This window comes from Ranitomeya variabilis, chromosome 1 (assembly GCF_051348905.1).
Source record: "Ranitomeya variabilis isolate aRanVar5 chromosome 1, aRanVar5.hap1, whole genome shotgun sequence".
Taxonomy (NCBI): Eukaryota; Metazoa; Chordata; class Amphibia; order Anura; family Dendrobatidae; genus Ranitomeya; species Ranitomeya variabilis.
In genome coordinates, this window is record NC_135232.1 from 227,224,769 (window position 1) to 227,296,857 (window position 72,089).

The following is a 72,089-nucleotide window of genomic DNA, read 5'->3' on the forward strand; positions in this document are numbered from 1 at the left end:
TCCTGGGCTAGATGCCATTACAAAATAGTAGTTAGGTAAACAGGCGGTGTAGCTTGCTTCATGGGTGAAGTACTGTCATGTCGGACGCTGTTCATACCAGGGTGTTCGACAGACAGCGATAATTCCGCTTTTGTCCACTATGTGCTCAGTGGCGTCGGCTAGATTTTATCTAGCTGGTCCGGGGTTAATTTAGCTGGTGCTCGGATTGGAAGCTGGGCCACGCCCACTGCCTTTAAATAGTTCTTCTGAACATTGGGAGTCGCCGATTATAGCTTCTGTCTAGTGCTTGGTTATCTCGGTCTGGAGTGGTGAGCTAGGAGTTGGAGTATCGTATCTGGTGGTGTATTTCCCTTTCTCTTATTTACTCCTTCCTATATTTGTATTTATTTTGCCCTGTGCATTTATAGTGTATTCCTGAGTGACTGCGGCGTGGTGTATATTTTCCATTATCCTTGTCTGTGCTAACTGTGGGTATTGGTGTATGATCTCTTCACTGGGTGGTGGTTTCAGCCTAGGGTTGAAACAGGAGATAGGGTGAGGGTGGAGGCCTAGACATGCACACCATCAGTGTAAACTCTAGGTAGAGGGTCAGTCAGGATTTCCCTAGTCTGAGGGAAATTGCAGGGGCCTGGGTTATTAGCTCTTGCCCACCTAGGCTTCCCGTGACAAGTACGCTGCTGAGTAGCACCAAATTCTACTAGGCCCCAAAGGATTTCCTGGGCCAGATGCGGTTAAAAATAGTACTTAGGTAAACAGGCGGTGGGTGGCTGGGCTACTCTGCTGACTAGCAGACACTGAAGCTTTGGAGCAGACCTCTGAATCCCAGGCCATAGTATGAGTAAACAACTCTGCAGACGACCCCACCCACCTGGAATTGACGATGGCAACGTCATGTAAAACTCAGCAAGGAGACTAAATCAAAGAGTCTCCATTTTTTCAAAAAATTCAGCCACAGACACCACTTAAGTGGCATCAATTTCGCCACAGTTTTTTAAAACGGTTGGTGAGGTGATTTTCAAAAATCATCAAGCTTTTAGTCTCCCCAAGATGACACAGGGGTAGAAAAGTCATTGCGGATCCAGGATTTGTTCATCTTGATGAACGTTAGTCTGTCTACATTGTCACTGGACAGCCGCGTGCGCTTATCTGTCAGCACACCACCAGCAGCGCTGAACACACGTTCAGAGAGAACGCTGGCTGCGGGGCACGACAAGATCTCCAAGGCGTGAGTGGCGAGCTCAGGCCATTTTTCAAGATTGGAAGCCCAAAATGAGCAAGGGTCCAGTTCCACAGTCATGGCATCGATGTTAACTTGGAGATACTCTTGTACCATCCTCTCTAGGCGTTGGTTGTGCGTCAGACTTCTTGTCTCCTGTGGCCCTGCAAAGGATGGCCTAAAAAAATCTTGAAATGATTGGAAAAAATAGCTGTTACCACCAGATACTATGTTACTGTTACAGTTTGAGTGATGACTCGATAGTCCCACGGTTGGCAAGTTAGAACTCAGAGATTCACTACGTGCACCACTGGTGTTTTGTGGAAAAGCAGATGTTAGATTCTGTAACAGTCTCTGCTGATACTCCTGCATGCGTGAATCCCTTTCTATGGCAGGAATTATTTCGCCAAATTTGCTTTTGTACCGGGGATCTAAGAGTGTGGCAACCCAGTAGTCGGCATTACTTCGGATTCTGACAATCCGAGGGTCATGTTGCAGGTAGTGCAGCAAGAAGGCACTCATGTGTCTTGCGCATCCAGGAGGACCAAGTCCTTGTTGTCTTGGTGTTGGCGAGATGAGAATCATGCTTCCATCGTCTGCCCTCTCCCCCCAACCTCGCACAACAGAAATTTGATCAAGGTCTCCCTCATCTGATGAGTCTTCCATGCCCAGCGCCAGTTCGTCCTCCACTTCTTCCTCGCCTCCTGCACCTTCCTCAACAGTTTGGCTGCTACCATGCGCCCTCGGTAATCCCTCTCCCCCAGCCTCCAATGCCAGCCGCCTTGGTGCTGCCAACCTTCTTGACCTTGGAGATATGATCTCTTCCGCATACGACTCCTGTTCCTCCTCCTCCTCTTGTTCCACCACCTGACTCCGAACACTGTGTAAGGTGTGCTCCAGCATGTAAATCACCGGAATGGTCATGCTGATAATGGCATCGTCAGCCCTAAACATCTTCGTTGCTATTTCAAAACTGCAGAAGGGTGCATAGGTCCCTGATCTGAGACCACTCCTGCAGCGTGATTTGCCCCACCTCTTGATCTCATTGGCCCAGGCTATACGTCATAACGTATTGCACCAGGGCTCTTCGGTGCTGCCACAGTTGCTGCAACATGTGCAGAGTTGAATTCCACCATGTGGGCACATCGCATTTCAGCCGGTGAACTGGCAGGCCCAACGACTTCTGTAGAGATGCAAGTTGTTGAGCTGCGGGATGCGAATGGCGGAAGTGAGCACACTTCCGTGCCCTCTGCAGAAGCCCATCTAGTCTGGGATAGTGGGATAAAAATTGCTGGACAACCAGGTTCAATACGTGAGCCATACAAGGCACGTGTGTGACATTGCCCCGGCCAAGGGCCGCACCCAGGTTTGCAGCATTGTCGCACACGGCCTTCCCTGGCTGCAGGTTGAGTGGAGACAACATTGATGGAACTCGGTCTCCAGAGCTGACCACAACTCCTCAGCTGTGTGACTCACATTTCCCAAACATTTCAATGTAAACACTGCCTGATGCCGTTGAGCCCTGGTGACAGCTTAGTGAGGTGTGCAGGATTCCTTCTGCGCAGTTACAACGCGGGTGGCATTACCAGACAGGCTTTGGGTGCAGGTGGAGGACCGAGAGGAGGTTGAGGAGGCAGAAGCAGTGGAGGAACTTCTAGATACAGAGGATCGACGAGCAACTCGTGGGGACAGCAAGACTTGGACAGCAGCCCCTTCTCCTGATGTCGCCATAGTTACCCAGTGCCCAGTCACCGATATGTAACGCCCCTGTCCATGTCTACTCGTCCAAGTGTCTGTGGTGAAATGCACCCTGTCACACACAGAGTTTCTCAAGGAAGCGGTGATGTTGTGTGCGACATGCTGGTGTAGCGCAGGCACAGCTTTCTTTGAGAAGTAGTGGCGACTGGGCATCTGGTACTGGGGCACTGCGACGGACATAAGGTCTCGAAAATCCTCTGTGTCCACCAGGCGGAATGGCAGCATTTCTGTAGCCAACAGCTTGCAGATGGAGAAATTCAACCTCTTAGCTTTGTCATGGCTAGGAGGAAATGGTCTTTTACTTGTCCACATCTGAGGGACTGAGGGCTGGCTGCCGTGCTTAGACGGAGTTGAGTAGGGTGTCGCCGGCAAACTGCTGGTCTGTGAGGAAGGTGCAGGCGGAGACGTTATGTTGCCTTGATCAAAATGTGGTGTCGATGTCTGAGAGCGCTCAACACCAGCAGGTGTTTCCACTTGCAAATGTCCTGACGACCTGCTAATCACACTGGCTGTTGCGGGTAAAGAGATGGAAGGTCTGCTTCCAAAACCATGTGCGACTGCTGTCCCCACAGTCACAGAGGATGAAGAGGACGCGGATGCACTTGATGGGGCAGACGGTGGTTGACCTGGCCCACTAGGCCGCATTGTAGCACAGTGAGCTTCCCACTGCAACTTATGCCTCATATCCATGTGACGGTTCATGCATGAAGTACTCAAGCTAGTGATTTTTTGGCCTCTACTGAGATTTTGTTGACAAATCTTACAGACAACATGAGTTGGGTCATCCTTTGCGATGTCAAAAAATGCCCAGGCTATGCAAGGCTTAGTGCCCGTGCGACCTGAAGAGCCACCACGACTTCCGGTCTGAGGCACAATTGGGGTTGAGGATGCAGTTGTTGACGTGCTTCCAGTACTCCGTCTCTGTCCAGGAAGGCGCACCGTTACCTCGTCGTCAGACTCGTCACTAGCATCATCCTCCTCCACCTCCTCTGCTGACCTCATGGACTGGCGGACTGGGGGTTGACAGTAAGTGGGGTCTACAACCTCGTCATCATCATCCTGTGTGTTCTCACACCCGTCGTCCTCAGAGCCAACCTCTTCCTGCCCCGACCGAAAAGTCAAGTTTTCGTTCCAATCAGGTATCTCAGTCTCATCATCATATTCCTCATTGTCTCCACCAACAGGAGTTACAGTTTGGGAACGAGGGTCTACATTATGCTCAGAACCTTCTTCATCTGGTCCTGGATCCGACTCACAAAGATTCTGGGCATCAGTGCAGATCATGTCCTCGTCTGGATTCACAGAAGCTCTGGAGCAGACCTCTGATTCCCAGGCTATAGTATGCGTAAACCGCTCTACAGACTCAACCATGTGTGCTACCCCATGCTCAGACGGGCAGCTGGAGACTTGGGAGCTGTGAGGAAGCAAGTGCGATTGGGGTGACAACTCTGAGGACTGGAGTAGTTGTGATGTTGAAGTTTACATGGAGGAGAGCCCACTTGAACGAGCACTTGATATCCGTTCAAGCACCTGCTGTTTTTGTGCCTCATCTGGAATTTTTGGCGATGCTTGTAGTGATGGTCGCAAGAAAGGGATCATATCAGATTGTCCACGAAAATAAGTAGACATCTTACTTTGGCTGGAAGATGGTCTTTCTTCTGCAGATGTTACTGTTGCTTTACCACCTACCCCACGGTCACAACCTTTTTTCCCCTTTCCAACACGCCTATTCCCCTTTCCACCATCAGCAGGCCTTTTGCCACTCATTTTAGTGCTTAATTGGAAACTCTGTATCTGAAGTTGTTGGCACAACAACCGATGGATGAAAACCGAGCAGAACTGAGTGGCCAAACTGTGGTACTAGGCCCAAAACTATCAACTGGATTAGATGCAGTGAAAATAGAGATACACAGGCGGTATAGTTTGTTTCACAGGCGGGCTACTCTGCTGACGTGTAGACAATGCTACTAGGCCAAAAACTATCAACTGGATTGGATGCAGTGAAAATAGAGATACACAGGCGGTATAGCTTGTTTCACAGGCGGGCTACTCTGCTGACGTGCAGACACTGCTACTAAGCCCAAAACGATTTACTGGGTTAGATGCCGTAAAAATTGAGATACACAGGCGGTGTAGCTAGCTTCACAGGTGGGCTACTCAGATGACTATCAGACAATGCTACTAGGCCCAAAACTATCAACTGGATTAGATGCAGTGAAAATAGAGATACACAGGCGGTATAGTTTGTTTCACAGGCGGGCTACTCTGCTGACGTGCAGACACTGCTACTAAGCCCAAAACCCCAAAACGATTTACTGGGTTAGTTGCAGTAAAAATTGAGCTACACAGGCGGTGTAGCTAGCTTCACAGGTGGGCTACTCTGCTGACGTGCAGACACTGTTACTAAACGATTTACTGAGTTAGATGCCGTAAAAATTGAGATACACAGGCGGTGTAGCTAGCTTCACAGGCGGGCTACTCAGATGACTATCAGACAATGCTACTAGCCCAAAAGGATTGGCTGGGCTACATTACACCAAATGCTGTGACTAACACTTGCACAGCACTGGCTCAGACCTGCCTGGCAAACAGTGCTATGAACTGCTGTAACCTACCCTGAAAAGGGCTGATATTACAACTAGTCCCGACTCCCTAAACCTATCTCTCAGAAAATTCGCTGGCAAAAAAAGACTCTTTGACTGTATAGCGCCCACAGCAGCAGCGGTGCCGTCTAACACTAAGCTTCAGCAGTGAGGAAATGGTGACGACAGGGCAAATGGCTGGTTCTCATTGGGCAAGGACTGACATGTGACATACACAGCCAATGACACATGCCCTTGCTTGTCTGCATCACATGAACATCGCTGTGTGTGCGCACTGCTGATAGGCTGAGAGACTGCACCGCCCCTCTGTAAATGCGGGAAAGAAAAACAAAAATGGAGATCGGCGTTATTTCAGCACAGATCTATATCCCGCCCCCCCACTATACACTGAAACAGTTCATTGACAATGATAAACAGTTTTAACGTGCAAATCAATCTAGGCTTTTGGTGAACGAACAGTTATCGAACAGAAACGCGAACAGCCGAATTTTACGCAAATTGTTCGGGTTCGTCGAACGACTCCAACACCGCCCAAAACAGCTCGAATTTGAAATTGGCGAACAGTTCGACTCGAACACCGCTCATCTCTAATTGTGAGTCTAGCATAAATGTAGATCTGTGTGGCAAAACAACATGTTGAGCTTAAAAACCAATCAATATGTATGGATTCATCAATAATCTGGAAACCCATTAGTGATTAAGTATTCTAATGACCAACATATTGTAATCTTCACAAGCTTTTCTAAAATACAATTGGAGTTTTCATTAAATATTTAATAATACAAACAAAAAAATCAATGTATTCTATTTCCTTTCATGAGATAAATATGCATACTAGTAAGCAGTATTGTTTTTTTTTCATCCGGTGTTTGTCCTTTTACCCATTGCTTAATGTCTAGTGAAAAAAGTCCAGTCAGCAATTGAAAATCTTGTGACACTCGTATATAAGGATGGTGTCCCATGAATATATAGAGATAAGATGACTGGGGCCCACTTTTCACAAAGCTGTGGTTTAAGCTTTACTCAAATAAAGAAAGCATCCTACAAAATGACAAGTTTCAGCTTTACCTGAGCCTTTTTCAAACGTACATGATTTTTAGTATTTCTGTTTTTATATGATTTCTCATGTACTGATCGGCGAACCCCTGGATGTTCGAGTTCAGCCGAACAGTTAAAAACAAGTTTGGTTCAGGTACCAGAACAGCACCCGAACCCGCACCCCATTCACATGAACATCCATTGTTTGCCACGCTGTCATGTGTATGACAGCACGGCAAATGTTGCCTTTGATCTGCAGAAAGATTAATACCACCGGTCAGAGCAAGTGGGAAGAGTCGGGCAGAATTGCCAGAATTGATGCATCTAATAGATTCGCCTTTTCTGGGGCAGCTGTGAGCTGCTATTTTAAGGCTCAGGGCAGGGGGGAAGCGATGTCCATGGCCCTTTACCAGCCTGAGAATACTGGCTCCCAGCTGTCTGCTTTAGCTTGGTTGGTGGTCAAAATGGGAGGTACCCCCAAGCTGTTTTTTAAATTATTTAAAGGGAACCTGTCAGCAGGATTGTGCACAGTAACCTACAGACAGGGTCAGGTCGGCGCCGTTATACTGATAAAAATGATACCTTGGTTGATGAAATTCATCTTGTTTGAGTTACATATGCTCGTGCTTCGGGGCGGCCTGTGTGTGGGGGTCTTCATGTGGTGCTCTAATTAGCTATTCATAATATATTAACATACTGAATACACCCTTTCTGCAGGCACTGCAGCATAATCGCATGAGTAATGTGCATATAATTATTATGGTGGGGGGATCCTGATATTTAAAAAAAAAATCCATTTGAAAATGGCGCCTGCTCAGTACCAGCTATCGTATATAGAGGCGATCCGATATCTGCCACTGCGCATGCGCCGGCGGCGCCATCTTGCTAGAGAAAGAAAAAATTCCAGGTTACTGTTACTGTGCACAATCCTGCTGACAGGTTCCCTTTAAATAATTTTAAAAAACAGCTTGATAACCAGCCTTGCTAAAGCTGACAGCCGAGGGTTGCAGCCCCCAGTTTTCAGGGGAATCCACACCTTTTTTTTTTTATTGATTTATAGCGCAGACTCAGTCTGGTGAATATATCCATCAGCGGCACCTGTTCTCACTGTCATCAGGTAAACTCTTTACTTTGTCACAGCTTTGGGTGCATACTGTCATCTGACAGCTTGGGAAGCGCAGCGCTCTGAACGGTGGTAATGATGTTACTGCTGTTTAGAGCCGCCGGGTTCAGAGTGCAGAACCTGAACAGTAACACGGGCTTCCTGATGACGTCTATGTTCGGGGTCCGTTCCCGAACAGGTGTTCGGTTTGGACCCCGAACTTTGCTTTTCACCCATCTCTATTGTCATATAAATTCTCAAGGTAAGGACTCGTGCACACGATCTAAAAAATCAGACAAGTGCTATCTGTCGTTTTGACGGATATCACTCGTACCCATGTTATTCCATGGGGTTGTGCACCGAGTGGGTCCACTATTTGCACTCTGCAATTCAAGTCTATGGGTCCCTGAGAAAAACTGGATCGCGCTCGGATGACACCCAAGTACGGTTCCATTTTCACGTACAGACAGAATGGAGAAACTTTTTTTCAAGTGTTTATTTCTGTTAATGTTGATGATTATGGCTTACAGCTGATGAAAACCCAAAAGTCATTATCTCAGTAAATTAGAATACTAGAATATCAGCTTGAAAAATGATTTTAAAATCAGAAATGTTAGTCTACTGAAATGTATGTTCAGTAAATGCACTCAATACTTGGTCAGGGCTCCTTTTGCATCAATTACTGCATCAATGTGGCGTGGCATGGAGGCGATCAGCCTGTGGCACTGCTGAGGTGTTATGGAAGCCCAGGTTGCTTTCATAGCAGCCTTCAGATTGTCTGCAATGTTGGGTCTGGTGCATCTCATCTTCCTCTTAACAATACCCCATAGATTCTCTTGTGTTATGTTATAAAGTATTCTAATTTACTAAGATAATGACTTTGGGGTTTTCATTGGCTGTAAGCCATAATCATCAACATTAACAGAAATAAACACTTGAAATAGATCACTGTATGTAATGACTCTATATAACATGAGTTTCACTTTTTGTATTAAAGAACTGAAATAAATTAACTTTTTGATGATATTCTAATTTTGTGAGAAGCACCTGTATATAGACCAGTTAGGGGCTGGAGTGCGTTTCTGTCGTAAATAACACCACTTTTTTGGTATAAATTAATTTTTGCCACACTCCCTCTAGGCTAAGCTCTGCTTACTTTTTTAAAAGTGTGAGATGGCCAGGATAGTCGTAAAATAAACAAGTCATTACATTTCTAGTTGTGCAAAACTCAAGATGTTACAAGCAACTTTACTAAAGAAATCTGATAAAAGCTGTTTGATGATTGTCTTGGAATTTCCAGTTAATAATCTGATGTAATCTAATTCCTGCAATTTGCCACGCTGAAATGGCCAAGAAAGAAGTGCGCAGAATGGTTACCGTGGGGGGGAGGGGGGGTGTATATTTTCATAGATGTTCTTGGACGTACCATCCAGAAAATCCAGTGGGTTTCACAGTAGCAACATTGTGGGTGAGATTTTACTAACTCTAATTCACACAATGCAAAGCAAATATGCAGCAGATTTCACCCCTTGCAATGCAAATATCGAAATGCGCAGCAAAACTGGTTCATTTTCACAAATATCAGTGGATTTTTGTACACTTTTTCCACTGCAAAAGATTTGAAGTGAATAAGTCCTCTGTGACCGTAACATGTTCAGTATTTGGTCAGTATTTTACATCAGTATTTGTAAGCCAAAACCAGGAGAGGAGCAATCAGAGGAAAAGTATAATAGAAACATATGCACCACTTCTGGTTTTAGCTTACAAATACTGATGTAAAATACTGACCAAGTACTGAATGTGTGAACGTGGCCTATTGGTGTAAATCTGGCATGGAGAAAGTCATTTAATAAAGTAGCTGATGAGGTTTGCAATAGAATGTAACTTTTTTTCTTCAATTCCAGCTATTTATTGAGCACTTTTAAGTTTCTAATCATTGTTTTCTTATGGATATATGTTAATTAGTTGTAAAATAAGGGTACACCATACAGATCCTTAGTGAAAATAAGCTTTATTACATCAAGTAATAAATACATACAAAGATGCAAATTGTTAGACCTCATTGTTTTTTTTTTCCTTTCATGGACACAGCCTAGTGTGAATCAGTAATAACTAGGCTATGTTCATACATTGCGGTTTTGCTGCTTTTTTATGCAAATTTTCAGCTGTGTTTTACAGTACCTGCAAAGGCTATGAGATTTCAGAAATCTAATGCACATGCACACTGGGTTTTTTTTCCTGACTGATTTGAAAAACTGCTGCGTTTTTGTAAACTGCATCATGTCACTTTCAGCGTTTTTGCAAAAAACGCAGGTATCTGGTTTTGGTACAAGAACCTAAGGAAGTTGAGTCATTTTTTTTTATGCCCTTAACTTTATCAGCATGTACAAGTGACAAATATACCTGACAAAAATGCATTAAATACACAGCAAAAACTCAGCAAAACCTTTCTTTACTGTCAAGAGAGCAGGATTTTGCCTGCAGGAAAAAAAAAAAAAACGCAGCAAAAGCGCAACGTATAAACATAGCCTTAGATAGATTTTTAAATCTACCTATAGAAAAGTTTTTGTGCCCTCTTTCAGGTTAAAGCCGCATTCACATGTCCATGTGTCATAGTCCGAGTAGAGACCATGATTCACGCAGAGGCTGCAGGTCTGTAACCTGAACTTGACAGCCTCACAGATATACTGTGTATATGGCTGTTAAGTTCGAGACTCATAACCGCTCCATGACTTATGGTCTGAGATGGCAGTGTGAATGTGGCCTAAAGAACACATGCATGTTGAATGGTTAGCAAAGCGTTTACATGCAGGTGCATAGGTCATTGGAAGAAACCTATTAAGAAAAAATAGAATCAACTGTATGTAATAACATTAATAACTATAGACTAAGAAAAAAATACAATGCATCAAAACGAAAAAGCAACATACAGGAACGTATCATCATATTTATCTTATAATGCTTTGAAAGGAAAGCCATATTCAGAAAATGAGCCATGGATTACATCAGTTTGTGTCAAATGTATTTATTATTTTGGCATTTTTTTTCTTTTCCATATCACAATCTGTATTAAAAATAAAAATAGAAATCTTGCAAGTTTCATGCAAGTATCTGGGGCTAAAATATGTGCATTAGCTGCAATGAACAGATTCTGACCCGGTCTTTGATATTGATCCATTCAATGGAGATTGTGAAGGTAGGAGGAGCAGGGTCAGCTGTGACGTCGCCTATTGTGAATGGAGGGTCCTGTAGTATATACTGTACGTAGGGGTGTTACCTGTCACTATAATCCTGCCTCTGATGATAAGGAAACTGCTGTAAACTATTCCTGAAAGAACAGGAAATAGGAGTCTAAAAAAGCCTCAGTGGCCAGTATGAATATTGCATGACTACCAATTTAATTTTTAATAAAGATTGTGATTCGAGAAAATATTTTTTTAAACGCATGTAACAACACAAAAACCTGATTGAAGCAATATGGATTTTCTGATTGTAGCTTGCTTTTAAAGCAGCTCTATCACTAGATTTTAGTATGTATCTTTATACATTATTAAACTGATCTCTTATGAGGCTGGTGTATTTCCTTTGAAAATTAATTTCAAAATGCCTGGATAATTCTGCTATTAAATTGAGCATTTTATATAATATTCTCATTTTCATGTCAGGAGGGAAAACTTTGAATAAAAATTATAGATTCATTCTGACATGACTTTATAAAGGCAAGAACACCCGGCTCATCAGGTCCAAGAGGTATTTTTAATAATATATGCAGCTTGGGTTGTGAAATCTAGTGACAGACCTGCTCTGAAAGTAACTTATTAGATGATTCATGCTGCCTAAACTAGGACAGCATGAATCAAATACTGCTCCATTATTACAGATGTCTAAGGGTCACTCATTTTCCATGTGGTATTATTAAGTGCAGATACTTCTACAATAGTATACAAACATTTGACACCCCGTTTCCAATTTGGTCTGTTGATTTGCTCTTTATGTAATAAAGCCCTATTGTAGTTAACTTACTGAATTTATCATGGTTGACATGGTTTAACTTTTATTCCTCCATATTCTCAGAAGTATAACAATACCAAACAGCTTTTGTGGTTCCAATGCACCTATCCAACACGGCTCTGGTCTTTGTTGATTGGCTGCAGCATTGTAAATAAGATGTCACTGAGCCCATTGATTGGCTGCAGAAGGTATGAGCATGTCATTGCTGCAGCTGATCAATAAAGGCCAAAGCAATGGTGGAGAGGCAGTGCTGGACCTAGGGAGGGTGGTGTCCCACATGCATGCTGGGATCGCTGCATGATCGGCAGGCATCGTTCACCTTTTCTATTAATAAAATATGACATGTACAATTACATTTATTTTGTGTGGATGCCATGTCTGCTCCAAATGTCTCCCTGTCTACATATGTTAACGACATAATATCCCTGTCAATCCGTGGTCACATGCTGTACTGGTGATGGGAGTAGTACAACACATAACCACCAGCAGGTCAGAGCTGGATCTCAGAGGAAACCAAGAGAAAGGGAGTATAGTATTTTGTTTTTCAACATTTTCACCTGTTTTAAAACATTTTGGACAACGACTTTAAAGCAAGGATGTAATTCTGTTAGCCTTTAGAAAATACAAAATTGGATAGATGGCTACAAGAAATGTGTGGAGTCAAGAATTTGGGTCATAAGTTGTTGACTGACAGGATGGCACATTTTGTTTTCATTTTTTTTTCCATTAAATTCAGCCAATAAACGATAATGTTGCATTAAATGTTGAAGACTTGTTACATTTGTTTCCTGCAAAGTCTGCTAACTGATTTTCAGTAGAAAATAAAAGCAAACAAGTAATTTGTCCAGGATGATGGTGAAAGTTTACTTTTGCATACAGCTCTATGTATCACTGTTAGGCTATGTGCACACGTAAGAAAAGAGGTGCAGAATTTTCTGCACAAAATCCGCATCTCCTGGCAGAATCCACAGCTGCGGATTGGCCGTGGTTTTTATGCGGATTTTGTGCGGAATAGATGCGGATTTTGTGCGGATTTTCTGCAGTTTTTGCCACTGCGGATTTCTATTATGGAGGGGTGCAGAAACGCTACAGATCCGCACAAAAGAAGTGACATGCACTTCTTTGAAATCCGCAGCAATTCCGCACTGATTTTTCTACACCATGTGCACAGCTTTTTTTTTACATTGATTTACATTATACTGTAAATCACAGTGCGGATCTGCAGTGTTTCTGCGCAGAAAAAAAATGCTGCGGATCCGCACTAAATCCGCATCGTGTGCACACAGGCTTAGGATTTGTTTATGTGGTTGGGCTCGGTAGAGAATCGAAAAGTGCTAACCACTTATGCCCCAATGTGCCTACACACTGTAAGGCCAGGTTCACACATCCTCGCTTCACTACCCGAGTATGGTCCATGATGCAAGGAGGGGCCGCGGGTTTCCCGTACCTAACCTGACAGCCTCACATGCCTATGTAGCAGTTGATTTTGGATCAGGAGATCCGCAATCGGTCCTTGCATTGTGATCTGTATTTGGACCACAAGACACAGTTGTGTCAATCCAGCCTAATAGTCAAACATACAGTTAAAAAATACCAAAAAGAAATGTGACTATGTTTTCTTACCATTTTGAAACCTAAACGGTTTGTATTATCATAAAGAAGTTGCGTTTGTCTTCAAAATGTTGCCCTACAATCACAAATTAGAACTTTTGAATTCTGATATGAAAATGATAAGTAATGAATGTCCAAACAGAGGGACCATTTAGGCTGTGTGCACAAGTTGCGTTTTTTTCACGTTTTTTCGCTATAAAACATAAAAAAACGCATACATATGCATCACATCAATTATAATGCATTCTGCAATTTTTGTGCACATGATGCGTTTTTTTCCTCGAAAAAAAACGCATCGCGGTAAAAAACGCATCATGTTCATTAATTTTGCGTTTTTCCCACTATTTAATGCACTGGGAAAAAAACGCGAAAAAAAACACTTGCGGATTTCTTGCAGAAAATATCTGGTTTTCTTCAGGAATTTTCTGCAAGAAATCCTGACGTGTGCACATACCCTTAGGCCCTCGTTTGGATGAAGTGGCAGTCACACTACCGTGCTGACACTCCATTCCCTGTTTATGGGATTGAAGAAAGCTAGTGGAGAGACGTATTCAGGTACCTCAATCAGACCCACAGAGAGTGAATTGACTGCTGTGCCTATGCGTGACCACCACTCCATTCAAATGGGATGCTGGACATCCCTTCCTGTGAACGATGGGGGTCCTAGTGATGGGACTGCCAGACATTTATCACATATTCTGGGGATAGGTGATAAGTTGTGACTGTGGAGTGACTTTTTTTGACATGGTGATCAATACTGCAAACAAAAAAAGTATCAACAAAGAAAAACATGCGTTGTTCTTGTACAACCAGAACAAGGTAATAAGCATCAAATCAGAATGCAGAAAAGTTGTTAGAACCTGAATATCAATGTACAAGAAAGATAAACAAAATATATTGTTGCTTATGATGCAAGAAATCATGAATTTCCTTGGACTCTTAGAAAAAGAATCGGAGAGCCTTCAATACTTTACTACATGTGGAAATTCTAGTTGCTAGTAAAAATTGCATCTTGTGTTTAGCAGCTTTACAGTACATTAGAGGGATACCAAGAGTTAGTGAATCCCACTGGCTAAATATTCAGAAAGACTGCCCTGAAGATTAAAAAAAAAAAAAAAATCCGGATTTAGCTTTGTATGCCTCAGAGAGGTTTCACTTGGCATGGCTAGGATCTGGCATTTCGCTCTGTCTCAGCCAAACATTCTCGTACTAAACCCCTTGCATGAATAATTCCTGAAGAAGAAGAAGAAAAGTGTATTGTTATTCCACAATGTATAGAGAAATCGGATTAATGTTACACTTTACATATTTCTGTATAACATATACAAGCTAGGTACAGTTTTTGCATGCAGTTTTGGATTGTAAGTCTCCCTTAAATATTTTCAATCTATAAATGTAAATACTAAATGCACTAAAAATATATTTGAACAAGTCTTACGGCTTGATATAAGCATCATGTAGATATCTTCAGTGAATTGCCAAAAATCTAATGATTATTCAGCAGCCAATCTGAGGTGTCTACCAGCTCCCTTATTGTATAATAAAACTATTTATTGTTTAATATTGATTACGCTCCTGCAGTGTGTAGCACTGACATGAGAAAGATCACCAGAGTTCATAGCTGACCTCACTGACGTCACTGCTCGCTGCATGATGTCCGCTTACAAAACAGAACAATTCTAGCATGTTCGCAGCACCTAAATTGCACAACAGTCTTCTGAATCAATAATAGGTCAGTAATCTGAAGTTATTCTATAGTTCATTCCACACAAGCCCTTTTTGCAAGCTCCTTCCCTTTCTTTCCTTATTGCCCCCTTTTCCCCCCTCCTCCCCCACCCCCATCTTTACTTTTGATTGATTTAACTATGTAATAACCTACTGGTGGTGTATGTTTATACACAGTACTATTGTTCATTTTTACCCATGTCTGCTATTGTTCATTTCTACCCATGTCTGTTTAAATTGAATTTCTTTTTTGCTTATATTTTTATAATCTTGTAAAGTTGTATATACCATATGATTGATTTATATCTACTTGTCTTTCAGCGTCGTTTCAAAAAGAATCTATAAGGTATCGAAACGTTACACGCTTCTTGATCCTCTATTTTAAACACCAAACTCAAATTTCTTTTTTTGTGGTGCCAAATTTTTACTTATTAAACAATTTTTGCAAACAAAGTGAGAGTGCAGCTGTTTTGACCTTCTGTACAAAATAAAGCTGACATCAACCCCAATACTATTACCCCACTTGCCACTGCGCCCAGGTCAAGTGGAAAGAGCGGAGGTCAAACTCCAGAATTGGCGCATCTAAAGGATGCCCAATTTCTGGGGGGGCTGAAGGCTGATGTTTTTAGTCTGGGACGGGGTCAATATCCATGGCCCCTTCCTAGGCTATTAATGTCAGCCCACAGCGGTCTGCCTAGCTTTTGCTAGTCAAAAATACAGTTGTGGCCAAAAGTATTGACAGCCCTGCAATTCTGTCAGATAATACTGAAACTGAGTATTAGCTGACAGAATTGCAGGGGTGTCAATACTTTTGGCCACAACTGTAGGGGAACAGGTCATGGCTTATTAACCCATTTCTGACATTGGGCACTGAGCCCACATCTTTCCAGGTACATACTAGCTGTTTTGAACAACTGACAGGTGCCTCTAACAGCCACAGATGGAATTGTGATCCACCCGTGGCTGTCAACCTGTTAAATACCGCTGTCAATCTCTGACGGCGGCATTTAACTCGCGCTTACCGGAAGCACGCCGGAAATCCCGCCCATCGGTGACCCCGTCATGTGATTGCGGGTCACCGATGGGTTGGTATGACAACCAGAGGTCTCCAAAAGACCTTTATGTTTGTCATAGCCAGATTGCTATGAATGCCGCCCGTAGTCAGCGATCATAGCAAGTGAGCATTTCTGCTACACACAGGCGATCTGATCATCGTGTGTAGCAGAGGTGATCGAAGTAGTGCAGCTTCTAGTCTCCCATGGAGACTATTAAAGCATGCAAAAAGTAAAAAAAAGTTTAAAAGTATAAAAAAAATTAAAAATATATAATAAAAGTTCACCCCCTTTTTGTCCCATTCAAAATAAAACAATAAATATAAAATAAAATGTACACATTTGTTATCGTCGCATTCAGAATCGTGCAATCTGTCAATATAAAAAAAGAATTACTGCGTAAAGAAAAAATTCAAAACGTCAGCATTACGTTTTTTTTTGTCTCTGCAACATTGCAATAAAATGCAATAGCAAGCGATCAAAAGATCATATCTACACCCCAGAACACGAAAAATGGAGACGCTACAGGTCTCGGAAAATGGTACCTTTTTTTTTTTTCCAGCAAAGTTTGGATTTTTTTTTACCACTTAAGTATAAAAGAACTTAGATATGTTTGCTGTCTATGAACTCATAATGACCTGGAGAATCATAATGGCAGGTCAGTTTTAGCATTTAGTGAACATGGAAAAAAACAACAACAACTGTGGATTTGCACTTTTTTTTTCAATTTCACTACACTTGGATTTTTTTTTCTCTTAGATTAGGTAGCAAAAACCTTTTTCACAGATTTTTTTTAACGTTTTCTTCCTGAAATACAACTAGTAGACAAGTAACAGCTCATACCTTTACTATAAAGTGGCATGTAAAAGTTTTGGCACCCCTGGTAAAAATTACTGTTATTGTGAACAGTTATGTAAGCTGAAGATTAAGTGATCTCTAAAAGGGCTCACGTTAAAGATGACACATTTCCTTTCTAACTAGAAGACGCACTTTTTTCCCCAAAAATGTGTAGGAAAATAGGGATTTTTGTGTACTCGCTGTAAAATCCTTTTCTCCGAGCCACTCATTGGGGGACACAGGACCATGGGTGTTATGCTGCTGCCGCTAGGAGGCTGACACTAAGTTGAGACAAAAAATTAGCTCCTCCGCTGAAGTATACAACCTCATGCTGGCTCCCGGAGACCCAGTTCAGTGTAAAAGCAGTAGGAGATCATTAACAACATATAACATCATATTAGAGTACAACATGTTCAGAGTAAGGAAAAAGCCAAAAAACAAGCCATAAGGCTAACAGGGTGGGTGCTGTGTCCCCCAATGAGTGGCTCGGAGAAAGGGATTTTACGGTGAGTACACAAAAATCCCCATCTCTCCTTTGCCACATTGGGGGACACAGGACCATGGGACGTCCCAAAGCAGTCCCTGGGTGGGAAACAACATAACCGATTAACTCCGTGTACCAACTGACTATAGATGCACGACAGCCGCTTGCAGAATACATCTGCCAAGGGCTGCATCAGCAGAAGATTGAGTATGGACATTGTAGTGTTTCGAGAAAGTATGCAGGCTGGACCAAGTTGCAGCCTTGCAAACCTGTTGTGCCGACGCCTGATGCCGAATGGCCCAGGAAGCGCCCACCGACCGAGTTGAGTGTGCCCTAATCCCTGCTGGGATAGGACTGCCCCTGACCCGGTAAGATTCTTGAATAGCTGACCGAATCTATCTGGCTATCGTCGCTTTAGAAGCAGCTAAACCCTTTCTGTGACCCTCAGGGAGCACGAAAAGAGAGTCCGACTTACAGAAGGGTGCAGTTCTCGAAATGTACCACCTGACAGCCCTCACTAAGTCCAGGGTGTGAAGGGCCTTTTCAACACAATGTCTTGGCTGTGGTCAAAAGGTGGGGAGAACGATGTCTTCATTAAGGTGGAAAGATGAGACCACCTTGGGTAGAAAAGACGGAGATGGACGAAGGACCACTTTGTCCTGGTGGAAGGTAAAAAAAGGCGCTCGACAGGACAGAGCAGCCAGCTCGGAGACTTGTCTGATAGAAGTTACTGCCACAAGAAAGGCAACTTTCCAGGAAAGAACTGTCAGCGAAACATCTCGCAAAGGTTCGAATGTAGTCTCCTGAAGAACACCCAGGACCAAATTAAGGTCTCAGGTCTCTAACGGCATTCTATAGGGGGATATTACGTGGGAGACCCCCTGAATGAAAGTTCTCACTTGTAAATTTGAAGCAATCTTGCGTTGGAACAAAACAGATAATGCCGAAATTTGACCCTTGAGGGAGCTGAGCGCCAAACCGGAATCCAGACCAGACTGGAGAAATTCCAGAATGGAGGGAACCGAGAATACGAGAGGAGGACGTCCATGGGGCCTGCACCATAAGAAAAAGGCTTTCCAGGTGCGGTGATAGATGCGAGCAGATGTCGATTTGCAAGCACTAATCATGGTGGAAACTACTTGTTGAGAGAAACCGGCTTGAGGTAGGATCCAGGTTTCAACAGCCAAGCCGTTAAACGTAGGGCCTCTGAGTTCTGGTGGTAAATCGGACCTTGGCGGAGCAGATCTGGGCATTCTGGAGAACGTCGGAAACGAGCTGCACTAACTCCGCGTACCACGCGTGGCATGGCAAATCTGGGGCGACTGGGATTAGAGGAACCCCCTCTGTCTTGATCTTCCGGATAACCCTCGGTAGTAAGGGAAGCGGAGAAAACACGTATGGGAGACGGAACTGATGCCACGGGAAGACCAGTGCGTCTACGATGGCCCTTGGGTCCCGAGATCGAGCTATGAAATTGGGAACCTTTGCATTCAGCATGGACGCCATCAGATCCACGTCCGGAGTCCCTCATCGAAGGCAAATTTGCTGGTAGACCTCTGGATGGAGTTCCCACTCTCCTGAGGCGAGGCCCTGACAGCTGAGAAAATCCGCCGCCCAGTTCTCCATGCCTGGGATATGCACTGCAGAAATTACCGAGTGGTTGTTCTCTGCCCAATGGAGAATGTGAGACACCTCGCGCATTGCCACTCTGCTGCGGGTACCCCCCTGATGGTTTATGTACGCCACCGCTGTGACATTGTCTGATTGAATCCAAATGGGCTGACCCGCAAGGAGGGAGTGGAACCGTCTTAGGGCAAACCTGATCGTTCGAATCTCTAGAATGTTGATCGGAAGTCTCGACTCCCGATTCGTCCAATGCCCCTGGGCGGTGTGATAATGAAATACTGCTCCCCAGCCGAGAAGACTGGCATTGGTAGTCACCACCAGCCAGTGAATTGGGAGAAAGGACCTTCCCTGGGTGAGTGCTGATTCCAACGTCCACCATTTTAGCGCTTGCTTGAGAACATGGCCGATTGAGGGATGAGGGACTCCTGTCCCAATTGTCCAGAAGCGCCTGTTGTAAAGGACGGAGATGCCATTGGGCGAAAGGAACAGCTTCTACTGCTGCTGCAATTTTTCCCAGGATCCTCATGGCAAACCGAATGGAATGAGGGGAGGGACGACAAAGCGTCCGGGTACCCTGCTGAAGGGCTTGGGCCTTGGATCGAGGGAGCAGGACCAGCCCCTGGGACGTGTCCAGGATCATGCCTAGGAAGGAGATCTGTTGGGCTGGCATGGGAGAGGACTTGTCCAAGTTTATCAGCCAGCCAAGGCGTGAAAGAGTATCCAAGGTAATGCGGATGCCTTCGTCGCAAGCCTGATAGGAGGGACCCTTGATGAGGAGGTCGTCCAAGTATGGCAACACAACCACTCCTCGGGAGTGTAGGATGGCCATGACGGCCGCCATGACTTTCATTAATACCCCGGGCATGGTGGCGAGGCCGAAGGGATAAGGCCGTGAATTGGAAATGGTCCTCCTGAATGGCAAAACGCAGAAACCTTTGATGCGGCGGAATGATTGGGATATGAAGATAAGCATCCTTTATGTCGATCGATGCCAGAAACTCCCGTTTCCATTGAAGAAATGACCGACTGGAGGGATTCCATCCTGAAGTGCCGGACCTTGACAAACCCGTTTAACAACTTTAGGTCCAAAGTGGGCCGTACCGCCCCATCCTTCTTTGGAACGACAAAGAAGTTTGAGTAGAAACCTCTGAACCTCTCGTGTTCTGGAACCGGAACAATGACCCCGTTTCGCCGGAGAGAATCGATGGCGCAGTAAAGTGCGTGAGCCTGAGCCTCTGAATGTGGTAGTAGAGAAGAGAAGAACCGTGCCGGAGGAGAGGCGGAAAATTCTACTTTGTAACCGGAAGACACCGGGTCTCTGACCCATTCATCAGGGATGACGGAAAGCCAGACATGCTGAAAAAGCAGGCGGCCGCCTACTTTGGTGGTGTCGACCGGATGACTGCACGAGTCATTGTGAGGAGAACCTGGGGGGCCTGGCTCCTCTGGGTCTGGATTGCCTAGGTTTACCTCACCAGGGCTGATTGGGCCTGTACGAGACCCGGGGCTCTCTCTCTGAAAGAGGTGATCGTCCCGATCTTGATGAGGCTGTGGATGTAGACCAAAACGGGCTACTGCGAAAGGATCGGAAACTAAACTTGCTGGCGCTGAAAAGTCCACTTGGGCCTTTGCTGCGGGAGAAATTTGCTTTTCCCTCCTGTAGCATCGGAAATAAGTTGGTCTAACTTTTCTCCAAACAGTCATCCACTCTGAAAAGGCAGAGAAATTAAGGACTTTTTAGAAGAGGAGTCCGCTCCCCACTCCCGAAGCCATAGTGCTCTCCTAATGGTGACGGCGTTTGAAGCTGCAAGAGCCGCGCAGTTCCCTGCATCTAGGGACGCATATATCACATAGTCCCCGGGCCATGGCAATTTGTTTGGCGAGATCTGCTGCCTCAGAAGGAAGAGCCTTGTCCTGAATGGACTTTGCAAGAGCCTCTGCCCAGAAAACCATTGCCTTAGCGACCCATGCCGCAGTGAAAGAAGGGGAGAGAGAGGAACCTGAGGCCTCGTAAACAGAACGAGCAAGGGAATCTATTTGTCGGTCTGTGGGATTTTTAATAGAAGCCCCATCAGGCAAAGATAAAAGTGTTTTGGATGCTAAACGTGACACCGGAGGGTCCACCAACGGAGGTTCCGTCCAATCCTTGATAAGATCTGCAGGAAAGGGGTATTTTCCCTCAAGGGATTTTTTTCCCGTAAAGCGCCTATCCAGTCGTTCTCTGTGTCACTAGACTATGTCTATAAATTCAGGATGAGATGCACACACCCTATGAGATTGCTTGGTTCTTTTAAAAATACATGATCCGAGGCCGAACTAGGGTCATCGTCAATCTTTAGAGCGTCATTGACGGCTTCAATGAGAGAATCCACCGTAGATTGAAACTCCAGAGAATGCGGGTCCAGAGATGCCTCTGACTCATATTCTGAGTCTTGATGGCTGCGAATCCCTGGAGAGGGTGAGCGAGAAGCAGAGCTACCGGAGGCTGAATGGCGTGAATGTTCAGGTGAGGTAGAGCGGATCCGTTTTCTGGATGTCCGTACCTCCTTCAGGTGTGAGCGGCCCCTGCTGGCCGATGATTCCCCTGTAAGGGGGGAGTCTCTTAACACCGGTAGGCGACTACCCCGTTCCGCAGAGGGGTCTTGTAGGGATTCAATCGCATTGGCCAATGATGCCATGGATTGTGACAGTGACGCAGCACACTCCGGGGGGCTAGGTACACTGGGGTCGGTAGCCACGGAGGGCTCCTGAGCGCACTGGGGATCACAGGCTGAGCAGAGAGGGGAACTTGGCAGGTGAGGGAGAGGAGCCTGGCAGATGGTACACGCAGTAAAAAAGGTGGTATGTACTTTAGTAGCCTTTTTAGCTTTTGGCTGCGACATGATGTACCCCAATATAAGCTAATGCTGCTAGGGAGAGCACTGGGGGATAAAAAAAACTGCAGGGAAGCACCTAGTGCAGTCTCCTTACCCAGGTCCTGTGTCCTGCAATCAGATGAGGAGGCGCGCTGAGTAGGGGAGAAGACCGGCATCCATGGCTGCTGACACGTGCAGAAAAAAGGGCGGCCGGAGCAGAGCGGTGCTGTGCAGGGAAGATGGCTGCCGAGATTTGGGAGACTCTCGCATAGAGCGAAAAGCGCCAGGTCTGTGGGCGGAGCCACTGGAATGATGCGAGCGGGGCCTATCGGGATGCGGCCTACAATAGGCCTGAAGCCGGGGACTAAATATATGGCTTCGGCCGGCGCGCACCCGTGGACCACTGGAAAAGCTCTGCGGAGCCCTTTGATGTCCCTACCGCTATGGAGCCCTCCTATAACTGCCAGGAACGACCCCCCACCAAACCGCCAAGATCCCCGTGGCACTTACCCTGAATTGCAGGGAATTGCAGAGCAGCTGTGCAGGAGGTTATAGCTGTGCTGACCGGAGATGTTTGGATGGTGCAGGGTTGGAAAGCCTCAATCCACCATCCCCCTAAAAGAGGGGGTGGAGAGGAACCGTCCGCCTCTTTCCATCATCATTTTTTCAGAGGTGATGCGGTGGGGCTGCATGGATGCCAAGATGAAGGGTGGCTCTGTACATCCAAGGGACTGGCCAGGTGGGCAGGGCAAGTTGTCCAGCAACAGGCCTGGCTGCAGAAGAGGGTACATGGAGGTGACACTCCATGTGCTCATCTGTTAAGAGATGCGGGGAGATCGGTGCCCTTGAAGGGACCCGTCGCCCCTAAAAATCAGCCCAGGCAATGGCATCCCACGTCGCAGGAGAGGATACGGAGAGGCGACACTCTCCGTGCTTGCCTGTTGTAGGTTCGGGGAGATCGGAGCCTTGAGAGGTTCCGTCGCCCCTTCGTCCGGTAATTAAAAAAAGGATCTTTGGTCTGAATAGCAGCCCCTGTGTGCCTCCTACAGACACTAAGCTTGAACTGGATGTCCGGGAGCCAGCATGAGGATGTATACTGCAGGGGAGGAGCTAACTTTTTTGGTCTCAACTTAGCGTCAGCCTCCTAGCGGCAGCAGCATAACACCCATGGTCCTGGGTCCCCCAATGTGACAAAGGAGAAATGGGAGGAGCCGGCGGCTGCTGTTAATTCCCATGCCCATCAATATTTACTGAATTCCACGCCCATGGGCGTGGAGAGCTGTGAATATTAATTTCTCTTCAATCGCAAACACGCTGTTAGCCACTGCCGCCGGTTTCCAGCAGCTGCAGGGTGTTCGCGTGTCCCCGCTACTTAAAGCAATGAATATTCACTGCTGTCCACTCCCATAGGCGTGGAATGCAGTGAACATTCATTCCCTTTAATGGCGGCATGCGTGAATGCCCGGCAGCTGCAGGAAGCCGACGGCTGCGGCTAACACTGTGCTCCCTATTAAAGAGCAATCAATATTCACTGCTCTCCATGCACATAGTCCTGGTGTCGAGATCAGTTATTATTCCGGCTGCTGTCCTCGGCTTGTAAGCAGCACATGACTTCCCTGCCATGTGCTGCTTACAAGCATAAAGCAGCTGCTTGCATTTCAACAAGACGCTGTGAGGGAGCACAGGAAGGTAAAAGTATAATGGTTTATGGGTTTTTTTATATTTTTCTGGAGGGGACCATGCATACCAGGATAAGGATGGGGCCATGCATACCACAACGGAGATGGGGTCCCTGCATACCAGGATAGGGATGATGTGGCCATGCATACAAGGATGGGGATGAGGCCATGCACACCAGGACGGAGATGGGGGCCCTGCATACTGGGATAGGAATGAGAGGGACCATGCCTACCAGGATAGGGATGAGGGCGCCATGCCTACCAGGCTAGGAATAAGGGGGCCATGCATACCAGGATAGGGATGAGGGGGCCATGCATACCATGATAGGGATGAGGGGGCCATGCATACCATGATAGGGATGAGGGGGCCATGCATACCATGATAGGGTGAGGGGCCATATATACCAGGATTTTAAGTACAGAACTGACCATATTTTTTGCTTAAATTTTTTTTCTTATTTCCTCCTACCTACAGTAGGTGCGTCTTATGGTCCAGTGCGTCTTATAGAAAACTATAGTATATTTTCATTTTTTCAATTTTAAACATTACGAACAGAATAATGGGCCAATGCAAAATGTGTGCACTCTGATAACTTTGACCAAGGTTTCACACCTTAATGCACCTGTTAGGGTTATGACTTGTTCCCTATCATTGTTAGGAAAGGCCAGGTGATGCAAATTTCCCTGCTTTATAAAAACCTAGCCTCTTCTAAAGTGTGCCAAAAACTTGAGGTATTTTAGAGATCATTTAATCATCAACTTGCTTAACTGTTCACAATAACAGTAATTTTGACCAGGCGTGCCCAAACTTTTACATGCCACTGTCAGTGAAACACATTCTTACCTCGTTTTAGTCTCTCCATTGCACTTTTACTGCCAGCATAGGTTGGTCTAATTTCTTTACCCAGTTCTTCTATGATGAGGAGGAGTTCTGCATACTTGCTTTGGGGTACCTGATTACTAGAAGTGCCCTGCAATAGCATAGGAGATGGAAGCTGAACAAATTTCAGAATGATTTTAATACAAATATAAAAAATAGGCAGGTCATTGCATCAAACATAAAATTACAATAAAATAGTTTGTTTGGATGTGATTTTTTATCGCTGACATATACATTTTGAACAATGGATCACATGCCAATATGTTGGATCATTCATTATTAACAGAGGATGCAGCAAATGGGAGACACCAACGGATCCACATTTTGCATAGCAGCTGCTGTTTTTTTATCTACCATAATGTATTAACACTATTAGGCTACTTTCACACTTCCGTCTTTTTTCCTCCGTCGCAATCCGTCGTTATGGGCAAAAAACGGATCCTGCAAATGTGCTTGCAGGATGCGTTTTTTGCCCATAGACTTGTATTAGCGACAGATCGCGACGGATGGGCACACGTCGCATCTGTCGTGCGACGGATCCGTCGTGTTTTGGCGGACGCGACGCACAAAAAAAGTTCAATGTAACGTTTTTTGGGCGACGTGTCCGCCATTTTCAACCGCGCATGCACGGCCGAAACTCCGCCCCCTCCTCCCCGCTCATCACAATGGGCAGCGGATGTGTTGTAAAACTGCATCCGCTGCCCACGTTGTGCTAAATTTAGCACAACGTCTGTCGGTACGTCGGGCCGACGGTTTGCGACGGCCCCGTACCGACGGAAGTGTGAAAGTAGCCTTAGGTTCCAATTCATAAAAACATTTTTGCCAAAGTTCTTTTGTGAAACAGTTTGAAATGTTGCATTTTTTTGCACATTTCATAGTTGCAAAAATACTTGCAACTTTTGGGAACTATACAGGAAAAAATGTGAATTGATCAGGTGATTGGACCTATACTACAACTAGACAAATAGAAGAGCAGGGGCAGACATATTGGTGCAAGAGGTAAGTGGGCCCATCTCCAATGAAGGTGGAAATGTGCATTATGATGAGATATTGCCCTGCAAAGGGCTCAAAAACTGTTCTGACACAGGGGTCCTTTTTAAAGAAGCACTCTTCCTCACATCAATTTATTTTTCCCTCCTAATATATTGCTGTAAGATTATATAGCACCATGTACTTACAATTGTCCATTTTGCCCTTCCACCCGGTTAATTTTTATGCTTTCAATTAGGTCTATGACATCACATTATTAAAATCTGGCTAGCTGAATCCTTCTAAGCTCTATGTAGAAACAGGAGGTCAATTTTCCCTGTGTGACTCATAGGTCCCTAAAAAAGTCAATGGCAGGGAAGGAGGAGCAGCTTGGTCAGGAGTTGAAGAGGGGGATGATTTTTCCAGGGACAAGAGACCTCCTGTTTCTACATAGAGTAAAGAGAAGAATTAGCTGGGTAGGAAGCCATAGAGGATAAAAAAACTTTGATGGGAGTGATTCTTTAATGATACTGTTGAGCAGGGGGGGGGTTTGGTGCACTTTTCCGCCATAGGTTTCTATGGGAAACCTGAAAAAAACAGTAAAAAAAAAACTTGTTGACGTGCAGAATCTGAAGGAGTGGTTCTACATAAAAACTAAAGGGCATCAAAAATGCTGCTTCAAATCTGTACTTTAAGGGTAAGTTCACGCTGGGCGTTTTTTCTCCTGATCTCTTGGCAAGAGAGAAGCTGCAGAAAAAATGCAAGTTTTCCTTGGTTTTTCTTTCATTTTTTGTGGCTTTTTTTGCATGCTAGACTTGCCTCTTCTGCATGCTGATAAAGTTTAGTGTTGAAAGAAAGAAGTCCTATTCCATATAATCAGGTTTTGGCACAATAAAACGCAGCAAAACACGATACCTGAGTTTTCATGTGTTTTTTTCAGAGTTTTTTCACCACCCATTCAAATCAATGGGTGGAAAATGCTGAAAAAATGTGGAAAAAAGTGACATGCTCTATGTCCAAAAAAACATGCAAAGCACAAAATACTGAAGAAAAAAAAAAAACAATGTGTGTGCATGAGATTTCTGAAATCTCATAGGCTTTGCTAAAACTGTAAAAACAGCTGAAAATTAGCATTAAAAAATGCAGCAAAAACACTGAGCGTGAACTTAGCCTAAATGTGTCAAAAAAGAATACATATTTTAAAAAAAGGCACAGAAGTCCCTGTGTGACATGTCGATTTCCAGGTATAAGAGGGGTATTCTTAGACACTTCCTTACTTCTGTTAGGAATTTAATCACAAGATTTTGGAAACAAGAAAAGTTTCCCTCACGTGCAGAGTTTGTGGCGGAACTCAACGATATTTACAGAATGGAGCAATTGATAAGCCAGACCTCAGGAAACATTGATAAAACATACAATACATGGGCTCCCTGGATTGCCTTTAGGGAGACAACCGATTTAGATCGTTGGCTTTCTGGTACCTGAAGAACTACACGTTTGCCTGTTTTTGGACTTCTAAGTTAATCCGTGATCCGGATGTTGGAGCGATATGACAGTCATGTTTCCTACTAAGTATACCACATACTCTTTCCACACTCTTTCCTTTTCCTATTCCCTCTCTTTTCCTTCTCTTTACTTTTTTTGTTTGTCCTTTTCTTATCCAGATTTAACTTGTTTTATGATTCTTGATTAACCATAATGGATCGTAAAAAAGTGTTACTAAATATCTTTATTAATCTTTTATTTTTAATACTTCACAGTATTAACATAATCAATAATATCATTTGAAAATATAAACCTGTGAGATTTATGGAGTTATCATAATGTAACACCCAACTAGTTTGTAATTATCATTTGATATTTGCTGACTTACTTAATTGTACTTATTTGTCCTTTGTTTCAATAAACTTGATTTATGCAAAAAAAGGCACAGAAATAAATGGAATAATCACAGAAGATTTGTGATTGAACATTTTGGTGCGGACACCTGCAGATAAAACAGAGCAGGAGAAAAAAAGCAGCGATTTTGGATGTGGGAACATTGTCTTAGTGCTTAGTAATTCAGTAGGCAGATCTTCCCTGTGATTGTGAAACATTGCTGAATTACCGGTACCTGAAATAGAAATCCTTTGGGAGGAAATAGTCAAGAATAGGGAGCGGTTGAAAAATTAGTCAGGAAGGTGGGAAACTGTAGAATGTAACTTTCTATTCCTGATTTACGCTTCACACGTGGGTGCTAAATTGCTTATTGTGAAGGCTTGCTCTATTATGTACAAATACAGTGAGAACCTTGGTCTACACGTAAAGGTCCTGTGAAGCAGATCTCAAGTTCAAGCAAAAAGGAAACTGGATGTCTAATCTATTGTTTTATTACAAAAAAAAGTTATTATCTTGTGACACAACAGAATAAAATGGAATGTGAACTAAACGGGTTGTCTCCTCTAAATAATCCCTTTTTTCTAAGACCGACCCCTGAATATAAATGCCCCACTGCTGTAATCCGGAGGGAGATTGGATGATGAGCTCAGATGGAAACAGAGGTTGATTCAAGGGTTTTTTGTGTTTTTCTAAAGCTGACGACAATACATATTAGCGATATCTTCCAACCCTTCTTAACCACAGCCATGAGATTTGTGTTGGCAGATCCTAACAATTTCACAATTACATGTCTATAGTGACCAGCAGAATTCCCCCAGTTTCTGTCATTGAGGAAAGAGCAATGGGATGTTCTGGATTTAATTTTGTCTGATCCAATAGGTTTGTGTTTTTTTTAAAATCACAATAGATGGTGCCAAAAGTTGAACAATATACCGGTAGTTGAAAAATAGAAATATAAGTATTGTGTCAAATAGTGAATGGTTTCCATTTTACCTGTGTATATCCTAGGGATGGAGGTCCATAATCATTCAGCAGCTGTCTATATTGTGCAGAGGATGCCATGCTAGTAGAAGGCGAATGTGCACTTACAGTTACTGCAAAACAGAGAACATAGTGACATGTGAGCAAACACCTAGCAATCAGAATAAAGCACAATAGGCAAAAAAGAAAATAACTGTTATAAAGCGCATACTAAAAACTGATAAACTATATCTGTTCAAGACCAAAAATTCCTGTAGTCACTGAGGAGTTTAAGGAATTATCCCCTTCACAAAAGAAAGCTCCACAGACAGTGGGGGGTCTGAGATCCTTAGCAGCGCTCCACATGGTCACATGCAGTGATTGCTGCATGCTGATAGATGGGCGTAATCCAGAAATGTCATGAAATTTGTAACAGCTTTCAACTTGATTATTAGAAATCCCATGTACACTTCTAATGGTCATACAGTGGGGAAAGTAAGTATTTGACACACTGACGATTTTGCAAGTGTTCCCACCTACAAAGAATGGAGAGGGCTGCAATTTTTATTGTAGCTACAATTCAACTATGAGAGACAGAAAAAAGGGGGGCATCTCATAATAGGGTTATACTGAGGGTAAGGTTGGTAATCTGACCTTATCAAGGCCTATGACTATAATAGCAATAACAACAACAAAAAATGGCAAGGGAATACGGACAGAATTCGAGCATCTATCTGGACCGGATTTTTCGGCCTTATCTTACCTTAGGGACACAACAGATCTGCTGACCAAATTGGATGGTATGACCATGGATGACAACATGATTCTGGCATTGATAGATGTAGAAGCGCTGTATAGCAGCATCCCCCATACTGCAAGTATCTCTGCTACAAAATACTATCTTAAAACCAGAGTTATACATCTTAGATCACATAATACGTTCATTTTGGAATTGCTTGATTACATCATTAGCCACAATTTAATCATGTTTAAAAAAATTATTACCACAAACTCAGGTGCACTGCAATGGGGAGCCCCTGTGCCACCATGTATGCAAATCTGCTCCTGGGTTGGTGGGAGGACATAATTGTATTCCATGAGGAGGAGGATGTGTGGAGCCCCTGGATCATCTACTGGGGCCAGTATATAGATGATGTCCTAGTTATTTGGTCAGGAGATAAGTCATGTTTTGAAGCCTTTGTAGCCTACCTCAATATTAACAGCGTGGGTTTGGCATTTACCTGTGAGGTACGGGGAGACAGAAATGCATTTTTGGATTTCTTGATATCAAAAGAAAAAGATGGCTCCTTAAGGACGTACAAACAAACAACCTGCTTAGATAGGAGAGCCATCATCCCACAAGTCTAAGGAAAGTGATACCTAAGGGTCAATTCCTTAGACTCAGGCGGAATTGTTCAAATTTCACAGATTTCTTTAAGCAAGGGAACAACCTTAAAAAAAAAGAGATTCTGGAGATGGGGGTACCCTGCTAATATTGTGAGTGCAGTCTATTATCAAGCAATGTCAGTAGACAGGAGTACTCTTATCACCCCGACCTAAACAAGAAAATGAGATTACATGCCTTATTGGAACCCTCGGGACATTCAGATAAAATTATGGGCATTTTGAGAAGGTTGTGTGGTATTTTTAAAGCAGATCCGGATATTGGATGCTGCATCTCATCCCTGCCTTCTGTCACCTTCAGAAGAGGACCAAGAAACTGTAGGAGAAATCAGCACAAATAGGGTCTTATCCAAGAAATACAGTTAGTTTAGCACGCAGATTAAACAGGTCAGCAAGTGAGCATCAGACTGTGATGGGAGGTAGTGGACAATATTGCGCGCTGCCGACAGAATGGAGACGTATATCCCAGTATGGTACAGTAAGGTGGTGGTTTATTTCAAACGGTTTCGAAGTATATAACTTCTTCAGGAAAGACCACATATAGGGTCATTGAGGTCATCCCCCGCTGTGAGTCTAGGGGACTGGGACAAGATAATCTTGCAGCATGAGGCCAGATGGACCTGTCGGTTGGAATCTGTGGGCCCCAGGAGAAATTAATGAACAGTTGAGCTTTGTTAGTTTTATATAATCTCCTCTCTGTGTCTAATTAATTCAGGTTTACTTTATGCAAAGCAGGGCTGTGGAGTCGGTAAGCCACAGTTGCGACTCCGACTCCTGGATTTTATCAGGTTCCGACTCTGACTCCAGCTCCGACTCCTTCATAAATGGCCAATTCGTAACAATAAATTTACTGTTGTAAAATATTAACATTGTGCTTATTCAGTTTCTTACCATCATATAAGTAATCAGACCACTTAGAGCAAAAACTATATTTATTAGAATATAGCAAATAACTTTTATAAACTTTTCTAAACTCTTGTAAGTAAATATGCAATAAACACTGTTATGCAGTTAATAAGAAGAAATCTATAAATTTGTCCTCAGAAAAAGTATTGCCTCTGTCAGATCCTCCTTCATGGATGGCCTCAAATCTGATGTAATTATTTTGAGAGCAGAGAACAACCTCTCTACACTAACTTGGGTTGGTGGCAAAGCAGTAACCACTCGGGCAACATCTCTGACAATGTCAGGATACAGAGGAATCGCTTGTTGCACTGTTATTTTTGATGAACGGTCAAATTTCTCAATTTCTTTTAGTGCACATGAAAAATTCTGCTGAAATGTACTGGCTGTGTTCTTTGATGGGGATGACTCTTCTTCTATGCGGGAACGCTTTGCACGGTCCTTGTGATCCAAATATTTTTCGAAATTAAATTCTTCATCAGTTGATGAGGGTGAAGATGTGGCAGGACGACCAAATTCTTCTTGTTCCTCCTGACTGTTCTGCAACCCTTTCATCCTTACTGCTATTTCAAACAGAGCTTCTTTTCCTTTAGTTAGCTGTTGATCACCTAGAGGAATCCGATGCATTGGGTCTACATAAACAGCTGCCAAAAAAATGTTATTTTGTAATAGTAGCTCCTCTCTCCGTTTCATTGATGTAGCAATGCCACTTGCAATTAACCCTCCTCTTTGGGACAGGCGAAACATCAGGTTCTTCCACTCCTTTAAGAAAATACCTGGAGTTAAGTCCTCTGCTTGTAATTTTTTAGTCACTGTAAATGGGTGCTCTAGCAATTTTTCCAGCTCAGTCACCTGATTCCATTGACTTTCATTTAGCGTCAGTTGAGGGTTAGCCATGTCTACAAGAAAGGTTTTCAGTTCAACCAAGTGCTGAATCATTAAGTAAGTACTGCCCCATCGTGTGGCTTGATCAATAATTGCTCCTTTTCCAGCACGTCTCTTCAAAATTGAGTCAACTTTAGGGGTTCTGGCAACAGTAGCCAATTTTCTCACCTTGCCAATCAGTGCAGCAGCATGTCCTTCTTGCAGACTGTCTCTTATAGCCATCTGTAGCGTATGCACAACACAGCGCATGTGATGAATGAAAAAACGTATTGACACAGTTTCAACAAGATCATCTAAACTATCATGTTGCTGTTCATCTGAAGCAACTTCAGTTTGCTCCTCAGTTACAATACTGTGTTCCTCTATTTCAAACATTTCTGTGTCTGTGGACCCAGAATGTTCTTCTAGCTGCTGGTCACCATCATTACTCTCATTAATTAGCTTAATAGTACTTATCATATTTGAAGCATTGTCAGTTATGACAGAAAGAACTTGCTCTTTTTTAAGTTCATAGTCTTGCAGAACCTTTTCCACCAAGACCTGGAGAACCTCACTGGTGTGATGAGCTTTGGTGTCTTTTACTGCCAATGTCTTGGTAACTATTTCATTTTTGTCACAAACAAATCGGACATTGATGGCAAAATAGTTCACTCTGTGACGTGTGCCGGCATCCATTTTAAGAAACAAAAAAGCCTCCCTTGAGAGTTTTTTTAAGTTCTTCCTTTTGTTTAAAAGCTTCTTAGATTACTCATTTTCTAATACTCTCTATCTCCAGAGAAACACCAAGCTTGCGGGCCATTTCCCCATTCAGACACATAAAAGCTGGTCGTGAAAATAATGAAATAGGCACACTATCCTTTACAACAAGCTCTATGATGTTTTATAAATGTATCTACTGTCATTGTCACAGTAACTTTGTCACTGACAAAATATCTTGCAACTGATGGCTGCAAAGTTCTCTGCTCCTTTGTTTGGCTGGAAGAGCTGGGCACTGGTTCATTGGTTTGGATGCAGTCTTTCTCATCCACTGCTTTCAGTACTTCTGGATGAAAGCGCTGTAAATGTCTCTTTAGATTAGAAGCTCTGGTAGGAGCATTTTTATCTTTGCCTGAATATGCACTGATCTTGGCTTCACAGCATTTGTTTTCGTCTGGATCATTTGTCATACACTGACAGACATAATGTTTTCTATCTTGAGTGATGGTGAAATGTTCAAATACAGCTGATTTAATGTGACGCTTCTTTGACATTCTCAGGTTTTTAATTCTGCATTCACAATCCAAATGACAATTGTTTTTCCTAAAAACAATTGTACAAAATTATTGCCAGGTCGTACAACTGATATAGTGGTCAGTAATACTGTTATTCCTCATGTACTCACAGTTAACTGATGCTAAGTTTGTTGAAAGGATAATACTTCTTACAGTCTTCTCTTCTGAGTAGCAGCTGTGAGATGCTTGGAAGACGCACACCTAGTAAACATCTAGTCTAGAGGAGGAGCTTTACTACTAAGGGTACTGTCACACATTGGCACTTTGATCGCTACGACGGTACGATCCGTGACGTTCCAGCGATATCCATACGATATCGCTGTGTCTGACACGCAGCAGCGATCAGGGATCCTGCTGAGAATCGTACGTCGTAGCAGATCGTTTGGAACTTTCTTTCGTCGCTGGATCTCCCGCTGTCATCGCTGGATCGTTGTGTGTGACAGCGATCCAGCGATGTGTTCGCTTGTAACCAGGGTAAACATCGGGTTACTAAGCGCAGGGCCGCGCTTAGTAACCCGATGTTTACCCTGGTTACCAGCGTAAACGTAAAAAAAACAAACAGTACATGCTTACATTCCGGTGTCTGTCCCCCGGCGTTCTGCTTCTCTGCACTGTGAGCGCCGGCCAGCCGGAAAGCGAGCGCAGCGGTGACGTCACCGCTGTGCTTTCCGGCTGGCACAGACACAGTGGAGAGAAGCAGAACGCCGGGGGACAGACACCGGAATGTAAGTATGTACTGTTTGGTTTTTTTTACGTTTACGCTGGTAACCACGGTAAACATCGGGTTACTAAGCGCGGCCCTGCGCTTAGTAACCCGATGTTTACCCTGGTTACCCGGGGACTTCGGCATCGTTGGTCGCTGGAGAGCTGACTGTGTGACAGCTCCCCAGCGACCACACAACCACTTACCAACGATCACGGCCAGGTCGTATCGCTGGTCGTGATCGTTGGTAAATCGTTTAGTGTGACAGTACCCTAAGAATTTGCAACACATTTTCACTTTCAGTTTCATACATTGTAAGTAGGGGGGTTGGGGCAGCATGAGGTTAACCAAGTGTAAGATTAGATAAGGGCAGTGGAGAACAGTGACACACAAGAAGTAAGAAATATATCTATCTCCAGCAGAACTGCTTATCACTGTTGTTCATAGTTTGATAGAACATATATATTTGAGTAACATTTATAAAATTCATATGAAAGTTCAATTATGAAATATTAATACATTTTTTTTTAAAGCTGGAGTCGGATTCGGTACATTTCTACCGACTCCTACTCCGACCAAAACTAACTCCGACTCCACGACTCCGACTCCACAGCCCTGATGCAAAGTCTCAGCACATAGGTTTCTGTAGCCATGCCATGCTATGCATAGTGACAGATGATTATGTATATTTAAAAAAAAAAAAAATATTTCTTGCTTCATATTGTTGGGGCACGTTTAACCCTTTATATCAACTGTATACCTGGGGCTATATAATTCGTGCCACCCATTCTCCTAAGTAGTACTTCACATAAACACATTGTGTAGAAGGTCCTTCCTGCTTGGGAACGCAGTTCTTGTTCCTTGATGTATATATACAATATAGTGAGTGCTGCGGATGATACTGGCATAATGGAGTGCATTTGCCTTCCAGCAAGGCCGGCATCTTCCAGCCATGTGTGTTTATTTTTAGGTGGAGTGCATGCTGGGACCGACATCTTCCAGTCACGTGACTGTCTTGGTGACCATGTTATATCTGGTCGTGTGCCCGCTGGAGCGCATTTGCGGCCCACCGCCTCAGTAAGAGAATTTTCACTTAAGCAGTGAGTATGAACGGGGGTTGGGCCAGATGCCATTGGACAATGGTGTATCTCACCTGGAAAAGGTGGACCTTAAATTGACCCCTACACTCCTATATATAGAAGATAGCTAACTAATGATCATTTAGTGTGTTACAGACTATGAAGGCTGCTATATTGTTCATAAACCTGTCCACTGATGAACCTCTATAACAAGAGGAGGGATATAACAGGGTCACTGAGGGAGAGCCGATGGTGAGCGAGGCCGCCATATTGCAATCTTGGAATGCCAACCTCCGTGGTAAGGTAGGGTAAGTCATAGGCCTTGATAGGACCAGATTACCAACTTTAGCCTCAGTATAACTGTTTTAGTGGTATTGAATTAAATTGTTGTAAATAGAAGGGTATTTTTAGCTGTGTTAGCACAATTTGGGACCTGTTAATAATTGTTTGCTTTACTTTCTGCTACTATTTGTTGACCCAGACAATACCGAAGGACTGCAGATAAGATTATTCCTGACTGAGGTTCTACTTATTGCCTGAAAATGTGAGGCCAGACATAGGATGTCATCAACAGTACCAACCATCCCACCAATGGAAATCAGTGGAAAACCTCTCCCTTGCTTTCAAAACCAATTATTAATATACACCGGAGCTGTCCTGGCAAATTCCAAAAAAATTGGGGTAGATGGATTGATTTCCCCCATCTAACCAATGGGAAAATCAGAACAATTTTTGAATATGAAAAATGCATTGACGTCTGAAGGTACCCTAAGTAGCGACTGTGCCTGGCATTAGACCTTAAAAGGGTTGTCCACTACTTAGACAACCACTTCTTGATGAAAATGTTTGCCCCCCATAAAATAATAAGGCCAATACTCACCTCCTGTGCCAACACCATTCCCGTGTCGGCATTCGCAGTAGAGGGCATGGGCGGACATACCGCCTGTTCAACCTGTGCAACCGCACAGGGGCCCAGAGCGGGAGGGGGCCCCCGATGGACATACAAAGCAATGAATGTGATGAATGTGAATGACAGCCGGCGGGAATATTATTGCTAACAGGAGAAGCAGGGGGGCCCGCTCTGCTGCACGCATGTGATATGACAGTTAAACGGCCCCCCTCCTCACTGGCTAGCATATATTATGCTGCTGTCCAGCTGGCTGTCACTGCTGCGGTCTGCGGTGAGTTGACAGGTAGCAGACGCTGGACCAGGAAGAGAGGAGGGAGGAGGAGGGCCTCTCAGTCACAGTGAGTCACTGAAACTTGCTCTGCTTGTGACTCTCTGTTGCTGTGCACGTGCAGTAGTTCGTGCACTCTTCCCAGAGCCTCAGTGATCCGCGGGACTGGGTCTTTACATTACACATGAAAATGGGGGGTGAGGGGAGGAATTAATTAATTACTGGTCTAGGTAGGGGAAGGGCCGGCCCCCCTGGAATAAATGTATTAAAATGATCGATCCACTATATAGGGGGTGGATGGGGATAGAGATCTACAGAGCGCCTGGTTACTGATTGACAGCTATCTCCCCATTGCATAACCAGGGGGAGCCAGCTATTGAACAGCATGAGGTTAGCAGTCATGCCCCATAAACAGAGCAGCCTAGAACATGAAGAGCTGCTCTATTGACATGAAGCAGCAGGATCCGTGGCAGGAGCAGTCCTTGACCACTCTAGGCCAGCACAGAACAGATGGATAGTTAGCAACTACCTGCCTATCAGTTCATAGCTTCATAGTCAAATAATAACACAGTCCTGGACAACCCCTTTACGTTTTGTAAAAAAACAACAAATCCTCCTCACTTCAGTATTACCGTATATACTCGAGTATAAGACGAGATTTTCAGCCCAAATTTTTGGGCTGAAAGTGCCCCTCTCGGCTTATACTCGAGTCACGGTCTGTGGCAGGGTTGGCGGGTGCGGGGGAGAGGGCGCTGAGGCATACTTACCTAGTCCCGGCGATCCTGACGCTCCCCTGCCCGTCCCACGGTCTCCGGGTGCCACAGCTCTTCCCCTGTACAGCGGTCACGTGGGACCGCTCATTAGAGAAATGAATATGGACTCCACTCCCATAGGGGCGGAGCCGCCTATTCATTTCTCTAATCAGCGCGGTGCCGGTGACCGCTGACAGAGGAAGAGCTGCGGCACCGGAGACCAGCTGTCCGGGGGAAGGAGCGGGACGCCGGGAGCAGGTAAGTATCGCATATTTACCTGTCCATGATCCACACGCCGCTCCATCTTCCCGGCGTCTCTACGCTCTGACTGTTCAGGTCAGAGGGCGCGATGACGCATATAGTGTGCGCGGCGCCCTCTGCCTGATCAGTCAGTGCGGAGAGACGCCGGGACCGGACGCTGAGGAGCTGCAAGCAAGAGAGGTGAGTATGTGTTTTATTATTTTTATTGCAGCAGCAGCAGCGTTATATATGGCACAGATTTATGTGGAGCATCTATGGGGCCAAACTGAACGCTGCAGAGCATTCCATATGGGGCAGCTTTATAAGGAGCATCTATGGGGCCAAACTGAACGGTGCAGAGCATATAGGGCACAGCTTTATGTGGAGCATCTATGGGGCCAAACTGAACGGTGCAGAGCATATAGGGCACAGCTATATAAGGAGCATCAATGGGGCCAAACTGAACGGTGCAGAGCATATAGGGCACAGCTATATAAGGAGCATCTATGGGGCCAAACTGAACGGTGCAGAGCATATAGGGCACAGCTATATAAGGAGCATCTATGGGGCCAAACTGAACGGTGCAGAGCATATAGGGCACAGCTATATAAGGAGCATCTATGGGGCCAAACTGAACGGTGCAGAGCATATAGGGCACAGATTTATAAGGAGCATCTATGGGGCAATGAACGGTGCAGAGCATATAGGGCACAGCTATATAAGGAGCATCTATGGGGCCAAACTGAACGGTGCAGAGCATATATGGCACAGCTTTATAAGGAGCATCTATGGGGCAATAATGAACAGTGCAGAGCATATATGGTACAGCTTTATATGGAGCATCTATGGGGCAATAATGAATGGTGCAGAGCATTATATATGGCACAGCTTTATATGGAGCATCTATAGGGCCATAATGAACGGTGCAGAGCATTCTATATGGCACAGCTATATATGGATAATATATGGGGCAATAATCAATGGTATGGAGCATTATATATGGCACAGCTTTATATGGAGCATCTATGGGACAATAATGAATGGTATGGAGCATCTATTTTTATTTTTGAAATTCACCGGTAGCTGCTGCATTTTCCACCCTAGGCTTATACTCGAGTCAATAAGTTTTCCCAGTTTTTTGTGGCAAAATTAGGGGGGTCGGCTTATACTCGGTTCGGCTTATACTCGAGTATATACGGTATTTCCTCTAGTTTATAAAGTAATAACAGTCTGTGCTGCTTGATAAGTCATAGGCCACAATAAGCACATCCAGATTTGCCAGATATGACATCAATTGCATGACTTTGTGTTATATTCAGTTGTTAAGTATGGAACTTAAATTTATTATTTAGAGTTGATAGTTGTGTTATAAACTGATAATAAATATTGCAACTTATATGTTTACATAACTTTGTTGCGCTATGGAGGGGGGGGCGGTAAGAATACTTGCACAGGGGCCCTCTGCAGTCTGTGTCCGCCCCTGGTACAGGGGCTCACGTGCGGTTGTTGTGACACATGATGCTGGTGCCCAATCGGCATCGGCGCCACTGTCCTCGCCTTCAAAGAAATCGAACACGAAGAGGAAGTCTGGGCAGCAGCTGATCTCTGACGTCCTCTGCTTGCTCAGGGGAGGGGAATATAAGCTTTATTATTTTATGGGCACCAAGCGGGGGGTATGAGAATAAGTTGTCCAAGTAGTGGACAATTTCTTTACGTAAATGGGACCAAGTTGCAATATAAGCTGTTAAAAAAAAAGGAACTGTAACTGTGGGGAAGAAGCTTCTTGGTGGGGGTGCGGAGAGTGGAAACCTCAACAATACCTAAAGATAGGCCATCAACTTGAAAAATTGATAAACCCTTTAAACGTTACAAGAATAAAAGCTTTTACCAAATATTCTTCAAAAGCAGCACATTTTTTTAAAGCACTTAAAGGTTGACATGCTTGGTCAAAACTGTACATTATATAAACTTGAACTTTGTGGACATGACCTTACACACATATGCAAAAATTCAATGAGAATGGAGAGAGCTGAAGGTTTATTTTTCCATGTTATGTTTAAGCTGTAGAGTGATCTAATTCATCAGGAAGTGCTCCTGCCCTATACATTGTGTGCGCCTACTGTGCTCTAATGGCCACACATACGCCAAAAAGTGTACTTCTGGTATATACTGTACTTGGCCATGGGCGGGCCTAACATTGGTGCATCCTGTGCTGCCACACAGGGGCCACTTCTAGCTCCAAACAGGTGGAATTATGCATTATAATGAGCTACTGGACTGCAAAGGGTCCGTATATGGTTCTTACACAGGGGCCCTTCTTCTGTCTGTATCCACTCACGTGTTGCCATTATATGTCTGTATAAGATTTTTCAACTGTATTCTATAGTATCACCCTTCAATACAAGGCACAAAAATAAGTGTTATTTCCATTGGGAGATTATGGCAGATGGATGATGCTGCAACTACGGCCCTGTTCAAACAATGCATCAAATCTAGACCCCAAATTGGAGCTGTACAGGGACAAAAATAGATACCGAATGGTTTCTGTGGGACCCCCTTCTTTCTGTGTGACCCCCTTCTTTCTGTGTGACCCCCTTCTTTCTTTTTTTCTGTGATTGGGGAGGCTGTCTGCACAAACAGTAATAGATTCTCTGAAAGTTACTAATAGTCTATATTACGGCCTGTATATAGCGATTACCGGAGTAAAGAGTAACTAACATTTCAGGATGTTTTTTCTCATTTTGCCGACACTTTGCCTGCCTACTGTTGGTCCTGATCCCGAAACCCCCACTGGTCATTCAATAGACCCCTGACTGGCGCGCGGCTCAGCAGAGGAAAGCACAAGTCCTGCCTAGAAAACACCCAGAGACAAGTGTGCCATCATCACCGCAATCGTCCTGACCTGCAGACTCACAACGCCAGGTCATTTTTACCTAAACAATCAACGCCGTAATAAGTCTACGTTCACATTAACGTACGGCGCCGCAGCGTCGCCGCATGCGTCATGCGCCCCTATATGTAACATGGGGGCGCATGGACATGCGTTGTGCTGCGTTGTGCGACGCATGCGTTTTGTTGGGCGCAGAGAACGCAGCAAGTTGCATTTTTTTTGCGTCCAACTTTCGGCGAAAAAGGACGCATGTGTCGCAAAACGCAGCGTTTTAGCGTGCGTTTTGTTGCGTTTTTGTTTGCGTTGTGCGTTGCATCGCCGACGCAGCGGCGCACAACGCAAATGTGAACGTAGCCTAACTCAATCTAAAATATGACGGAAATATTGTTTTTTTTATTTTTCACAGTTTCACCCCATTATACAGTAAAGTGAATTGTATCGTTTGAAATGACCGCTTGTTCCGCAAAAAAATAATAAAAATAATAAGTTATGGTTCTTTGAAGAAAGGTATGAAAAAAAACTTGAAATTGTAAAAAAAAAATAATTAAATTTAAAAAAAAAATGCCAGGTCCTTAAAAGGCAAAGCTTTCCTGATGCCTTGTGATAAAAATCCACATAGAAGAGAAATGATGTGAGGTGTCCAGAGCCGGAAAGGATGAGGCTGCAGGTAGTGAGCACAGTGTGGGGGGCAGGTAGTGAGCACAGTGTGGGGGGCAGGACTGGCTCCTCTGCTCCCCCCTCCCTGGCGTGGGCTGCAATACCGAGAGCGGCCAGCAGAGGGCTCAGCGGCGCTCGCTTGGTTCAGATCAATCAGCAGCCCTGGGGAGCCGATCATGGAGACGCTGGAACGGACTTGATCAAAGGGCTCCTGCTGATCCGTGTATGCCGCGCCTGTCACCGGGGCCACGGACTGGCCGCCTGCCTCCCCCGGAGCCGCCCCGGGACTCCCGCGCTCTCCGGCCTGTCCTCCAGCCGGCGAGGAAGCACGCCAGTGGCAGGATGTGACCTTATTCCACCGGCCAGCACATCAACTCCAGGCTGGGGCTCTCCCCAGGTATCTCCATCCACCTCCCTCCTCCGCCGCCGCCCGGGCCCGAGCCCCTGGCTCCCCCTGACTAACTTGCCCGGTGTGCACGGTCACTTACCCGGAGCCCCGTGGTTGCCGTGGAGCTGCGCGTTCAGGTTGGGCTTGTAAGACATTCCCAGAGACATGAGTGCGGAGAGCCGAGAAATCTCCACCACAACAAATACAATGTCCTGAAATCCTGCGAAGCGTCTCCTGTCTGTCTCCCTCAGACACTTTTTGTTGTTTACAGCGGCGGCACCGGCAAATATGGCGTCACTCGCACTGACACCCACAATGCAATGAAGCCTCCAGACACCGTGTCCCCGCACAGACCCCCAGTCCCCGCACCCTGGGGGGCTCCAGCCCAAAACGCAACACAGAGCTGTGGCTTTTAGCGTGCTTTTTGTGTTTTTTTTTCTTTTCTCTCCAGACATTTTCCCCTTGCAAAGGCTAATAATGCTGCCAGCTTCTTCTTCACCAGCCATGCCCCCTGATTGTGCCCAAACTTACACATCCTGTCACCAGGGCATTTGCAGTTTTTTTTTTTTTATTTTTTTTTTTTTGTTTGTTTCTTTGTTTTCAACTTTTCACAACTTTTTTTTTTTCCTCACTTCAAAATTTTTCTCTCATGACATTACGTAAGAACGTTCGGAAAAAAAACAAAAAACTTAGGTTGTTTTTTTTCTACTTTAAATCTCACAATTGTTTTTTTTTTATGTTTCCATTTTTATTATTTACTAGGCCTTGTTTATTCAGTTTGAAAAAATATTTTTAGTTGTTTGACATAAAAAGTGTTTGTTTACAAATATTGGTAAATATTTAGATTTTAGTTCTTTTGTGTCTTTTTTTTTTTTATTATTATTATTTGTGGATGGAACATCCCCGTTGCTAATATTTTATTGTGGTTTGCGGACAGAATCAGAACAGAAAGTATCAAATTATTTCTTAGTCGTAGATGGATTTATAAATTGTATTGTTATTTTTTTATTTTAATATATATTTTTGTTAATTTAGTTTTTCTGTAATTTTTTTTCCCTGCAAGTGTAATAAAGATGGTAACCGTTCTGTGTGCCCTGGAAGACCCCACGTCTGTCCGTGTCTCTGGGGATCGTCGGATCTAATCGTTGCATGAGAATTGCTGAATCTCCGATGTGTAAATCTTTATTTCCCGTGATCTCATGTCATTCATTGTGGTGAAATTGCACATTATTGCGAGGCAGTAAAATGCCTGCTCCTTTATGCTGGAGGTGCTTTGTATACAGTGTGAACTAGGTTTATGTCTCGGATGAATGATTTTGTCAGTATTAACAGCCATTTTGTGACGTATGGGCTCAGAGCAGCTAATGTGACTGCAAGAGAATAAAAGAGAGCAGAAGATGGATGTCAGCAAAGAGCAATCACTGCATAATCTTCTCTTTATGTAACCTGGATGGCGGGGCATTCACATGCATCACGTTCAGCTGCTCGCCTGACTTCTATAGCAGCAAATAGGTCAATGCTAATCACAGAATTTCTTTCACATGTTCACCCATGTTAGATCAGGAAGTGGATATTGATATTTACATGTATAAATCTATGTATAACTGTAAACAAAAAAAATCATTGTTTTCAGTGTTACATTATCTGAGCAGTTCTACCAGCATTACAGTATAACAAGTAATATTTCACTTTGTAAAATTTTGTGCAAATGTTTGTCCATCAGTATATTTTAAGATATTCAGATCTTTATTGATTTTAGACTGCTGGCCGTGTAAATGCTTAATGAGGACCATTGAGATTCAAGATACTTTTTTTTTTTTTTCTTTAAGTTGTCCTACCTTGGACATTTATAGCATATCCATAATAGTTTAGGCCACATTTGGACGTTCATGAGTTACATACGGTACATATTCTGTGATTTTACACTTATAGGCTTATGTGCCCACGTTGCGGATTTGTATGCGGATTTTTCTGCATCGTTTTTGCAAAATCCGCGGAATTCCTGCAGTTTTTGTGCGGATTTCACCTGCGGTTTTACACCTGCAGATTCCTATTGAGGAGCAGGTGTAAAACGCTGCGGAATCCGCACAAAGAATTGACATGCTGCGGAAAATACAATGCAGCGTTTCCACGCGGTATTTTCTGCACCATGTGCACAGCGGATTTGGTTTTCCTTAGGTTTACATGGTACTGTACACCGCATGGAAAACAGCTGCGAATCTGCAGCGGCCAATTTGTATTTTATTTTTATTAAAAATTTAAATATAATAAAATTTAAAACAAAAGCTGATGCATTTCTGGCACTTTAGTGCCCTAAGACTAAGGGCACTGACGTACCAGAAACGCGTCAGGTTTTGTTCTAAAAAAAAAATTGTTTTGATTTTCAATAAAATTTTGATTTTACTACCTGGATGGTTGTGCTGGACTCCACCTCTTCTCATCCACTGCTTCCATAGATCTGCAATGTGTAAAATTAGGTTTGTTAGAATCTCATCTACTTAGCTGGTATTGCACTTCTCTACAGATGTTCTGAACACAAACCTCTACCAAATACAGCGTCATGTCACATTTACACATCCCGTTGTCACAGACTGAGGCATATGTCAAATTTGGGTCGGGAGACCTGCGGCATGCCTATACTCTGACCATGACCCACGGATGTGTGACTGTGTCACTAAGGCCAGTTTCACACTGCGTTCTGGCAGTCCGTTAGACGGACTGCGTTACACCGCGGCATAATGTGTAAGTCAGTCCGTTAACACTGCCAATATCCCCTATTTTGGGCGCATCGCTAGCGCATGCCCATAATGGGCGTGCGCTAGCGATGTGCCGTCATTGAGTAACGGACCCTGGGACGTGGGCTGCAGCGTTTCCGGGTCCGTCACCGCTAGCACAGATAGAGCGAATTTCAGCACTTGCGTTAACGCAGCCCGTTTAACGCATGTGTTGAACGGGCTACTTTAACGCAGTGTGAACCTAGCTTATGCTGCTGATACACCACCCGATAGGTGTCTGGTCATTTTGTCAATAGGCAATCTTTCTGACCACCCGCCCCACCCTTCGTACACGTGCATGCTCGAATTGGACAATTGTGTATATCTTTTCTAAAGTGGGAGGGAGGTAAACCAATGCCAGTTTCCTCTGGTAGTGACTTACCTCCCATGAAAATAGAAGGATCAGTCGTTGAACTTCAACATGTTAGGGTATGTTTCCACCTTCAGGATGGCCGGCGGTTTGGACGGAGCGGCAAACCCGCTCTGCCCTAAGCCCCACCCCCTTCTGTGACGCGATTATGCCGGATGTGTTCATTGCACACATCCGACATCATCGCACCCCACACATAGGGCCCTGTGATATACCTTGCGGCGGCGCAGCGTCGCTTCAAGGTACACGGACATGCTGCGATCTTAAGACGCGCAGCATGTCCGGAATCGCAGGGCCGCCGGATGCGTGTTACCACGCATAGTGGAGACGGGATTTGATAAAATCCCCTCCCCTCCACTATTCTGTAACATCTGGATGCTGCGTGTCCTGCACGTGGACACATACCCTTAAAGTCTTTCCCATTATTATTTTCTGTTTGGTTAGTCAGGAAGTCTCTGTACACACAAATAGCCAGTCCCAGTTAATTTGCCATGTTCTGATGACTTTGCTCTAATGTGAATAGGCGGTTTTGATGCAGATTTTATGTGGATTTTCAGCAGTTTTTGCCACTGCGGAATTTTAACATGGAGGGGTGCAGAAACGCTGCAGATCCGCACAAAAGAAGTGACATGCACTACTTTGAAATCCGCAGCAATTCCGCACTGATTTTTTTACACAGCTTTTTTTCCCATAGAATAACATTATACTGTACATCACAGTGTGGATCTGCAGCGTTTCTGCGCGGAAAAATCCGCTGCGGATCCGCATCAAATCCGCATCGTGTGGACATAGCCTGATAGCCTCACAAACCGGTACCATCGAGCCTATAATGTTATACATTTGTATGGAATTGCACTATATGTATGTGTGTGTGTGTGTGTGTGTGTGTGTGTGTGTGTATATATATATGTATGTATATATGTATATACAAAGCAAAAGTTTGGACACACCTTCTCCTTTAAAGATTTTTCTGTATTTTCATGACTATGAAAATTGTACATTCACACTGAAGGCATCAAAACTATGAATTAACACGTGGAATTATATACTTAACAAAAAAGTGTGAAACAACTGAAAATATGTCTTATATTCTAGGTTCTTCAAAGAAGCCACCTTTTCCTTTGACTGCTTTGCACACTCTTGGCATTCTCTTGATGAGCTTCAAGAGGTAGTCACTGGAAATGGTCTTCCAACAATCTTGAAGAAGTTCCCAGAGATGCTTAGCACTTGTTGGCCCTTTTGCCTTCACTCTGCGGTCCAGCTCACCTGGCGTAGCACCCCATCACTCTCCTTCTTGGTCAAATAGCCCTTACACAGCCTGGAGGTGTGTTTGGGGTCATTGTCCTGTTGAAAAATAAATGATGGTCCAACTAAACGCAAACCGGATGGAATAGCATGCCGTTGCAAGATGCTGTGGTAGCCATGCTGGTTCAGTATGCCTTCAATTTTGAATAAAATCCCCAACAGTGTCACCAGCAAAGCACCCCCACACCATCACACCTCCATGCTTCACGGTGGGAACCAGGCATGTAGAGTCCATCCGTTCACCTTTTCTGCGTCGCACAAAGACACGGTGATTGGAACCAAAGATCTCAAATTTAGACTCATCAGACCAAAGCACAGATTTCCACTGGTCTAATGTCCATTCCTTGTGTTCTTTAGCCCAAACAAGTCTCTTCTGCTTGTTGCCTGTCCTTAGCAGTTGTTTCCTAGCAGCTATTTTACCATGAAGGCCTGCTGAACAAAGTCTCCTCTTAACAGTTGTTGTAGAGATGTGTCTGTTGCTAGAACTCTGTGTGGCATTGACCTGGTCTCTAATCTGAGCTGCTGTTAACCTGCGAGTTCTGAGGCTGGTGACTCGGATAAACATATCCTCAGAAGCAGAGGTGATCTCTTCTGCTTGTTGCCTGTCCTTAGCAGTTGTTTCCTAGCAGCTATTTTACCATGAAGGCCTGCTGAACAAAGTCTCCTCTTAACAGTTGTTGTAGAGATGTGTCTGTTGCTAGAACTCTGTGTGGCATTGACCTGGTCTCTAATCTGAGCTGCTGTTAACCTGCGAGTTCTGAGGCTGGTGACTCGGATAAACATATCCTCAGAAGCAGAGGTGACTCTTGGTCTTCCTTTCCTGGGGCGGTCCTCATGTGAGCCAGTTTCTTTGTAGTGCTTGATGGTTTTTGCAACTGCACTTTGGGACACTTTCAAAGTTTTCCCAATTTTTCGGACTGACTCACTTTTTTGTTAAGTATATAATTCCACATGTGTTAATTCATAGTTTGATGACTTCAGTGTGAATTTACAATTTTCATAGTCATGAAAATACAGAAAAATCTTTAAATGAGAAAGTGTGTCCAAACTTTTGGTCTGTACTGTATATGTATATATATATATATATATATATATATATATATATATATACACACACATATGTATACACCTCAAAAAAAATAAAGGGAACACTCAACACATCCTAGATCTGAATGAACGAAATATTCTCATTGAATACTTTGTTCTGTACAAAGTTGAATGTGCTGACAACAAAATCACACAAAAATCATCAGTGGATATCAAATTTATTAACCAATGGAGGCCTGGATTTGGAGTCATACACAAAATTAAAGTAGAATGTAATTTTCTTAAAACGAGTCCAAATGATGCTCAGTATTGTGTGTGGCCTCCACGTGCCTGTATGACCTCCCTACATCGCCTGGACATGCTCCTAATGAGGCGTCGGATGGTCTCCTGAGGGATCTCCCAGACCTGGACTAAAGCATCCGCCAACTCCTGGACAGTCTGTGGTGCAACGTGACCTTGGTGGCTGGTGTGAGACATGATGTCCCAGATGTGTTCAATTGGATTCAGGTCTGGGGAATGGGCGGGCCAGTCCATAGCTTCAATGCCTTCATCTTGCAGGAACTGCTGACACACTCCAGCCACATGAGGTCTGGCATTATCCTGCATTAGGGGGAACCCAGGGCCAACCACACCAGCATATGGTCTCACAAGGGGTCTGAGGATCTCATCTCGGTACCTAATGGCAGTCAGGCTACCTCTGGCGAGCACATAGAGAGCTGTGCGGCCCTCCAGAGAAATGCCACACCATTACTGACCCACTGCCAAACCGGTCATGCTGAGGGATGTTGCAGGCAGCAGATCACTCTCCACAGTGTCTCCAGACTCTGTCATGTGCTCAATGTGAACCTGCTTTCATCTGTGAAAAGCACAGGGCGCCAGTGGCGAATTTGCCAATCCTGGTGTTCTGTGGCAAATTCCAAGCGTCCTGCACGGTGTTGGGCTGTGAGCACAACCCCATCTGTGGACGTCGGGCACTCAGGCTATCTTCATGGAGTCGGTTTCTAACCATTTATGCAGACACACTCATTTGTGGCCTGCTGGAGGTCATTTTGCAGAGCTCTGGCAGTGCTCCTTCTGTTCCTCCTTGCACGAAGCCTGAGGTAGCGGCCTGCTGCTGGATTGTTGCCCTCCTACGGCCCCTCCATGTCTCCTGGTGTACTGGCCTGTCTCCTGGTATCGCCTCCAGCCTCTGGACACTACGCTGACAGACATCAAAGCTTGCCACAGCTTGCATTCATGTGCCATCCTGGATAAGCTGCACTACCTGAGCCACTTGTGAGGGTTGTAGAGTCTCATGCTACCACGAGTGTGAAAGCACAACCAACATTCAAAAGTGACCAAAACATCAGCTAGAAAGCATTGGTACTGAGATGTGGTCTGTGGTCTCCACCTGCAGAACCACTCCTTCATTGAGTGTGTCTTGATAATTGCCGATAATTTCCATCTGTTGTCTATTCCATTTGCACAACAGCATGTGAAATTGATTGTCAATCAGTGTTGCTTCCTAAATGGACAGTTTGACTTATCAGAAGTTTGATTTACCTGGAGTTATATTCCGTTGTTTAAGTGTTCCCTTTATTTTATTGAGCAGTGTGTGGTGTATATGTGTGTGTGTGTATATATATATATATATATATACACAGTACAGACCAAAAGTTTGGACACACCTTCTCATTTAAAGATTTTTCTGTATTTTCATGACTATGAAAATTGTACATTCACACTGAAGGCATCAAAACTACGAATTAACACATGTGGAATTATATACTTAACAAAAAAGTGTGAAACAACTGAAAATATGTCTTATATTCTAGGTTCTTCAAAGTAGCCACCTTTTGCTTTGATGATTGCTTTGCACACTCTTAGCATTCTCTTGATGAGCTTCAAGAGGTAATCACCGGGAATGGTCTTCCAACAATCTTGAAGGAGTTCCCAGAGATGCTTTGCACTTGCTGGCCCTTTTGCCTTCACTCTGCGGTCCAGCTCACCCCAAGCAATCTCGATTGGGTTCAGGTCTTGTGACTGTGGAGGCCAGGTCATCTGGCGTAGCACCCCATCACTCTCGTTCTTGGTCAAATAGCCCTTACACAGCCTGGAGGTGTGTTTGGGGTCATTGTCCTGTTGAAAAATAAATGATAGTCCAACTAAACCCAAACAGGATGGAATAGCATGCCACTGCAAGATGCTGTGGTAGCCATGCTGGTTCAGTATGCCTTCAATTTTGAATAAAATCCCCAACAGTGTTACCAGCAAAGTACCCCCACCCCATCACACCTCCTCCATGCTTCACGGTGGGAACCAGGCATGTAGAGTCCATCCGTTCACCTTTTCTGCGTCACACAAAGACACGGTGGTTGGAACCAAAGATCTCAAATTTGGACTCATCAGACCAAAGCACAGATTTCCACTGGTCTAATGTCCATTCCTTGTGTTCTTTAGCCCAAACAATTCTCTTCTGCTTGTTGCCTGCCCTTAGCAGTGGTTTCCTAGCAGCTATTTTACCATGAAGGCCTGCTGCACAAAGTCTCCTTTTAACAGTTGTTGTAGAGATGTGTCTGCTGCTAGAACTCTGTGTGGCATTGACCTGGTCTCTAATCTGAGCTGCTGTTAACCTTCGATTTCTGAGGCTGGTGACTCGGATAAACTTATCCTCAGAAGCAGAGGTGACTCCCCAAGGGTGGTTTGCACGTTAATGACCGGGCCAATTTTTACAATTCTGACCACTGTCCCTTTATGAGGTTATAACTCTGGAACGCTTCAAGGGATCCCGGTGATTCTAACATTGTTTTCTCGTGACATATTGTACTTCATGATAGTTGTAAAATTTCTTTGATATTACCTGCGTTTATTTGTGAAAAAAAATGGAAATTTGGCCAAAATTTTGAAAATTTCGCAATTTTCCAACTTTGAATTTTTATACAATTAAATCACAGAGATATGTCACACAAAATACTTAAAGGGAACCTGTCACCACGTTTTTGGAAGATGGGATAAAAATAGCGTTAAATAGGGGCAGAGGTGGGCATTACATTAGTGTGTTTGTTATGCGTTTATTACCCACCTAAGTTGCCGAAATACCTTTGCAAAGTCTCCGTTTTCGCCTGTCAATCAGGCTGGTCTGGTCAAAAGGGCGTCTTGTCTTCCCCCAGATTTTGCGTAGTTTTCCGTTGGTGGCGTAGTGGTGTGCGCATGCCCAAGGTCCCGAATCCTCTGCCAAGGGATTTAAAAAAGCGCGCTGTTCGTGATTTCATTGGTGATCGGTGGGCGCGGCCATCTTCCTTTGGCCGCGCGTGCGCAGAAGCGGCGCTCTGCTGGCCGCGGCTTCAGGAAAATGGCTGCGGGGTGCCGCGCGTGCGCAGATGGATATCGCGGCGGCCATTTTCCTGAAGCCGCGGCCAGCAGAGCGCCGCTTCTGCGCACGCGCGGCCAAAGGAAGATGGCCGCGCCCACCGATCACCAAGGAAATAACGAACAGCGCGCTCTTTTAAATCCCCTGGCAGTGGATTCGGGACCTTGGGCATGCGCACACCACTACGCCACCACTGTTTGGGCGCATGGCAGAGCTCGGAATCGAAGGAGCGCCATTTGACTTTTCAATGCAAAATTGACTGGAATTCAGATGGGACGCCATGTTGCGTTTGGAGAGCCCCTGAGGTGCCTAAACATTGAAGCCCCCCACAAGTGACACCATTTTAGAAAGTAGACCCCTAAGGAACTTATCTAGATGTGTGGTGAGCACTTTGACCCATTAAGTGATTCACAGAAGTTTATAATGCAGAGCCGTAAAAATTAAAAATCATATTTTTTCACAAAAATGATCTTTTCGCCCTCAATTTTTTATTTTCCCAAGGGTAAGAGAAGAAGAGAAGAAATTGGACTCCAAAAGTTGTTGTCCAATGTGTCCTGAGTACGCTGATACACCATATGTTGGGGTAAACCCCTGTTTGTGCGCACGGGAGAGCTCGGAAGGGAAGGAGCACTGATTTACTTTTTCAACGCAGAATTGGCTGGAATTGAGATTGGACGCCATGTCGCGTTTGGAGAGCGCCTGATGTGCCTAAACAGTGGAAACCCCCCAATTATAACTGAAGCCCTAATCCAAACACATCCCTAACTCTAATCTCAACTGTAACCCTAACCACACCCCTAACCCTGACACACCCCTAATCCCAACCCTATTCTCAACCATAAATGTAATCCAAACCCTAACTTTAGCCCCAACCCTAACTTTAGCCCCAACCCTAACCCTAACTGTAGCCCTAACCCTAATGGGAAAATGGAAATAAATACATTTTTTAATTTTTTTTATTTTTCGTAACTAAGGGGGTGATGAAGGAGGGTTTGATTTACTATTTATAGCGTGTTTTCTAGTGGATTTGTGATTGACAGCCGTCACACACTAAAAGACGCTTTTTATTGCAAAAAATGTTTTTTGCGTTACCACATTTTGAGAGCTATAATTTTTCCAGATTTTGGTCCACAGTCATGTGAGGTCTTCTTTTTTGCGGGACGAGTTGACGTTTTTATTGGTAACATTTTCGGGCACGTGACATTTTTTGATCGCTTTTTATTCCGATTTTTGTGAGGCAGAATGACCAAAAACCAGCTATTCATGAATTTCTTTTTGGGGGGGCGTTTATACCGTTCCGCGTTTGGTAAAATGGATAAAGCAGTTTTATTCTTCGAGTCAGTACGATTACAGCGATACCTCATTTATATCATTTTTTTATGTATACATTTACAGTTGGGAATAGGGTTGGGATTAGGGTTAGGGGTGTGTCAGGGTTAGGGGTGTGGTTAGGGTTACAGTTTTATTTAGTTTTATACGATAAAAACTATTTTATAGAAAAAATAATTATTTTTGCATCGCTTTATTCTGAGGACTATAACTTTTTTATTTTTTCGCTGATGATGCTGTATGGTGGCTCGTTTTTTGCGAGACAATATGACGATTTCAGCGGTACCATGGTTATTTATATCCTGCTTTTTGATCGCATGTTATTCCACTTTTTGTTCGGCGGCATGATAATAAAGCGTTGGTTTTTTGCTTTTTTTTTTTTTTTTTTTACGGTGTTCACTGAAGGGGTTAACTAGTGGAACAGTTTTATAGGTCGGGTCGTTACGGACGCAGCGATACTAAATATGTATACTTTTATTGTTTTTTTATTTAGCTAAAGGAATGTATTTATTGGAACAATTTTTTTATTATTATTTATTTAGGAATTTTTTTTTTTTTTTTTTTACACATTTAAATTTTTTTTTTTACATTTTTACTTTGCCCCAGTTGGGGCCTCACAGTAAAGTGACAGATCGCTGATCTGACACTTTGCTGTGTACTGTGTCAGATCGGCGATCTGACGTGCATAGCTCCTGGCTTACCAGCGCCTGCTCTGAGCAGGCGCTGTGAAGCCACCTTCCTGCAGGATCCTGATGCAGCCCCGTGGCCATTTTGGACCCGGGGCTTGCAGGGAGGAGACGCTCGGTACAAGGTGAGCACATCGCCTCAGCCCCCTCCCTGCGCAATGCTTCCCTGTACCGCCGGAACACTGCGATCATGTTTGATCGCAGTGTGCCGGGGGTTAATGTGCCGGGGGCGGTCCGTGACTGCTCCTGGCACATAGTGCCGCATGTCAGCTGCGATACTAAGCTGACACCCAGCCGCGATCGGCCGCGCTCCCCCCGTGAGTGCGGCCGATCGCTCTGGACGTACTATTCTGTCCTTGGGAAGTAGGGCCCACCCCACATGGACGGAATAGTACGTCCAATGGCAGAAAGGGGTTAAAGTAATGATGGCCAATCGTTTTTCTTTACTTAGCTGCATTTTTCTTGTCATAATACAAATTCTAACAGTCTTTTCAGTAGGACTATCAGCTGTGTATCCACCAGACTTCTGCACAACACAACTGATGGTCCCAACCCCATTTATAAGGCAAGAAATCCCACTTATTAAACCTGAAAGGGCACACCTGTGAAGTGAAAACCATTCCCGGTGACTACCTCTTGAAGCTCATCAAGAGAATGCCAAGAGTGTGCAAAGCAGTCATCAAAGCAAAAGGTGGCTACTTTGAAGAACCTAGACTATAAGACATATTTTCAGTTGTTTCACACTTTTTTGTTAAGTATATATATATATATATATATATATATATATATATATATATATATATATATATATTGTATAGTGAAGTTTGCATACAATAATCATGACAGTGCCCACAGAATAGTTACACTAGGGCAGTGTTAATGCAAATGTGCAAGAGACTGTCCTTGTAGGGCTGGTTTCACAATTGCGGTTGTGTCCGCAGCGTTTCTGACGCATACATCCGCATGCGTCTTGATTTCCTATATTTAACATTATAGATGCAGGTGCATGCGTCTTTTGGCGGTGTGCAGCAGGGCGCGGCTAACGCACCATGTTGCAATTTTTGAGGTGGCAAATTTCCGTCAAATATGCGCAGGCATGCTCATGCAGATGAGTGCGTTAAAAACGCATTACTGTCTATGGGAGCACATGCGTTCGATGCGCTTGCGTACTTCGGACTGCGCATGTCCAGGAACTGATTTAGACTCGCCCATTGAGACTCACCCTCCTGGAAATATCAAACGCATGCGCATGCAAACGCTGCATTTTTTTGCCGTCATGCGTAAGCTGATGCAGATAAAAAATGCTGCGTTATCATGCTTTTACATGAGATTTTGCATGCGGTTGCAGGCGATATGCTGCTGACTCAACCGCAAATGTGAACCTAGTGTCACGCTCACGCCCTGACTGGTGGGCGTGAGCTCGGGGGGTTTGTGGCCCCACTGTGCCACAAACCAGACTACCCTGGAAGGGGCGTGACTATGACAGCTGCCTGGGTTTTCACTGGAGCCTCAGTCCACAGGACTGGAAGGCACGGCAGAGAACACAGGAGTGGTTGATGTGGTTTATGAAGGAACAGGTAGGGACCTGTTCACACTGGAGGTGCAGGTACGGATATGTAGTGTGGAGGAACAGGTAGGGACCTGTTCACACAAGAGGTGCAGGAAAGGAAACAAGCAGAGAGGAATGAGGTATGAAGGAACAGGTTGGGGCCTGTTCACACAGGAGATGTAGGTGCGGAAACAAGCGAGAAGGAAAGGAGAATGAAGGAACAGGTTGGGACCTGTTCACACAGGAAGAGAACCGCAAGGCTGCGGATAGGAATGGTTGAACAGCAAGAGAAAGTGTAGCAACTATAGCTAAGCAGAGCAGAACCACAAGGAATACGGAGAGGAGCTGCTGCAAGGGATTACGGCAGCTACAGAAGCTAAGCAGAGTAGAAAGGAGCAGAACCGCAGGAGTGCAGAGCAGAGGTAAAGCCACAAAGGTACAGAGCAGGCAGAGCCGCAAGAGTGCGGAGTGTAAGCAAACTGAGAACACGAGGAAAGACACAGCAGGGAAGGAAGCCACAGACAAGGAGACCAAGATAAGACTACACTGTGTTCCAAATTATTATGCACATAGAGTTTAGGAGTCTTCATCGTGATCATCGCACAATCAAGAAGTATGTAGCTGATTCCCAGCACACACGTGTGCGTGCTGATAAGGAAAAATTGAGGACACTTTCCAACAGGCAATTGCGTAAGGTTAAAAGAGCAGCTGCAAAAATGCCTTGTCATAGCAGCAGACAAGTTTTTAAAGCTGCTGGTGCCTCCAACGTCCCCAGAACAACAAGATGCAGGGTCCTTCAGAGGTTTGCAGCTGTGCGTAAGCCATCCTGTCGACCACCTCTATCCACTGCAACAAGCAGAAACGGCTCCAGTGGGCCAAACGATACATGAAGACTGACTTCCAAACGGTTTTGTTCACCGATGAGTGCTGTGCAACGCTCGATGGTCCAGATGGATGGAGTGGAGGATGGACACCCCATGAAAACACGGTTAAGGCGCCAACAAGGAGGTGGTGGAGTAATGTTTTGGGCTGGAATCATGGGGAGAGAGATTGTCGGCCCCTTTATGATCCCTGAAGGGGTAAAGATGAACTCCATAATCTATGTGGAGTTTCTAAAAACACTTCCTGCTATGGTTCAAGAGGAAGAACCGTGCTTTCCGCAGCAAGATCATTTTCATGCATGATAATGCACCGTCTCATGCTGCAAAAAACACATCTGCATCTCTGGCTGCTATGTGCATAAAAGAGGACAAACTTATGGTGTGGCCACCATCTTCCCCTGACCTTAACCCCATTGAGAACCTCTGGAGCATCATCAAAAGGAGTGTCTATGATGGCGGGAGGCAGTTCACATCTAAGCAACAGCTCTGGGAGGGTATTCTGTCCACATGCAAAACAATTGAAGCAGAAATCATCCAAAAACTGACAAATTCAATGGATGAGAGAGTTCAGAAGCTTCTTTCGAACAAGGGGTCCTATGTGCAAACGTAACATCACCTAGAATAAAGTTTTCACCTGAAAACTGTTTGATTTCATTTTGTAATAAGCTGATAATGCTTATAACTTCACAATTGACCATTTTTTTGTTCAAAATAAAAAAAAAAAGTTGAAAACTCTGCTGTGCATAATAATTTGGAACATGCATTTTGAGTGTTTTTTTTTTTTTTTTAAATACTGTTTTCATAGGCAGTTTGTTCCAAAACATTGCACTTATACTAGAATAGTAGATGACTGGAAAATAACAATGACTGCAATTCAGATAGGTAATTTAGAGATAAGATGAGGAAATATTATTTGCATAATAATTTGGAACACAGTGTAAGTTCAGACAAGGAAATGGAACAAGACAAGAAACAAGGACAAGGACACAGGGACCAGGATATTCTGCCTCCTGGAGGGCGGACAACAAGACCAAGGCAATAGCACAGAGAAAAGCCTCCAGAGAGGAAGTAACTCAGAGCAAGGCCTGGCAAACTCAGCAGCTAAACACAAACTGAGCTAACACATTGCACAGGCCTAGACCACTGGGTGGAGCTGCACTATATACTGGAGGCCTCCTGGCAATTGGTCAGGAAAAGATTAGACAGAAACACCTGTTTCCTATAAGAACCAGAGAGTTCAGGCACCACCCCCCTATACACACAGCCATGAAGCATGCAGAGAGCAGAGACACAAAACATGGAGCTGGCATGAAACAGAAACCACATCATGACCTGGAGCAGTGGGTAAGATAGTGTGAGAGATGCGAGGCCATGCCGTGATGCCAGCAGAGTTGTTACACCTAGCCTAAGAAAATGTACTTTGCTGCTTGGTCTTGCATTGCTCTCAGAGAAAATACCTCTGCAGGAACTACAGGTACTGGACTGCAGGGGACTGAGGTAACAGTATTTTCTTTGATGATGGTCCTTCTGACTCTTTGGAACATCTGGAAGCATGATTGTCCTGAGAGTTGCCATGAGCCCTGTGTCATCCTTACAGTAAGGCCTCTTTCACAGGTCTGTGGTTAAACACCTACGTAAAAAAAACAGTACTGTATCATCAGTGTTTTGGATCTGTGTGTCATTGGTGTTTTTCTGATATGGAGAAATAAATTACAAAGCTTCTCCTATACTTTGCAGTGTTAAACATGGACAGCACACTGATAGCATCCGTGTGCTGTACAAGTTTTTCACAGACCCATAGACTTGTACTAGGATTTGTCATCCAGGCTGCCGGAGAGAAACGGACATGTCTATGTGTTTTGCACAAACACATGGTCGATGTAAAAACACGGACATGTGCACAGCACCACAGATTATAATGGGTATGTACTGGAAACACTTATTTGTAAAGGCCTAATGCATCCTGAGACCATTATTGTGTGGAGCTGCTTTTCATCCAAGAACACGGCCATGAGTAGAGAATGGGATCTAAACTTACCTAGGAGCAACTTGGTGTGATGGAGCACCATATCACAAGGCAAAAATTATAACTAAGTGGCTCGGTAAACAAAACATTGACATTTTGGGTCCATTGCCAGGAAATTCCCAAGAGCTCAATCCCAATGAGAACCTCTGGTCCAAAAAATAGGTGGACGAACAAAAACAGATTAAGTCTTTAGACACACCTAATGTTTGTCAATAAAAGTTGAAAAACTCGTGAACTGCTTATAATTGTACAAAGGTGGGCCATTTATGTGGATACACATGGGTGGGCCATTTATAAAGTTGCATCCAAAATGGCCAACTTCAAAATGGCCGCCATGGTCGCCACCCATCTTGAAAAGTTTTACCCCTCCCATATACTAATTTGTCACAAACAGGAAGTTGATATCACCAACCATTCCCATTTTATTTAAGTGTATCCCTATACATGGCCCACCCAGATGTATCCATATAAATGGCCCACCCTGTACTTCATTAATCTTGGTAACATCTGACTAAAATATTTAAAAACACTGAAGCAGCAAACTTAGTTTTTACAAACATTTGAGTATCAACCCCACAAGTGTGTGCGTCTATGTAATATATACTGTTGTTTTCTTTAAGACGGTTTCTGGTGTTCACTCTTTAGCTGCAATGGAGGATGCAAAAGGGAAGGATAGTGACCGCTGCCAGGAGACATTACATAGATCTCATCTTATATAGTTCACAGGAAATCAGGGATTCACTTCCTGTCTGCATAATAGTGCATGAGCTGGTGATCTCCCCTAAAATGAAGGGAGAAAAGTATAAATAAAACAGAGGTGGGATGCTATACATTAGACAATTAGAATATTGATGGTAAGTAAGCAATACATGTGCAAAATAATCCTGGGTAGCTTCAAACTTCTTTTTGCTGAGGATGAATTCACTAGTGTAGTTTTTGTTCAAAGCGTTTCACCATACAGTGGCTTGTAAAAGTTTGGGCACCCCTGGTCAAATTTACTGTTATTGTGAACAGTTTAGCAAGTTGAAGATGAAATGATCTCTAAAAGGCTTAAAGTTATAGATGACACACTTCCTTTGTATTTTAGGCAAAAAAAAGTCATTTTTTTACACGTTAAAAATTAGAAAAAGGAAAATGGTCAAATGTAAAGTTTGGGCATCCTGCATGGTTAGTTCCTAGTAGCACCCCTTTTGCAATGAAAATTATTTTTGTGGCCAGCCAAGAGTCTTTCAATTTTTGTTTGAGGGATTTTCATCCATTCTTCCTTGAAAAATTCTTCCAGTTCTGAGAGATTCCTGGGTTATCTTGCATGCACTGCTATTTTGAGGTCGGTCTTACCACAGATTTGCGCCTTTTGAGGTAGTCTATTGTGGATTTTTATGTGTGTTTAGGATCATTATTCATTTGTAGAAGCCATCCTCTCTTCAACTTCAGCTTTTTTACAGATGGTGTTATGTTTGCATCAACAACTTGTTGAAATGTAATTGAATCCATTCTTTCCTCTACCCATGAAATTTCTCCTATGCCATTGGCTGCAACACAACCCCAAAGCATGATTGACCCACCCACATGCTTAATGGTTGGCGAGATGTTCTTTTCCTGAAATTTTGTGCCCTTTTTTCTTCACACAATCCTTTGATCGTTGTGGCCAAAGAGTTATATTTTAACCATATCGGCCCACAGGACTTATTTCCAAAATCTATCAGGCTTGTTTAGATGTTCTTTGGCATACTTCTGACACGGAATTTCATGGTGAGGACACAGGCGAGGTTTTCTTCTGCTGACTCTTCAATGAAATCCATATTTGTGCAGGTATCTCTGAACAGTAGAACAATGTACCACAACTCCAGAGTCTGCTAAATCTTTCTGGATCTCTTTTGCAGTCAAGCACGGGTTCTGATTTGCCTCTTTAGCAATCCAAAGAGCAGCTCTCGTCTCATAAATTTTTCTTGATCTTCCAGACCTTATCTTGACCTCCATTGTTCCTCTTAACAGCCATTTCTTAATTACATTTTGAACTGAGGAAAGGGCAACTTGATAACGTTTTGCGATCTTCTCATGTCCTTCTCCTGCTTTATGGGCCTCCACCATTTTCTTTTCCAGAGTTCTAGGCAGCTGCTTAGAAAAACCTATGGCTGTTTTGGGCACAGGTTAGAGGAGGCTTGGTTTTTATAAAGCTTGGAAATTTGCATCACCTGGCCTTTCCTAACGATAATGGTGATCAAGCCATAACCCTAAGAGGCCAAATAAAGTCTGAAACTTTGGTCAAAGTTATCTGAGCATACAAATCTCCAAGGGTGCTCAAACTTTTTCATCTGCCCATTTTCCTTTTTGTAATTTTTAAAATGTCAACAATGACTTTTTTGTTTTGCCTAAAATACTAATTAAATGTGTCATCTTTAACTTCAGGCCTTTTAGAGATCATTTCATCTTCAACTTGCTTAACTTTTCACAATAACAGTAATTTTTCTAGGGGTGCCCAAACTTTTACATGCCACTGTAAGTTCCTTTTAAGAAAAAAAACTGCAACTCATATATACTGTAAATCTCCACTCATACATTTTCTTTTACAGAAACAACTTTTCCTCATAGACTTTGATGCAAAATTTCATTATTTTAAAGTCTGCACTGAAATTTGCAACAATTTTTGCTTTTTTGTCATTTCATAGTTACATAGTTACATAGTTATTAAGGTTGAAGGAAGACTGTAAGTCCATCTAGTTCAACCCATAGCCTAACCTAACATGCCCTAACATGTTGATCCAGGGGAAGGCAAAAAAAAACCCATGTGGCAAAGAGTAACCACCATGGGGAAAAAAATTCCTTCCCGACTCCACATACGGCAATCAGCCTAGTTCCCTGGATCAACGCCCTATCAAGGAATCTAGTGTATATACCCTGTAACATTATACTTTTCCAGAAAGGCATCCAGTCCCCTCTTAAATTTAATTAATGAATCACTCATTACAACATCATACGGCAGAGAGTTCCATAGTCTCACTGCTCTTACAGTAAAGAATCCGCGTCTGTTATTATGCTTAAACCTTTTTTCCTCCAGATGTAGAGGATGCCCCCTTGTCCCTGTCTCAGGTCTATGATTAAAAAGATCATCAGAAAGGTCTTTGTACTGTCCCCTCATATATTTATACATTAAAATAAGATCACCCCTTAGTCTTCGTTTTTCCAAACTAAATAGCCCCAAGTGTAATAACCTATCTTGGTATTGCAGACCCCCCAGTCCTCTAATAACCTTGGTCGCTCTTCTCTGCACCCGCTCCAGTTCAGCTATGTCTTTCTTATACACCGGAGACCAGAACTGTGCACAGTATTCTAAGTGTGGTCGCACTAGTGACTTGTATAGAGGTAAAATTATGTTCTCCTCATGAGCATCTATGCCTCTTTTAATACATCCCATTATTTTATTTGCCTTTGTAGCAGCTGTCTGACACTGGCCACTGAATATGAGTTTGTCATCCACCCATATACCCAGGTCTTTTTCATTGACGGTTTTGCCCAGAGTTTTAGAATTAAGCACATAGTTATACATCTTATTACTTCTACCCAAGTGCATGACCTTACATTTATCCCCATTAAAGCTCATTTGCCATTTATCAGCCCAAGCTTCTAGTTTACATAAATCATCCTGTAATATAAAATTGTCACTCTGAAAACCCCATTTTTCTGTCAATGGAGTGATATGAAGGCTTGTTTTGTAATTTTTAATGCCACTCTTCTGAGGTACATATTGGTTAACTTTCTTGATAAGAAGAACTCCGTAATTTCTCCATGGTCTTTTTTTATCTTTTAAGTTTAATGATAGAGAGACAGATTGAGCCTCGTCCCTCATTATGTTGGTTTGGATGACACAGTAGTTAATGACCAATGCTTATATTGGGGTCAGACACTGATTCTGGCTGTTACAATTGACACGCTGCTGATGGTGCAGGCTCGGCTCTTGAGCCCTCAGCATCACTGCAGTGTAATCACTCAACAAGTTAAGTTAAAGGCCACTTTCCCACAACAGAAATATGTTATGTAGGGGGAAGTGGTTAAAGGGTTTGTCTGGTCTTGGGCTACAAGTCTATGTGACTGCAAATTTGTTAATCTTCACAGCACGCGCACTGTGAGGATTCTTCTGGAGCATTTGGTCATGTGAACCCAATTATGCAATTTGCATATTTCCTGCTACATTCCGACTACTCTTGTCCAGCCTCGATCAATGCACTTGGCACTTGAATTGAGCAAGACTGGGCATGTGACCGCATGTATGCAAATCCTCACAGTGCACATGCTGTCAGGTTTTACAAGTCTGTTGTCACAAAAAGTGGCTGCAGACTTGTACGCTAAGGCAGGATAACCCCTTTTAAAATTTCATTATACAAACAATATACAGTTACTTGTATATTGTTGTAGTTCCAAAATAACATTAGTTCCTTGGTTTCTTGTATACGTGGTATAACTGTAACTTTCACAAATACATAATATAAGGCCATGTACATGAGCCCTGACTAAGGAGTTCAGAACTAGTGTGTGAGAAGCAACAAATTGTTGTTAATCAACTTAGCTTTATGAACCCTTTTTTACAGGCCCAATAACATTTTTTACTGGCTTGTCCGACAATTAGATATTACATTACTATTCATGTTAGATCCTGCAATAAATATTTTTCAATTGAAATAATATTAAGAAAATTCTCCTTTGTCTAAAAATTGCTGCTCTTTGTTATGTTGCCCCCTTGCTGTTCTTCTGTTTTCTCTCAAAGTCCTCTAATGTGACAAATACTGGTGAGAAATTAAATGTAACATTTAGAGGAGTACTTCAGGACAAAAATCAAAAACTAAACTAAGAAACATGAGGTACATAGTAACTTTTTTTCTTTAATACAAAAAGCTTAAAAACCACAGCACCACGACAAGTTGTACCTCATATGGATGGTATCACATGAAATGGGGAAGAGATATGAACCAGGCTTAGCTCTTATTGAAACCTTTCTGTTAAAGATTGTTGGACAATAAGAGAGTATTGGCAGTTTAATGAGGGGAGTGCTGATAACCGGGTGGTGTGGGATGCCATGAAGGCGGTTCTGAGGGCCCTCTTGTTTCGGGAGATCTCGAGATGTAAGTCTAAAACTAGGTTAGAGGATCGGGAAGACAGAGATCCTGGAGAGGCTGAAATGGATATGGTAGCGAATCTGTCAGTAGAAAATCAGAGTAGGCTTAGGGGAGCCCAGGAAGACATTGTAACAATCCTGCCGGCATCACTGCATGGCCTTTCATTCCCCACCTGCCTGTTACATCAACTCACTCACCCAGTGCCATGCTGTGAGATCTGTCTGCTGCTGGCTTTATTCCATGTGCTCCATGGCCGCTTACTCTGTGTACACTTCCTGGCTGTATGCATAGGGGGGCGGCGCCAGCAACTTCGGATTCTTATTGAGACTGTGTGCACCTCCCTAAGGTGTCCCTGGCCAATAGCCTAGAGGCCTCTGATACTTAAGGCATCCTCACCCATTGGAGGATGCCTGAGCAAACTATTTCCCTCAGTTAGCACTTGCTACTGAGCTGCCAGGTCATGTCTGTTTCCTGTCTCTGAGGGCTGCAATTCGCAGGCCTTCATCTGTGTTGTTTGTGTATCCGTGTCCGTTCCTGTCTGAACTCTGGTCTATGTCCGTTCCTGTTTCTTCTTTGTCATTTGTCATTTCCCACTCTACTGTGTGTACCTCCGCCTTATCTTTCTGCTCTGTTTGCCACGGTCTGTGGCTCTGCTTCTCTCTGCTCTGTTCGCCACTGTCTGTGGTTCTTCTTCTCTCTGCTCTGTTCACCACTGTCTGTGGCTCTTCTTCTCTCTGCTCTGTTCGCCACTGTCTGTGGCTCTTCTTTCTGCTCTGTTCGCCACTGTCTGTGGCTCTGCTTCTCTCTGCTTTGTTCGCCACTGTCTGTGGCTCTGCTTCTCACTGCTCTGTTCGCCACTACACTGTGGCTCTGTGCTTCTCTGCTTTGCTCACCACTACCTGTGGTTCCCTGCCTTCTTACTCTTGGCATTGCCTTCTGCAGTTCTGGCTCTTGGCATTGCTTCCTACGTTTCTGGCTCTTGGCGTTGCCTCCTGCGGTTCGCTCTTTGCTCCGACTCCAGCGTCTCCGCCTCCTGCGACTCCGCTCTTGGCTCCACCTCCTGCGACTCCGCTCTTGACTCCGCCTCCAGCATCTCTGCTCTTAGCTCCGCCTCCTCATCTGCCTACTCCTTCTCTGCTCTTATCTCAGCCTTCGCCTTCTCTGCTCTTAGCTCTGCTTTCTCCTTCTCTGCTCTTAGCTTCGTCTTCTCCTTCTCTGCTCTTAGCTCCACCTCCTGCTCTTACTCTGCCTCCTGTGGTTCTGCTTTGCATCCGCTCTTGCTCCCAGCTCTGTTCAGCAACTTGCCGTACAGGTCTCTACCTGTTTCTTTATATTCACCAGTCTGAACAGGTTCTTACCTGTTTCCATACATCCGCCTGTATACCAGTTCCTACCAGAGTATCAGTCCTGTCCGCCTGTCTGCCAGAGTGCCAGCCATGCCTGCCTGCCAGAGTGCCAGCTGTGCCCATCTGCCTGCCTGTATCTCCGTCAAGCCAGTCTGCCAGTCAGCGCCTCTGCCGAACCCGTCCATCAGCCAGTGTCACAGCCGTTCCTGCCTGCTTGTGTCTTGTCCCCCGGTGGGATCAGCATCCACAGTCAGACTCCACCCTGGAGTGGTACCTGGTAGCTTCCTATTGCACAAGTCTGACCTCACCATCAGAAGCTCCAGAGAACACCTAGGAAGCTACTTAGTTACGCCCCTTCCAAGGAAGTTTGGTCTGTGGCCAGTGGGGCCACATGCCCGCGCCAACCAGTCTGGGCGCGAGCGTTACAGAGGTTAATAAGTTATATATGAAAAAAGCAGAGAGGAGGAGAGCCTTCCAGAAAACACAATTTTATGATGAAGGTGAAAGAGTGGGGCATTTGTTGTCACTTGTGACTGCAGGTCAGAGGGAATCGTCCTATGTATATAAATTAGAGACTGGTGAAGGAACTGAGGTAAAGGATACAAAGGATATTTTGGGGGAGTTTAGACTATTCTACAAGCAGTTGTATTCTTCTGGGTCAGGGGACTCATTCGAGGACATAGAAGGGTTTCTTGAGGTGGCGGGACTCCCTAGTATTAAAGAGAGTGACAGGAGGAGATTGGAAGAACCATAACACAAGAGGAGATTAAGATCGCTATTATGTCTATGGCAAATAATAAGGCCGCAGGGGCAGACGGTCTCCCGGGTGAGATTTATAAACAATTGGTAGAGATAGTAGCACCCAAACTGAAGGTAGTCTTTGAGGAGGCACTACGGGATGGTGAATTACCGTTGTCCATGAGAGAGGCAGTGGTGGTGGTCATTCCTAAAGAGGGTAGAGATCTGGGGTTGGTGAAGTCCTATAGACCCATTTAGTTGCTGACGGCGGATGTTAAGATTTTAGCTAAGATTTTGGCTCGCCGTCTGGCAAGTGTGGTTCAAGATCTTATCCACCCTGACCAATCTGGGTTTATGCCGAATAAGTCTACAGTGATAAATTTGCGTGATTTGTGTGATCATATGCTTCAAAATTATGGTTTGGCTGCGTAGACTCTTTCTGAACTTGCAGTGACCATCGGACAACAGGGGTCGTAGAGTTGTGGTGTCGCTGGATGCACGTAAAGCTTTTGACAGTGTTGAATGGCATTATCTTTGGAGGGTACTGAGTTGTTTTGAATTTGGGCTGACTTTTATATCGTGGATACGGCTGCTGTATACCTCCCCGACCACTAGAGTTAGAGTTAATAGACAAATGTCTAGAAGTTTTACTCTTCATAGGGAGACTAGACAGGGGTGTCCGCTGTCTCTGCTGCTTTTTGCTTTGGCAGTGGAGCTCTTGGCACAGACAATCAGGGAAGAGGCCTCAGTGAGGGGGTTTAGATATGGACTAATAGAGGAAAAAATATCCCTGTATGTGGATGATGTGCTGCTTTTTCTAGAGGACTCGGGAGATTCGTTGTTGGGAGTGATGAATATTCTTGAGACATTTGGGACTATATCAGGCCTAGAAATTAATTGGGAGAAATCCAATATTCTAGCCGTAGATGAATGTAGTGATGATCTGCTGTTACCAGGGGAGGGTAGAAGGTTGGCAGTGGTGCGACAGTTTAAATATCTGGGCATTCAGGTATCACTTACGCTTTCGAGCTATATAGACTTGAATCTGATTCCACTGCTGGGTAAGTTTAGGAGTAAAATAGGGGCATGGTGTAAATTGCATCTTTCAGTGGTGGGAAGAATAAATTTGATTAAGATGATTCTGATGCCCCAGCTGTTATACGTGTTACACAATGCCCCCATATGGTTTCCCAAAAGATGGTTCTGTATCATTGATTTTATATTTAGAGACCTTGTGTGGGGGAAAAAAACAGTTGAGGATTAGGCTTGAGATATTGCAGAGGCCCAAGGATTGAAGGGAATTGGCGCTTCCAAACCCTTGGATTAATTATTTAGCTGCTCAGGGCCAACAGATGAGGGGGTGGAGGGAAGTACCGTGTTTCCCCGAAAGTAAGACAGTGTCCTACATTCTTTTACCACTCAAAAGTCCCACTATGTCTTACTTTCGGGGTATGTCTTACATTGGGAAAAAAATGTTGTTTTTTGTTTTTACCATGAGGGCACTGAGGCTGCGTGTTTTTGTATCGTATGTTGCCCATGGTCCTGATGGACAACATTACTGCTGCTCCCGCGGCCTCCACATCCCTCCGCTCATTCTGCTCCAGATCCGTCCGCATCCCGCTCTAAAGGTACCGTCACATTTAGCGACGCTGCAGCGATCTAGACAACGATGCCGATCGCTGCAGCGTCGCTGTGTGGTCGCTGGAGAGCTGTCACACAGACAGCTCTCCAGCGACCAACTACGGTATGCGAAGTCCCCGGGTAACCAGGGTAAACATCGGGTTACTAAGCGCAGGGCCGCGCTTAGTAACCCGATGTTTACCCTGGTTACCAGTGTAAATGTAAAAAAAAAAAACACATACTCACATTCCAGTGCCTGTCGCGTCCCCCGGCGTCCACTTCCCTGCACTCCTCCTGCATCCTGTGTAAGCTCCGGCCGTAAAGCAGAGCGGTGACGTCACCGCTCTGCTTTACGGCTGGCCGGCGCTGACACAGGATGCAGGAGGAGTGCAGGGAAGCGGACGCCGGGGGACGCGACAGGCACCGGAATGTGAGTATGTTTTTTTTTTTTTACAATTACACTGGTAACCAGGGTAAACATCGGGTTACTAAGCGCGGCCCTGCGCTTAGTAACCCGATGTTTACCCTGGTTACCAGTGAAGACATCGCTGAATCGTCCGCATCCCGCATCCGTCCGTATCCCGCAGTTAATGCAGCAAAAGGTACCGGTACTACCGGTATGGCTTATATTTTTCCAACGCAGAGTTTACTATGTCTCACTTTCGGGGTGCGTCTTACATTAGTTGACCCCGCTAAAACCCCCACTACGTCTTACTATCGGGGGTGTCTTACTATCGGGGAAACACGGTAGCTGGCTTGGGTTCAACACAAAAGTTGTTGATTCAGGTGCTGGGGATGGACCCATTGATTCAGGGGCTAGAGGAAGGTAGTTTTAAGAGGTTGGGATTGCTATACCACATGTTAGCGCTGATACATAAAGTTTGGGAGGCAATAAAAAAAGATTAGGGGACTGGAGAATTTGAAAAATGTTTCCCCGGTATGGCAAAATGAAACATTGCCGGAGTTTAATAAAAAGGGGGAATTTAAATATTGGAAGAGGCTGGGAATACAATGCGTGGTTCAGGTACAGGACAGCCAAGGACTAGTGTCCTTTGAAAAGTTACAGGGAGACTATGGGCTACTGGAGGTCTGTAGGTTCCAGTAAGGACAGCTTAGACATGCATATGTAACAAAGAGCAAGACGGTTAGTTTGGAGATCCAGAAAGATATACTGGTGGACTATGTTTGCGCAGAGGGGGGAACAAAATGGGTGGTGTCAGATATTTATAAGGATTTACTGTATACCTTCTTAAATAATTATCCAATTAAAGCACAAGGAAAATGGGAGGAGTTGGAAAGGATAGAGGAGGACAAATGGGAGGTGATCATGGAATACAGTGCCTACAAGTAGTATTCAACCCCCTGCAGATTTAGCCGGTTTACACATTTGGAATTAACTTGGCATTGTGACATTTGGACTGTAGATCAGCCTGGAAGTGTGAAATGCACTGCAGCAAAAAAGAATGTTATTTCTTTGTTTATTTTTTTTTTAAATTGTGATAAGTTTTTTCAGAGGGTCATTTATTATTCAACCCCTCAACCCACCAGAATTCTGTTTGGTTCCCCTAAAGTATTAAGAAGTAGTTCAGGCACAAAGAACAATGAGCTTCACATGTTTGGATTAATTATCTCTTTTTCCAGCCTTTTCTGACTAATTAAGACCTTCCCCAAACTTGTGAACAGCACTCAAACATGGTCAACATGGGAAAGACAAAGGAGCATTCCAAGGCCATCAGAGACAAGATCGTGGAGGGTCACAAGGCTGTCAAGGGGTACAAAACCCTTTCCAAGGAGTTGGGCCTACCTGTCTCCACTGTTGGGAGCATCATCCGGAAGTGGAAGGCTTATGGAACTACTGTTAGCCTTCCACGGCCTGGACAGCCTTTGAAAGTTTCCTCCCGTGCCGAGGCCAGGCTTGTCCGAAGAGTCAAGGCTAACCCAAGGACAACAAGGAAGGAGCTCCGGGAAGATCTCATGGCAGTGGGGACATTGGTTTCAGTCAATACCATAAGTAACGTACTCCACCGCAATGGTCTCCGTTCCAGACGAGCCTGTAAGGTACCTTTACTTTCAAAGCGTCATGTCAAGGCTCGTCTACAGTTTGCTCATGATCACTTGGAGGACTCTGAGACTGACTGGTTCAAGGTTCTCTGGTCTGATGAGACCAAGATCGAGATCTTTGGTGCCAACCACACACGTGACGTTTGGAGACTGGATGGCACTGCATACGACCCCAAGAATACCTTCCCTACAGTCAAGCATGGTGGTGGCAGCATCATGCTGTGGGGCTGTTTCTCAGCCAAGGGGCCTGGCCATCTGGTCCGCATCCATGGGAAGATGGATAGCACGGCCTACCTGGAGATTTTGGCCAAGAACCTCCGCTCCTCCATCAAGGATCTTAAGATGGGTCGTCATTTCATCTTCCAACAAGACAACGACGCAAAGCACACAGCCAAGAAAACCAAGGCCTGGTTCAAGAGGCAAAAAATCAAGGTGTTGCAGTGGCCTAGTCAGTCTTCTGACCTTAACCCAATTGAAAACTTGTGGAAGGAGCTCAAGATTAAAGTCCACATGAGACACCCAAAGAACCTAGATAACTTGGAGAAGATCTGCATGGAGGAGTGGGCCAAGATAACTCCAGAGACCTGTGCCGGCCTGATCAGGTCTTATAAAGGACGATTATTAGCTGTAATTGCAAACAAAGGTTACTCCACAAAATATTAAACCTAGGGGTTGAATAATAATTGACCCACACTTTTATGTTTAAAATTTATAAAAATTTAACTGAGCAACAAAACTTTTTGGTTTGTAAGATTTATGCATCTGTTAATAAATCCTGCTCTTGTTTGAAGTTTGAAGGCTCTAACTTCTTTGCATCTTATTAAACCTGCTAAATCTGCAGGGGGTTGAATACTACTTGTAGGCACTGTATATACCCCAACTGTCGTTGACTGAACCGGGCAGCCTCTCGCAGATATTTTGTACTTTATAGTATATGGGACTCCAGAATGGCTGTATAGAGGGGGTCTGAGGCAGACTTCTGAGTGTCCTCGATGCCAGGTTGAAGGGGCAGAGATCCTCCATATGCTATAGCAGTGTCCAAGGCTGAACCCATATTGGATAACAGTGGTTAATGCCATTGAGGGAGGGTATAGCTGTAGGACTGAGAAGAATATTCAACTACATAATAAATATAAGGTGGCAATAGCTAGATTATTATACATTGCGGGGAAACTAATTGCCAGATACTGGATAAATGATGAACCTCTGACGCTAAGAGAATTTCTTAGACAATCTGATTCTATTGTGAACATTGAGAAGAGTATTTATGTTAAAAGAAAAGGGAAAAAACACTTAAGACATTGTGGACACCACGGGTGGAGAGAAGATGATTCCGACTGAAGGCTGTATTATTAATCATTTGCTGTTCATATATGTAATAGGAGGGGAGGGGGAGGGAAGGTTTACTTTGAAATTTGTGACCCTGTTAAATTTGCCAATATTGAGATTGTCTATTATTTACATTTTGTTAATACATTTTTTTTTTTTTTTTAAATCAGATAAAAGATTGCTGGACAAGCAGGCCCAGCCTGAGAGGGGGCCACACAGCCCAATACAAATTACAAAAAGGAACCGCACAACTTTAGTATTAATTTATATGAGGTACTCTTTGGATGGCTTTTATGCATTTTGTATAAAAAAATGTTACCTAAGTACCTGATTTCTTTTTTTTTTTTTTTTTTTTACACTTATAGCAGTAGTGGAGTTCGAGTTATTAATCAGTGTACAGACACCTATGGCCTGATTCATCAATAATCACCGGTCTTGATGACTGTGCATGCTAGAGTCAGACATTCTTGATTCATGAAGAGGCAGTGATTGCTGGGGTAAGATTTGTGCCATAGCAAATGCTGCTACTGGTGATGAATTTGACGAGTGGCAATTGCTACGTACCTTTCATGCCCCAGCTTCACCCATTCTGGCAGAGGTGAGAGAAATTGTAAAAACGCCAGAAGTCACAAAATATAGGCTCAGCTCCAAGTTGCGCCTACATTTTGCGACTTTTAGGGCTCCTTTTCACTTGCGAGACATACATCTGTGTCTCGCAGGTTAAAACCCTCCTCTGGCGCCGGCACTTGGGAGCGGAGCATGCAGCTCCATGTGTTGGTATGCGGCCGCACGCTCCGCTCTGGAGTGTCGGCGCCAGAAGAAGGTTTTAACCTGCGAGACATGGACGTATGTCTCGCAAGTGAAAAGGAGCCCTTAAAGTTTTTATGCCAGAGTTCTAGCATAAAAGCTTTGATGATTCGGGTGCGTAGTGTATGTATATGTTTGTGTATTGGACACAGCGCAATATTGCACCCGTACATTAATTTAATACTACAGATGTATGGTCCTTTTTTTTTTTTTTTTATTGCAGTCCATAATTTAACGTTGTTGAGGCTCTATGCTTTGAGTATTGGGACTAAAGCAACATTTTAGTTAAAAGAAAAAAAATAATATTATATATATATATATATATATATATATATATATATATATATATATATACACACACTCACCGGCCACTTTATTAGGTACACCTGTCCAACTTCTTGTTAACACTTAATTTCTAATCAGCCAATCACATGGCGGCAACTCAGTGCATTTAGGCATGTAGACATGGTCAAGACAATCTCCTGCAGTTCAAACCGAGCATCAGTATGGGGAAGAAAGGTGATTTGAGTGCCTTTGAACGTGGCATGGTTGTTGGTGCCAGAAGGGCTGGTCTGAGTATTTCAGAAACTGCTGATCTACTGGGATTTTCACGCACAACCATCTCTAGGGTTTACAGAGAATGGTCCGAAAAAGAAAAAAAATCCAGTGAGCGGCAGTTCTGTGGGCGGAAATGCCTTGTTGATGCCAGAGGTCAGAGGAGAATGGGCAGACTGGTTCGAGCTGATAGAAAGGCAACAGTGACTCAAATCGCCACCCGTTACAACCAAGGTAGGCCTAAGAGCATCTCTGAACGCACAGTGCGTCGAACTTTGAGGCAGATGGGCTACAGCAGCAGAAGACCACACCGGGTACCACTCCTTTCCGGTAAGAACAGGAAACTGAGGCTACAATTTGTACAAGCTCATCGAAATTGGACAGTAGAAGATTGGAAAAACGTTGCTTGGTCTGATGAGTCTCGATTTCTGCTGCGACATTCGGATGGTAGGGTCAGAATTTGTCGTAAACAACATGAAAGCATGGATCCATCCTGCCTTGTATGGAGCATCTTTGGGATGTGCAGCCGACAAATCTGCGGCAACTGTGTGATGCCATCATGTCAATATGGACCAAAATCTCTGAGGAATGCTTCCAGCACCTTGTTGAATCTATGCCACAAAGAATTGAGGCAGTTCTGAAGGCAAAAGGGGGTCCAACCCATTACTAGCATGGTGTACCTAATAAAGTGGCCGGTGAGTGTATATATAAATAAATTTTCCTTCCATTTTGCATTAATTACTGTGGAGCATCTTGAAGGGATAACACTTTCAGAATGCGGTTTTGAATACCTTGAGGGGTTCAGTTTTTTAAATGGGTTCTCATTTGATCTTTACTGACATATACTCTTTAAAGTAACCTATAAAGTTCTTCCTAAAGAACACATTTTATTGAAAAAATTTAAAATGACTGCTAAACCTCTAACCCATCTAGCATACTAGCAAAAAAGCAGTTTCTAAAATGATGCTGACGTACAGTAGACATATGGCAAATGCTATTTATTAATTATTTTGTATGACTATTTTAAGGGCATAAAAATTCAAAGCTCAAAAATTGTGAATTTTTATTGCAAATCATATTGACCTAAATTTAGAACTAACAAAGTACAATATGTCATGAAAAAAAAATCTAAGAATCACAGGGATATGAAGAAGCATTCCAGAGTTATTGCCACATAAAGTGACAGGTCAGATTTGTAAAACTTGACCTTGTCCAGAAGGTGAAAACCGGTTTGTAGGGAAAGCATTAAGCTACTTACCGGTAGCGGCATTTTTCGGAGGCCCATGACAGCACTACGAGAGAGGGGATCCGCCCTTCAGGAACAGGAAACCTACAGATACAAAAAGGGCGGCATCTCTCCCATGCATCAGTTGTATTTCAGAGCCTGAGAGGACTACCGCGGTTAGTGGCACACAAATATACATTATATACAGTTTATATACAAAAATATCCTATTGCATTGTAACTAGATACCACACGTGAGATCTATATATCTCATTATAAACATATCTACATTTTAAGAAGTGCAACCCCCACGTGAAAAAAGGGAGGGAACTAAGGGTGCTGTCATGGGCCTCCGAAAAATGCCGCTACCGGTAAGTAGCTTAATGCTTTATTCGGACTCCCATGACAGCACTACGAGAGATTTACAGAGATGTAAGCTACCTTAGGGAGGGACTATAGCTTGTAGCACCCTTAACCCGAAGGTGAGATCAGAGGAGAACCCCAAATCCAACCGATAGTGCTTAAAAAAGGTGGAAGGGGACGACCACGTGGCTGCCTTACATATCTGGTCGATTGACACTCCAGATCTTTCCACCCAGGATGTAGCCATGGCCCGGGTGGAATGCGCCCTCAGATTCTGCGGAGCCGGACCCCCACCTGCAGTATAAGCCAGAGAGATAGCCTCCCTAATCCACTTTGCTAGTGTGTATTTTGATACTCTTAGGGTACCGTTACACAAAACGATTTACCAACGATCACGACCAGCGATACGACCTGGCCGTGATCGTTGGTAAGTCGTTGTGTGGTCGCTGGAGAGCTGTCACACAGACAGCTCTCCAGCGACCAACGATGCCGAAGTCCCCGGGTAACCAGGGTAAACATCGGGTTACTAAGCGCAGGGCCGCGCTTAGTAACCCGATGTTTACCCTGGTTACCAGCGTAAACGTAAAATAGAAAAAACACATACTCACATTCCGGTGCCTGCGTCCGCTTCCCTGCACTCCTCCTGCATCCTGTGTAAGCGCCGGCCAAAGCAGAGCGGTGACGTCACCGCTGTGCTCTGCTTTCACTTTACGGCCGGCGCTCACAGTCAGTGCAGGGAAGCAGACGGCCAAGGACCTGACGGACACCGGAATGTGAGTATGTACTGTTTTTTTTTTTACATTTACGATGGTAACCAGGGTAAACATCGGGTTACTAAGCGCGGCCCTGCGCTTAGTAACCTGATGTTTACCCTGGTTACAAGCGAACGCATCGCTGGATCGGTGTCACACACACCGATCCAGCGATGACAGCGGGAGATCCAGCGACGAAATAAAGTTCCAAACGATCTGCTACGACGTACGAT

The 72,089-nt window shown here is 44.1% G+C and overlaps 1 protein-coding gene across 4 annotated transcripts; it reads right to left on the minus strand.

Moving 5' to 3' along the window:
* Positions 1-9,711: 9,711 nt before the first annotated feature.
* CDK2AP1 (cyclin dependent kinase 2 associated protein 1) lies at positions 9,712-40,930 on the minus strand. 4 transcript variants are annotated; one of them, XM_077293200.1, is made up of 4 exons: positions 40,735-40,930; positions 28,318-28,418; positions 24,442-24,568; positions 9,712-14,572 (listed from the first exon to the last, which is right to left on the minus strand). In XM_077293200.1, the coding sequence occupies exons 1-4, from the start codon at positions 40,799-40,801 to the stop codon at positions 14,505-14,507; spliced, it is 363 nt and encodes a 120-aa protein (XP_077149315.1). In that variant the 5' UTR covers positions 40,802-40,930; the 3' UTR covers positions 9,712-14,504. The 4 variants fall into 4 exon arrangements, with proteins under 4 accessions (XP_077149315.1, XP_077149313.1, XP_077149314.1 ...); XM_077293198.1 differs by having other exon boundaries at positions 24,442-24,592; positions 40,735-40,893; XM_077293199.1 differs by lacking the exon at positions 40,735-40,930 and adding an exon at positions 35,410-35,594 and having other exon boundaries at positions 24,442-24,592.
* Positions 40,931-72,089: the final 31,159 nt, after the last annotated feature.

What these genes read in the sequence shown, in the direction of transcription:
- CDK2AP1 (XM_077293198.1), bottom strand. Translation starts at nt 40,801, where the DNA reads ATGTCTCTGGGAATGTCTTACAAGCCCAACCTGAACGCGCAGCTCCAC. An exon ending in CATCCCTAGGATATACACAG is followed by an intron (nt 24,593 to 28,317) that starts GTAAAATGGAAA and finishes AAATTTGTTCAG; the next exon opens with CTTCCATCTCCTATGCTATT. An exon ending in AATGGAGAGACTAAAACGAG is followed by an intron (nt 14,573 to 24,441) that starts GTAAGAATGTGT and finishes CTTCTTCTTCAG; the next exon opens with GAATTATTCATGCAAGGGGT.